The 72089-nt window shown below is 43.9% G+C and overlaps 1 pseudogene; it reads right to left on the bottom strand.

The window, feature by feature from the left end:
* Positions 1 to 52844: 52844 nt before the first annotated feature.
* Positions 52845 to 52949, bottom strand: LOC118084583 (U2 spliceosomal RNA; annotated as a pseudogene).
* Between the last annotated feature and the right edge of the window lie 19140 nt (positions 52950 to 72089).

Below are 72089 nucleotides of genomic sequence, written 5' to 3'. Positions count from 1 at the left end.
GTGCCACTACCGAGAAGGCCCTCTGCCTGGTTCCCTGTAGCTTTGCTTCTCGCAATGAGGGAACCGCCAGAAGGCCCTCGGCGCTGGACCTCAGTGTCCGGGCAGAATGATGGGGGTGGAGATGCTCCTTTAGGTATACTGGACGTTATATAACTTTTAGAAAAGATCCTTGCATATTGAAAACTAGCATGCCAAAGAGAGAAAGACTAAGTATGCCTAGTCTCTCCTCAGTATGTTCTGATTTTGCGTTTTACATTTTCCTATTCAGATCATACAAGCAAATGGAAAAAAGCAAAGCTAAATTGATTCAATATGGGTACTGCAACAACACCAACAGCTGTGAGAGGAACAGCAAAGCAAACAACACTCTCTAAAGCAACAGGAGCTCCAATTGTGCTCCCACTCTGCTCAGAATCTATACCAGCCTCCCAGGTTCCTGAAGTGAGATATGAACTGATATTACTTCTGCCTGCAGGTATGGAGGCAGGTGCTTTTTGTCGAGCCTCTATGTGTCTCAAAGCTTCTCCTCTAGGAATAGGTTTTTAGCACAAGTGTGGTGTGCGAGCATCATTTGATGCCTATTATGAAAGGGGATTAAGAAACAAGGCTAGAAAGGCTGCGCCAAGAGCAAAGTGGAGCTGAAACAAGAGCAAAGCACCTGCTGTACAAATGGAAAGATCTGTGAGATGAGATGACTCTTGGTAGCACAGCCCAAGTATATCAAGCTTCATAAATTGCTGAAGCTTGTTCATTATCAGCAACTTGCCTGCCTCTTGCCCAAATGGCTGTAAGGCTGGGTATGATTATGAATATACTGTTGCACTGGCAGCAGGGGGGGGGGGAGAAGAAATCCAAGATGCTAATCCATAAAAGAAAGGTCTGGACTACTGGAACATTAGGAATAAGGAATCCTAATGTCAGCTGTATGGCAGCTGTACAAGCAGCAGTAATGATTCATTAGAAACTGATAACCTGTGTCATTTCCTATCTTCTGTCCATTTAGCATGGCCTATAGTGCAATCAGCAGAATGTATTTTAAGGCAAAACACTGCCATCAAGAGGATATCCATATTCCCTGGAGGATCTACGCTAGCAGCTCCAAATTGCCACTGTAGCGACTGCTCTGTAAAAAGCTATTGTACTATCAACCTAACTGTATGCTTGTGAAACATGGACCACTTACAAACGCCATCTCCAACTCCTCAAAAGATTCCATCAACGGTGTTTCTGAAAATTTTTGCACATCACTTGGGAAGACAGGAGAACTCAGTTTATGAACACCTCGGTTTATGGATTTTCGGTTTACGAACGCCGCGGACCCATCTGGAATGGATTAATTCACTTTCCATTACTTTCAATGGGAAAGTTCGCTTCAGTTTATGAACGCTTCAGTTTATGAACAGTCTTCCGGAACCAATTGCACCCATGCCTCGGGTTAAGTACGCTTCAGGTTGAGTACTCCGGGGACCCATCTGGAACGGATTAATCCACTTTCCATTACTTTCAATGGGAAAGTTTGCTTCAGTTTATGAACACTTCAGGTTATGAACAGACTTCCAGAACCAATTGTGTTCATAAACCGAGGTACCACTGTACTGGAAAAAGCATAGATCACTAGTGTCGAAGCAATGATTCTTCAACATCAACTTTGTTGGACTGGTCATGTTGTTCGGATGCCTCATTATTGTCTTCCAAAGCAACTACTCTATTCCAAACTTAAAAATGGAATGTGTAATGCTGGTGGTCAACAAAAAAGGTTTAAAGACTCTCTCAAGGCATATATATCATATATATATATATATCATATATATATATATATATATAGAGAGAGAGAGAGAGAGAGAGAGAGAGAGAAGTATTATTATTATTATTATTATTATTATTATTATTATTATTATTAGTAGTAGTAGTATAAACACTGACAACTGGGAAACACTGGCTGGTGAGCACTCCAATTGGAGAACAGCCTTTACCAAAGGTGGCATGGGCTTTGAAGACACTCGAACTCAGAACCAAAGGGAGAAACATGCTAAGAGGAAGGCACACTTGACAAACCCTCACCGTGATCAACTCCTGCCCAGGAACCTATGTCTCCACTATGGAAAGACGTGTGGATCCAGAATTGGCCTCCACAGTCACTTACAGACTCACTGTTAAGAGCATTCGGCTAGGAGTGATCACCAAAGAAGAAGAAGATAAAAAGGGAAACAATGTGCCTATCTGTTGGCAAATAATATTCAAAAGAAGGAAATGGGTTTGGGACAACATTAATATGGCGAGCTCAGTTCGCAGACTGGATTGGGAAAGCACAAGGGGTTCTTTGTGGCAGCTGTTAGAAGAGGCCATGTGCCACCTTCTGCACATGTGTGCCACCTTCTGCTGGCATGACATGTGCCTTCTCCCCAGGCAATTACATGTGATAGCACATAGGTGTTGATCATGGTGCCTGTATGTGAATGTGCCTTTAACTGTGATTACAGTGTCCTTTCCCCAATCCCTTGAAATTCCCTTCCACACTTTGGCAGCAGTGGGAATAGCCTACCCACAACACTCCAACAATGTCCCATAGGGTGCAGGGATGTGTGTTTGCTGAGAACTGGGAGCCTATCAAGCCAAGGCACGTGGTGAAAAACTTCACAGGCACACTCTTTTGTTGGTGGTGTCAAACACATTGCAGTTGGGAAGAGGTGCTTGTCTACAAGATTGTCTGGCTCATGTGCTATTTCTTCTGTACGACTAGATCCATTGAGCCACAGCACATAGAGGATTCTAGAGTGCAGAAACTGGAACATACATTACAGTTGCCACAAATAATATTTCCAGAGGTTTTTATGCAGCGGCCGTAGTGTGAAACCTGTTTTCAACATGAGTCATTTTGAGGTATTTTCTACCCACTTTCTAAAGCTCATTTCTTTCAGTAATTTTTTCAGCTTTTTAGATCCCCCCACTCCCCCCCAAAATGGCACTTCTTTTTCATTTGAAACTTCAGTAATTTGTGCTTCAGTTTGCTTGCTTTCCTCATGTTTCCCGTGGTTTCCCCTCTTTTATGAAAGTGAAAGCGCTTGCATCCTGCTTTCAAGCTTCCCATGGGCCATTGGGGCATGGACCATTGGGAAAACAGAATGTTGGACCAGACGGACCATTGTTGGCATGATCCAGCAGACTCATCTTAGGTTCAGAGAACACCCTATTCTCCTCCTTGCTCTTCAGACAACTGTGTAAAGTGCACAGCTGGCCTTTAAGACTTGGTGGGCTATATATAGCCAGCCAGGAAGGAACCAATGACTGGCCATGCTAAAAGGAATTTTGCCTCCTGGGGATGGGAGGGTGGGGAGCCCATCATGGGCTGCAACTGCCACCCACCTCCAAGCAGGATAAGTGGCCATTAGGAGTCTCTGGACAGGGGTGGTAATCTTTAATAGAAAAACTTAATAGATTTATAAGTAAATAATGCAACTATATCTCACATTCAACTTTTGTGAAACACAGTATTAGCAATAGCTGTTACTTCTGTATGCCTACGCCACTACTTGCTTTTATAGATATTGTTCAAATATCTTTCTTCTTTTTATTAAGCCCATTTGATCTATATTGACATATTTTGCTATGCTAATTTCATTTCTCACATTTATCTCAAGGCATTCTGATCTATCAGTTTATTTTTTGCCTGATATCTCACTATAGTGTGATAACCTCTTTGTAACTTCCCTGTTAGATTTTTCAGAACAGTACATGGCCAGTACTATGCTGTCGGTATACAGCAATATTTCTTGTAACTGTACCACTTTCATATTTATATTCTCCTTCATAGCTATTGCCAATGGTTTGATAGCTAGAGCAAATAGTAGAGGAGTAAATTATATCCTTGCTTGGTAGACAAACAATATATTTCTGACTTTGATCAATTTGCTGTGCTGCCAGTTTTATCTGACTGCTAAATTCTATGCCCATATAGAAATATTTCAAGCATGTATTACAAACTCTACTCTATCAAATGCATTTTCTGTTTACTTTTTACTTTTAAATGTGTGCTAATTATTAATCTTCTAAGATTTGTTGCTAACTTTCTTCTTTTTATTAAGCCATTTGATCTATATTGACATATTTTGCTATGCTATTGTTTAATCTATTGGCCATTATTGAGGACTATATCTTAACATATATGTTGAAAGGAGATATTGGTCTATATGAGCTAGACAGTGATTAATATTTATTTGGCTTAGGAATCAATATGACCTTAACTTCATTCCATGATTTAGGCAATATTCTTATACAAATAGCTTCCTTTATAATTTAAAGCAAAGGGTTTTCTGTATCACTGAGGAACACTCTTTAAACTCATTTTTTGAATTTTCAACTCTACTAAACTGTCGTCGTATTATTAAATATCCTTCCAAAAAAGGTCTATTTTTTCTGCCAATACCTTATAATAGTTGTGGAATCATTGAACTGTACAGCTGGAAAGGACCTCTAGGGTTATCTAATACAACCTCCTGCAATGCATGAATCCTGCTCACAGTCATCCCTGGGTGGGTTCAAACCACCAACCTTCTGGTTAAAAGCCAAACACACTGACCCATTGCACCACTCCTTTCTGTGGACCATATATACAGACTAACAGTAGCTACAATGTAGTTGAATATTATTTGTAATGCCACCAAATTACCTCCTTCTATTTCTTTTGGTAATCTTCTTAAATTCATATTTTTCTTTCTTTCTTTTTTCATATTTTTTCTTTCTTAATCCACTGGTTGCTTCCTCAAACCTTTCTTTGTTCAGTTCCAGCTTGATTGATCATTCTGTCATTTTTGCATTTTACTCTGAGAATTTTTCTTATCCCATTTGATTTTTCCACCACATTTATTATTTAGCTTTCATGTGTTTCTACTCCTATTTCTATTCCTTTCTCCATTTCAATTATTTGTCACTGAATTTTGATATCTTGGTTTTCTTTTCGTCCAACTCCACCATGAATTCTTTCAGAAATTTATCTTTTCCTGTAATGCACAACTCTTTTAAAAAACTTCTTTTATATTTAGTCCTTATTGAAATATTTCCTTCATTGAATTTATCTCTCTGGTAAACATCTGTTTATTCCCCCCCCCATTGTAATCATATGAGTTTCCATTATCTTCTTTCTCTTGCCCTCTAGCTGTTCTAGAACCCATGTTTCCTAAGTGTCCCATTATCTTGATTTGGCTTCCACGACCCCCCATTCATGTTAATACTCACTATACAGTCATACCTCGACATCCAAACGCTTCGACTTCCGAAGGTTTCGACTTCCAAAGTCGACAACCGCCGGAAGTCTTTTCATCGTGCGTGCCCGGTGCGCGCGGTCAGCACCTGCGCCAACCACGCACTTCAACATCCGAAAACCTCGACTTACGAAGATGGCCGCGGAATGGATCGTCTTTGTAAGTCGAGGTACCACTGTATATAAGATTTTTCCTGTTTCCTCTAAACTGACAATGAAGGATTAATTTCAATTTGTTAATTTCTTGATTAGATTATAATTCACTGCATGTCTCATAGATAGTTAATTAGCTGAAGTATATCATGCACTTAAACTTCAGTGAGTCAATTCATATGTTTGATTGCTACAATTTCTCATTTTAGTTCATGTTCTGATTAATCAATTTGTATTCCAATTCATTATATTGTCAAATCACTTGAAAATTCATTAATTAGTCTTGATTGAATAGTTCACTTTGTTATTAGGTCTGTCACTTTTACTTAGGAGTACTTGTATATTCAACAACCATTTTGTATGTTTCCCAATAAGGTTGTAATTATTTGGATTTATATCCACCATATATAAAGACTCAATATGATTTCTTTCCTTGACTTGCCACATTCTCCTTGCTTTCACTACAAAGTCCCAGATAACTTTTCATCTTGCTTCTTTTTTTACTCAGGCAAATCAATGTTTACCCCCCCCCCCTTCTAACAGCTTCCAGAGACTTTATTCCCTGTGCAGCATCTTCCCTGTGCAGCATCCCACCCTGCTGCCTAATTTTTTTTGCCACAGTGGTTTGTAGCACTGCTTTGCAGTGTCTGTGCAGGCATTTGCAGCAGCCATCAAGGTCCTGCTGCACCCAGACTGCACATAGTCATTCCCCAACCTGCTGTGGTGGCTGAGAGGTGAGTTGTCAGCTCAGAATGGGTTGAAGATTAATGGAGTGCATCTGCATCATCTCCCCCCTGCTAGTGGATTGCTTCCTATCAAACAGAGAGTTTTGTCAATTGATGGCCATTCTTCAACATTTGCTCCCAGCATCTCATACGCAGAACTGTACTGCAAAAGAACATAGCCGTTTCAGGTCACCTAATGGATCTTCCAAGAATTTGTGTGTTCCTTTTGAATTCCATCTCCAAATAACTTTGTATTCCACAGCTGTATGCACTGTGTGAAAATGAATTCTTTCTCCTTGGGTCTCTTCACAGAACCTATTTGTAGCCAATTTCATTGGGCATACCTAAAACTTTTCTCTTTCCACTTTGTTCAACCAACTGATGATTTCTCACGTGCCCCCTCTGCCCCCAATTAATCATCTTGGCTTGGGCAGATCAGTTGTGTACAATAAACTAAGAAAGTTTGCATGGCCAGTTACTCATAGTGTTGCGTGTCTTTCAAAGGAGCACGACTCAACTTCATTAGACGGACAATTTAATATCTAATACTTTAATACTAATACTTTACAACTAGAGTAATTTAACTTACACAAGGAGTTTGGAGAACATTTCCAATGAGAAATGCACAAAGGGAAGCAAAGCAACAATTTAGAACAGTATGTTCAATAAATATATATTATTGGATGGATTGAATGGACACTTTATGGATGACGAATTGCAGAAATATCTGTAAAACATGAAAGGTTATAATTAATTTCATTTTAGTGTCTCCTCTTAAGGAAATTTGCCTTCACACAAAGGCAATCAGCAGTCAATTTTGTAGTTCAATTCCCTCAGAGCAATAGACAAACCAATTAAATAGAGCAGGTAAATGGGCACATGTAGACCAGCACCAGCAGAGTTTCTTAGAAAACATGTAATGGGAATATCTTGGTGAACCAATAAGGGATTAGGGTGTTGAGAGAATGCTTATTCAATTTCTCCTTGTTTTTTTCCTGACGTCCCTCATTCTTGTTATGTATACTAACATGGCTCAGTTGGTAAAGCATAATATTATTAATCTTCGGGTCATGAGTTTATAGGTTTGAGCCCACATTGGGGGGGGATCCTAAATTGCAGGGGGTTGCTTCCTTCCAATGCTACAATTCTATATGTGGTTGGGTGTTTTTTTTTGCTTGTTTGTCTCCTTTGATTAAAAGACAATAAATTTATAAAAATGAATAATAATAAGGCAGGGTGTGGTGGTTGCTGCCCATTGAGAATGGTGGGGCAGAAGGCAAGGATGTGAGCAGTAGATGAAGCCAATGATAGATGGAGAAAACTCACTGGCTTTGTTTCCATCCTCTTGCCTGCTGATTTCTGCAAAAGCAACATAGAGAATAAGAAGAAGGAAGCTGACAGTCAGGGCCACCCGCTGTACAACCTAAGAAGATAGGTAGATGGGGCTTCCTGAGGACAGACTGAGCTTGGTGTGGCTCTGCCCCACTTGCCCTAAGAGACTAGCAGACCCTCCAAGTGTCCCTATTTCCCAGGAACAGTCCAAGATTTACAAGTGCTGTTCTAGTTTCTGATTTGATCCTGGAATATCCCACTTTTCCTTAGGAGACCCCTACCCTGAGATATGTTGAAGGGTATGAAGTTATGCAACCCCTGAGCCAAGGAGATAAGTAACTATACAACCTTCAGAAGGCAGCCCTTTATAGGGAAGGCTGGGTTGTTTTTTATGTTTAATGTTTTGTTATGTTTTTAAATATGTTGGAAGCTTCCCAGAGTGGCTGGGCCAACCCAGTCAGATGGACAGGGTATAAATAAGGGTATAAATAACATCATCATTGTCGTCATTAACAGACATCCCTATTTTTATCAGATAAATGTTGCAGGGTATGGACTAGCCACCACCAAACAGTGTTTCCAGTCATGGGGAGACTTGTAAGTGACTTCAGTTGGTTGTGCTTAAAAGCCCCCTTCATACCTTCTCACAAAACATGGGAAGTTTTGAGGGGGCGGGGCAGGGCCATCTTAAGCACCTCTGGCCCCCTATCACCATGGTGCAACAGATCCCTCCGCCGCCCCCCGCCGCCACGTTTTCCAGTGCAACGGGTGGGCGGAGCACACAGCGCTGCTGCCGAGGGCGCTGCTGCGCGATGGGCAGGCGGGCTTAGTGCGTAGGGCAGGCCCTGGGGCAGGGGGAGAAGCAGGAGCACCCACTGTATGGGCACTTGGTTTCCCCTCCCCAGTTCAAGCTCTCATGCAACCCTTTGAATAGGGCTTAGACTGCTCATTGTTCCTTGTGAAATTTCACTTTCCACAGAAAAATTGCTCCTAACCACTACTCTTAGTGAAATGTCCCTTAGTCTGTGAACACAAGCAGAACGCTTTCTGGGGAAACAGACACGAGAGGCATTTCCATCATTTTCAAAGCACCTATTTGGCCTGGAAGAAAGATGCTATTTAAACTCAGGACCTTGGGATTTGTTATCTGATGTGATATACTATTCTCAAAAGCCTGGCAGAACGCTGTACTGCTTAGCAGCCTGTGAAGCCAAGCAGAAATTCTGTTTTGTTATCTGAAGTGTTGCCAGAGAAAAAAAGTGTCTACTAAAAAATTAACCAGACGATTGGTGACTTTGCTAGACTGCTGGAAACATTTAGATGTAGCTTTTTTTTGCCAGTTTTGTTTCCAGCATATATGCTTATACTGTACAAGCTATTTATGTGCTTCTCCCTCCCTAGCCTCCCATGTCCAACTCCCCTTTCCCTGTTTTCCCATTGACTCCTGCCTCTTTAGGTTCCCAGTTTTTGCTTTCTGGAATTTCTGTTTCTTCAATCTCCTCCTCCTTAAGGCTCTTCTACCTTTTTAGGAACTGTGCAGATCAACCAATAGCAGCCAGAGAACCTTGAGCCCTGCACTTCCTCTCTGTGACAACAGGGCATTTCATCCAATCACTGTTTGAGTCTTCACATCCACCACTTCACAAAACGGGCTGTGTGGTCCAATTTGTTGCTGCTGTTGTTGAACAAATTTAGAGACCTCTTCATAACTTAAAGCCATTGAAGTGGCATTTGCAGTAAAAGCAGAATAAAACACAGAGGCACAAGTTCTAAGAACAATAAAATCAATTCCTCCCCAGGCTGTTACAGTGCGTCTTATGTGGTTGAAATTGTGAGTCTGGGAGGGATTTAATTGAGAGGAGCCTGTAGCTGGGACTGCCAATGGGAGTTGGTGGCGCTGTGGTCTAAACCGCTGAGCCACTTGGGCTTGCCAGTCAGAAGGTTGGTGGTTTGAATCCCCGCAATGGGGTGAGCTCCCGTTGCTCTGTCCCAGCTTCTGCCAACCTAGCAGTTTGAAAGCATGCCAGTGCAAGTAGATAAATAGGTACCGCTGCAGCAGGAAGGTAAATGGCATTTCTGTGCACTCTGGTTTCTGTCATGGTGTTCCATCGCACCAGAAGCAGTTTAGTCATGCTAGACACATGACCCGGAAAGCTGTCTGTGGACAAACACTGGCTTCCTCTGCCTGAAAGCAAGATGAGTGCCACAACATCAGAGTCGCCTTTGACTGCACTTAACCATCCAGAGGTCCTTTACCTATACCTTTGCCTTCTCTAGCTGTTGGAATTATGTGTGGCCAACAGACTGTGCAACTCTCTCTTTCTCTCACACACTTTGCAGAAGTTGCCAGAGAACACAAATCTCAGTTTCCTCTTCTTGTTTGGAAGCTGAGGTGCCGGGATTTCCTCTGCTCGCTCCACCTTGCCCCCCATACACATACCTCTCCTTGCTTCAATCACAGGGGCCATAACCTTGGTCACATGGTTCCTACCAACGCTGACGCTGCGTTAAATGGGTGTGTGGTTGGTTGCTGTGGATTGGATACCACTGCGGCAATTGTGCTTGCTACTTCCTGCCGTTGTTTGCGATCAGGCAGACGCTTGTTGCAGACGCGAGCGGTGCGAGCGATTGTAACTGTCGGGTTAGTGATTTACTGCACCCCCCCAAAAAAAGCTAAAGAACTGTCCCCAAAAATAGAGGACGTGCACAGGGGCGCGTTATACACAGAACAGTACGGTAGTTCTCATAAACCTGTGATCCAGTCAGTAAAGACACACTGTTATCCTTAGGAACATTAGGCTTGCAAAATATCAAGGCAAAAATCTGGACACAAAAAGTTGTTGGGCTTTTTTAGGGCAAATATCCAACAGCTTGAACCACCCATGCCAGAGACAGAGACAGAGAATGAGCCTGAGCCACCTGCACACATTTTTATTTTAACCCAAAATCCAGGACATTTGCTTTAAAATGTAAATTTCTTGTAAATGGGCATGTAGGACCCTCAAAAGTAGACATGTCCGGAAATTCCCAGATGTATGGCAACCCTAAGCAGCATGTTTACTCATAGAACAATTCACATATGCATGCTATTGTATTACACAGAAAAAGTGAACTCATATGATAAATATTAAAGTCCGCTATTCACATTTGTTAAAGACAACTTTGTGAAAAATGAAGAAGTCATTCAAACTCCTGCAGATTGGTTGAAAGGATATTTAAGGTTCCCCCCTTAGTTAATCCATGAAAAAGCAATTATTTTCTCAGTTTTGCAAACATAAGATTGCTTGAAGCCTGTTATATCCCCTAATGTCTCTAATTAGACATCATAATTTGCTGGTTCATTTGATCATTACAGGGAGACTTCCTGTTTTTCCACATGTAAAATGTAGAGCTTAAGACTACAAGCTTTGATTCACTAATCAGTGTATGTAATTGATAGAGCTTTAATCTCATATTTAAAATTTGTTCCCTGATTAACCAGAAGGACAGACGGCAAGCAATGACTTCATCCATCAGTATCAAGGAAGTTCTGCCACCCTGCAATCCCAAAATGCACAGTCATTCCCTGTCCTCAGCCAAGTTTGATGAAAAGCAAACTTTCCACAAGATTCCACACAAGGGAAATAACAAAAATGACAATTGAATGAACTGTAAACGGAGGGTTGCTTCAGACCAGGCAAGTCCACACACAAGTCCAGCAGCTGAAGACCTGGTGGAATAGGAGGAGCTCACCTGACACCCCCCCCTCAAAACAGTGGTGGAGTAAGCCTCTTGGGCACCTGGGACGGTGCACTACCCATAGGGATGTGGCCCATCCCTATGGGTACCACATGCCCTGTCCTGTCTGCTGCCTCTCCCCCCCCCCCAGCTGTAGGGCGGCTGAGGCCCTGTGGCGCACCTGTCCCTATGGGTGCTGCACATCCCATTCCTGTAGGCGTCCCTATCGGTGTGGCGGCGATCCGCCCACAGGGACGATCGGTGTGGCGGCGATCCACCCAAGGGGGATTTTGTTGCCCCCTTCAAGGACGACACCTTTCTCCGCCACTGCCTTCCAATAACTGAATCTAAGTTGTTTAGCAGAAGAGGGCGAGGTGGGGAAGAGGCAAGGAGGTTCATGTGGTGAAAATGCCCTGGCAGGAGTGCCATATTGGCTTGGCCAGTGCATTTGGACCACATCAACTGCCCTGCCTGCCACCTTTCTCCTTCCCCTCTACCTCCCAGTAAGCAGCAGTGACTCAGCTCTTCGGAGGTCAGGTAAGCACCACAGCTCCATACCATCTGCCACTGAACATGCCTGTATATGTAAGAATGTCATCATGCTGAAGTTTGCTTGGCCAGGTGTCCCGCACCTTTGGCCCCTTCCAGCTCTAAGATTCTCTGATTCCATAACATCCCCTCCAGCACAGGGGCAAGATGATCTTATTTCTGTAGTGCATCCTCAGTTTAGATGCCACCTGTGAGTTTATTTCAGGTGATATTTTTAATCTTGTAACAAAACAAGTTCACAAATAGAATTTTTTAAAATAAATAAATGCATTGCATATCATACTAGGATATACCGTAATCTGCCTCCGTACAAAAAGCATTGTTGTTAAGGAAACATTTGTACTTTAATGATGTATTAACAAAATGAGATTAGAATACATTTCACTCTTTATCAGAAGAGTATTGTGCACTTAAGCTGCCAAAAGCATGTTTCGGCATCTTAAAATCACCTTCTAAATCCGGCCCACAGACGGTCTGGGAATCAGCGTGTTTTTACATGAGTAGAATGTGTCCTATTATTTAAAATGCATCTCTGGGTTATTTGTGGGGCATAGGAATTTGTTCATTCCCCCCCCCCCCAAAAAAAAATATTGGGGGCAGGGGTGTTTGGCGAGGGTTGGGAGGTAGGTGGATTTGGCAAGGAATGCAGGCAGGGGTGTGTGTGTGTGTGTGTGTGTGTGTGTGTGTGTGTACCAATCCAAAAAGTATATGGTATATTTGAATATTGAGTGAAACCACTGGAGTTCATCCTTCCCACTCCAAAGTGAAATTTATCAGAGGAAAATATGGTCATAAGCATTTGAGTATGAGTTACTCATCCGGTCATTCGGACAGAGGCTACCAAGATCTATAGAGATACGCAAAGTATATGCTGTGATAAAGCAATCCTAAAAAACAGAAGCTATTTTAGGAGGGGGGGGAATTGAAATATGCTTTTGACAGCTTAAGTGCATGATGCTCTTCTGATAAAGAGTGAAATGTATTCTAATCTCATTTTGTTAATACATCATTAAAGTACACATGTTTCCTTAACAAAAATGCTTTTTGTGTGGAGGCAGATTACAGTATATCCTAATATTATATGCAATGCATATTTTTTTTTAAAAAAATTCTCTTTGTGAACTTGTTTTGTTACAAGATTAAAAATATCACCTGAAATAAACTCACAGGTGGCATCTAAACTGAGGATGCACTACAGAAATAGGATCATCTTGCCCCTGTGCTGGAGGGGATGTTATAGAATCAGAGAATCTTAGAGCTGGAAGGGGCCAAAGGTGTCCTGCAACCCCCTGCAATGGGAATCTTTTGCCCAGCATGGGCATTAAACCTGAGATTAAGGGTCCCATACTTTACTGAATGAGCTATCCCAGTGATAGGGATTGATAGTTCATCTCTGGTGGGGCTGCCGTGCTTTCTGCTATATGGTATTTCTTACCATTGATGAGGTTGGCCACCTCATGAGAAGAGAATAATCCTTGGAAAAGACCCTGATCTTGGGAAAGATGGAGGGCACTAGGAGAAGGGGACGACAGAGGACGAGATGGTTGGACAGTGTTCTTGAAGCTACGAACATGAGTTTGACCAAACTGCGGGAGGCAGTGCAAGACAGGAGTGCCTGGCGTCCTATGGTCCATGGGGTCACGAAGAGTTGGACACGACTAAACGACTAAACAACAACAACCATTGATGATACCATTGATCACTGCACTCAGATCCAACCTTGCCTTGGCTCACTAGCTTTAGAGAGCAGAAGGGCAATCCACAAAGAAAGTGGTGGCAACAGAAAAAAATGGGGAGGGGCACAGAAGGGGCTACTGTAATTATATTCCTTCGTGGGAAAGTTTTTCTTTGAAAGAAAATTGACAGTATATGCTAATGACAGGAGTCCAGCAGTGGGTGAGGGGGGGAGCTCCTTGTTTTAGAGGGCCCCACTCTGGCAACACCCATGCACAAAGATTTGGTGGCCCAACAGTTGAGGAGATAGCACACTTTCGGAAAAGTAAAGAGGCTTTCTCATTTTGGTGATGGTATAACTAGCAGAATATGGCAGGCAGCCCTCACATAAAAATGAACTCAAAAATGTAGAATGTAGAAACATTCATCAAGATAAGTTTGTGGAAGTGTGGCTGCCCCCTTTTTAATGATTATGCTAACTGCTACAGAGGAGAGACACACCCTCCATTTCCCCAATGCTCATTTTGGAGTGATGGAATAATGTTGTCTAATAAGAACAGTCTTCACTCTGAAATGGGTTTATTCTAAAGTGTTAAATGTAATTAACTGCAGAAACTGCAGGCCAGAAGTTCATTGATGCTATTATTTGTTTTATTGTCTTGTAAACAATTTCTAATACAAATTAATTCTAATCCCCACATTTTCTCTCTGTGGTTTCACATTGTTTCATTAATTACCTATTTTTTGTAAAATATTTGCCACATACTTGCTTTAAAAAATCAACAACCCTACAGGTATAATTCTGACTTCTGGGCTTGTAATGTTCCATTAGAATGATTAAAAATGTAATTTTCTGTATAAATTATCATGAGGCCTACAATAATTGCTATGAATTAAATCAAATCAAATCTGATTCTAAACCTGAACCATGGCTATGATTAAGACATAACACAGGTTCAACTCATTCATTCCCTTTGGCACCTGATGATTGCAGCATCAGGCGATGACTTGCATTTATGAATGAAACCTATGTCTGACATGACGGGGGAAATCCTATCACACAATAGGACACCATACACAATACTCTTCAATGGAGGCTACTCACACATTCAGTTGCAAATTGTTCCAGGGATAGTATGGAAACTCTTTGACAGTGGGCAAGGTTAGTGATACCTGGGAAAAATGAATTTTCCCTTAAGAACTTTTGAAGCATATTTGATGCAACTTTCCTGAATAAGAGAAACATTTGAATGACCTTGAATAAAGCATATCTGTCTACTGAAGACTACAAAAAACTATGTTGTACCTGCATTTCCCCTGCACATCCCTGCATGTCAACAAAGCACAGTTTAGGGTGGCCATGTGTCCCATTTTTATGAGAACATTCCTATGTCTGAAGGGCAGGACTAAGTCAGGTTTAAAAATACAGAACTGTAAGAAGGGAGAGGAGATGGTGAACTTATCAGAGGTTAGCACCGGACAGTAGGCTAAACACACCCATAAGTCACCTAGTCACAGTCTTCCCTACTATGATGAGGTGTCTTGTAATTATATTTAAAGGTAAAGGTAAAGGGACCCCTGACTGTTAGGTCCAGTCATGGACGACTCTGGGGTTGCGGCGCTCATCTCACTCTATAGGCCGAGGGAGCTGGCGTTTGTCTACAAACAGCTTCTGGGTCATGTGTTCAGCATGACAAAGCTGCTTATGGCAAACCAGAGCAGCACACGGAAACGCCATTTACCTTCCCGCTGGAGCGGTACCTATTTATCTACTTGCACTTTGACGTGCTTTCAAACTACTAGGTGGGCAGGAGCTGGGACCGAACAACGGGAGCTCACCCCATTGCGGGGATTCGAACCGCCGACCTTCTGATCGGCAAGCCATAGGCTCTGTGGTTTAGACCACAGTGCTACCCGCTTTTATTTTTTTATACTTATTTATATTTATATTTATTTATTTATACTTAAATCACAGCAAATAATTATACAGTTGCACCTAAATATATATCCAAATTTTATGTGATATGTCCCTTCCTTTATCCTGGTTATTTAAATACCCTACCATGAATATGTAAGCTATCCCTGAATTCAAACTAGGAGCAGTTAAATGCCCGATCTGTTTGAGGTATTTCCCTTAGCTTTCTAAATTGTTTGGACAGTTAAGGTTATATATATATATATATATATATATATATATATATATATATATATATATAGTTGCTTCGCTTTCTCCATTACTGAGAATTGCCCAGTCATAGCTATAAAATGAAAATGTTAGAACAAGAAAGAGACAATTAGAAATTAAAAGGCTCTGCCTGCGGGGACATTGCTTCATTTGTATAACAATGAAAGTGGAGAACATGGTTTGGAGAAATGGGGGATACAAGACAAATTATGCTATATAGATCACATTTTTAATTGCAAAATCTGATTTACAGACTGGAAATGGCAAAAAATCTTCCACACTCTACTTACTGGGAAGCCATTTCATGAAGGCAGATGCTGCATTTTTTTATCCATTCAAAATCCTCCAGTTTATTGTTTCTCCTTATATTCTTCGTTCCTCTTTCAATTTAGCCATGCAAAACATCAAATTAACAATGAGCTCTGGTTTATGAACAGCATTGCCAACTTCTTTTGTTGGGAGGGCTCCTATGCCGATAATGTTTGTAAGAGGAAGAAATGTAGGAAGTGAAGCTTTTCCAGGTTCAGAGATTGGGTGCATTTCTGTAGAAGGAAATCAATACATATTCTCCATGTCAAGAAGTTGGGGGGAAAGTTTCAGATGTTACATTTATGTCAGTAATTACAGTCTTGGTAAAGACGTAGCCGGTCATGTTACCTTTGTTAACAAATTTTACCCATAATTGTTAGGCAAATAAAGGGATTATTGTTGTTGTTTAGTCATTTAGTTGTGCCCGACTCTTCGTGACCCCATGGACCAGAGCATGCCAGGCACTCCTGTATTCTACTGCCTCCCGCAGTTTGGTCAAACTCATGTTCGTAGCTTCGAGAACACTGTCCAACCACCCCATCCTCTGTTGTCCCCTTCTCCTTGTGCCCTCAATCTTTCCCAACATCAGGGTCTTTTCCAGGGAGTCTTCTCTGGAATGTCCTCCAAAAGTATAGGAGCCTCAGCTTCAGGATCTGTCCTTCCAGTGAGCACTCAGGGCTGATTTCCTTCAGAATGGATAGGTTTGATCTTTTTGCAGTCCATGGGACTCTCAGGAGTCTCCTCCAGCACCATAATTCAAAACCATCAATTCTTCGGCGATCAGCCTTCTTTATGGTCCAGCTCTCACTTCCATACATCACTACTGGGAAAACCATAGCTTTAACTATACTGACCTTTGTCGGCAAAGTTATGTCTCTGCCTTTTAAGATGCTGTCTAGGTTTGTCATTGCTTTTCTCCCAAGAAGCAGGCGTCTTAATTACGTGACTTCTGTCACCATCTGCAGTGATCATGGAACCTGAGAAAGTAAAACCTCTCACTGCCTCCATTTCTTCCCCTTCTATTTGCCAGGAGGTGATGGGACCAGTGGCCATGATCTTAGCTGAGCTTCAGACCATATTTTGTGCTCTCCTCTTTCACCCTCCTTAAAAGTTTCTTTAATTCCTCCTCACTTTCTGCCATCAAAGTTGTGTCATCTGCATATCTGAGGTTGTTGATATTTCTTCCTGCAATCTTAATTCCGTTTTGGGATTAATCCAGTCCAGCCTTTCGCATGATGAATTCTGCATATAAGTTAAATAATGTCAGGGTTGAGCTGGATGAGGAAGAGTGGTGGCAAGCCCCCTCCAGGGAGGACGCCCCCACTGGAGAATCTGGGGAAATGGAGGATTTCATACCTGGTAAAGACTGGTGGCGGCACTCCTCAGAAGAGGAAGAAGCAGATAGGGAAGAGGGAAGACCAGAGCAGGAGGAAGGAGTTGAGGCAGAATCAGGCCCTTGTGAGGAGAGGAGTCAGCAGGCCTCCCTCCCTTCATAGCTGTAGAGCGTAGAGCTGAGAAACGGAGGGAACAATTGGAGGCAGCTGCAGCTCGCAAGAGGCGTGGTGAGGAGCCGGCTACTTAAGGAAGACCAGCTTCTCCCTTTGCCAGCACATGCAACTGCTGTGCTGAAGCGCGTAGTTGTCCTGGCTCATCCTGTTCCTGATTCCAGTGTTCCTGACTTTGGCTTCTCCTGACCCCCGGTATTGATACCCGACTGCCGCCTTCAGCACACCAACCTGTTGGCGCCCTAACAAATAAGCAGGGAGACAATATACAGCCTTGTTGTGCTCCTTTCCTAATTTTGAACCAGTCAGTTGTTCCATATCCAGTTCGAACTGTACCTTCTTGTCCCACATAGAGATTTCTCAGGAGACAGATAGCTTAAATAAATATAAGTATCAGTGAATCCACTAATTCAGTTCTGGTATGTAGAATTTATTAGCGTCCCCCCTCCCCAGCCCCTCTATTTGGCCCAAGACCACCTGTCCCAGCTGAAATGTAAAATGATGTTGGCTGTGGGGCAGGTAAAGTTTGGGCTTGGAGGGAATGGGATTTGCATGTGCTGCAAATCAGCTGAGCAGTGATGTCTGCAGAATCCACAGGCCACCAATCAACTGATTGTAGGTCAGGCATCCCCAAATTTTGGCCCTCCAGATGTTTTGGACTACAATCCCCATCTTCCCTGACCACTGGTCCTGTTAGCTAGGGATCATGGGAGTTGTAGGCCAAAACATCTGGAGGGCCGCAGTTTGCGAATGCCTGTTGTAGGTGCTTGAGAAGTGCGACACACACCTTTTTTTGCCTGCAAAATTTGAATTCAAGCCATGCAGTGAAATATGGGTCTTGTGGCATTGCAATGCCAGGTGATTGCTAGTTGGACGGCTCTTGCTCATATGTCCAACTTTGCCCATGGATGTGTGTGTGTGTGTGTGTGTGTGTGTGTGTGTGTGTGTGTGTGTGTGTAAAGATCTGGCTGTCCAGCTCAATCCACACTATTGTTTCCAGAGAACAAATGTTGTTTCAAGTTGGAAGACTCATAGATAGATACTGTTGGCTATTCACTACCCTATCTTGTGCCTCCACCTGGGTTCGCAAAAGCAACTGTCGGTATTAAACAAAGACCTCTAGATCTTAACTTGCCAAATTCATCTGCTCTTGAAAATGGTTTTTGTTTTCCACTGTTAAATATCCCTAGATACGGGACAACATTTTCAGTGCCTAGGTTCAATGCTTTGCTATCAGTAGTTATGGAAGGTCAATTTACCAGGCTGCCTTGGCACTTAAGAGTTCCCGTTACGAAAGCAGCTCTTTTGAGACATTAGTCCATGTTCTCCCATACTATAATATTTGTAAGGATATGAGATCCCATTTTATCTCCCTAGTACTTTCTGTATGATTGAGGAACTCAGATTAATTCTGTCCAAATTTTAATGGTGGATTCCGATCCTTACATCAGATAAAACATAGCCAAATTCCTTGGCTGTAGTCAGCAAAACTAGGAGCACACCATTACTAAAAGGAAGATGAGTTCTGAGACAAAATTGTATGTATTTTTAAATATTATGTTTATTGGTGGGTTTTGTTATAATCTTATTTTAAAATACATAATTTGTGTGCATCACACAAATTTACTTTCTCAGGTCTCAAGGCCAATCTTAAAAAAAAAAAGTAGTATAAACACCAACAATTAGAAAACACTTGCTTGCGAGCGCTCCAATGGGAGAACAGCCTTTACCAAAGATGCCATGGGCTTTGAAGACACTCGAACTCAGAACGCAAGGGAGAAACATGCTAAGAGGGAGCAATGCTTGGCAAATCCACACCGTGATGAACTCCCGCCCGGAAACCAATTTCCCCACTGTGGAAGGACATGTGAATCCACAATTGGCCTCTACAGTCACTTACAGACTCATTGGTAAAACTGTGTTTATGGAAGACAATCTTACTCAGCTACAAGTGATCGCTGAAGAAGAATTTGTGTGCATGTATATTCTCTCCCCCCGCCCCAACTATGTTTGCCTTGATAACTTTGCATTTGATATTTATGGCCTGTAGACCCAAAAAACTGAAACCGAGTAGCGTAAAGCCATAGAGGCCTTGTCAGGAATGACGAAATTATATTGATTTTCCCCCTATACACTGGGATGAACCCAGATTCAATCATTGCTGGAGTAGATCCATTGATTTCAATGGATCAACTCTAAGCATGAAGAAATCTGGATCCAGCCAACTGCAGTTATGACTACAGTGGAACCTCGGTTTATGAATTTTCGGTTTACGAACGCCGTGGACCCGTCTGGAATGGATTAATTCACTTTCCATTACTTTCAATGGGAAAGTTCGCTTCAGTTTATGAACGCTTCAGTTTATGAACAGACTTCCGGAACCAATTACACCCATGCTTTGGGCTAAGTACGCTTCAGGTTGAGAACTCCGCGGACCCGCCTGGAACGGATTAATCCACTTTACATTACTTTCAATGGGCAAGTTTGCTTCAGTTTATGAACAGACTTCCGGAACCAATTGTGTTCATAAACCAAGGTACCACTGTATCTGGTAATGTTTTCAGCTTGTCGTCAGTCATAATAGATTAGTGCAGAATAAGTGGAATTTAACAGAGGCTGCCTGGATACTTCTCAGCAACATGCCATATTTTCCAATCTATTCTCTGTTATCTTCCCTGGGAAATGTTACTCTTGTTTGCTTCCATTTTGCTTCACTGAGAGATAGAGAAGACATCTGGAGACCCTTTTGCAGCATACTCCATTGGCCACTTTCCGCTGCAAAATGCTTTAAAAGGAAAAGAAAGAATGCCACGGTTAATGGTGTCAGCCCCAATGATTTTGGTGATGCCCATGTTGGGCTGGTTCTGGAAATCCTACCTGTTTGCTGGTGCCACCCATTAGCTGCTGCTGTCCCAAGGCATGGCCGTATCCATGCCATGGGGAGGAAGCCTTTTGAAACCATTGTGTGCAACACACACATGCCAAAGAGTTATACTGGTTCATGCTCCCTCTTCCAGTATCCAAAAGTAGGGGGATGGGTTTACTGGCAGCAAATAAATAGAATTGCTCAATGGAGAGGAAAGGATCCAGGTGTGAGAACAGATATGTTACAGATACGCAAATGTAACATTGTGAAATGCTGGGGGTGGCGACAATGTAGCAGGGACTCATATTGCAGTTTCTAATACCCAGGTTTAGTGCTCTGTATGTCCAACATATTGCATAGTACATTATCAGAGAGCAGCCCTGGAAGCCAGAAACCATTGATCTAAGTGTGGCTATGAACACACACTCACACAGTAAAAAAAACAACAACCTGAAATTCAGCAGAAATGTTAGCTAGATAATAAATATAAAATTTTACCAGAATTATGGAATTTGACCTTCGAGTCTTCAAGTACAACCATAATTTATTTTAAATGTGAAGAGTTGGGATATTGCTGATCAGAATCATAGATATTTTGAAGCGGGCTTCAGGAAAGCAAAGCTATGGCACTTGTGAAAGAGGAAGTTTGCATTATAGCAGGTGAACTGTTGAGCAACCTTTCTTGCAGTCAAATCAGTTACTTGAGAACACTTATTATGAAATCATGCCCTTTTCAAATTGCTTCTTTAGGGATCTCTACCTTTAACTCTTCCAGAAGAATAAGAATTGGTGCCTGTAATTTTATTGCCTTGACTGGATTCCAACACAGTTGCAAGCTGACCAAGCCAAGCCTACAAAAAGTGAACAGTTAATATTGCTTAAAGGTAAAGGTAAAGGGACCCCTGACCATTAGGTCCAGTTGCAGACGACTCTGGGGTTGTGGCGCTCATCTCGCTTTACTGGCCAAGGGAGCCGGCGTACAGCTTCTGGGTCATGTGGCCAGCATGACTAAGCCGCTTCTGGCGAACCAAAGCAGCGCACGGAAACACCGTTTACATTCCCACTGTATTTATCTACTTGTACTTTGACGTGCTTTCGAACTGCTAGGTTGGCAGGAGCAGGGACCGAGCAACGGGAGCTCACCCCGTTGCGGGGATTCGAACCGCTGACCTTCTGATCAGCAAGCCCAAGAGGCTCAGTGGTTTACACCACAGCACAACCCTTGTCCCACCACCTACAAAACATTGTTGACAGGTCAGTGATGGTAGTAGAGCACCGGGGATCTGCATCCTACAAGGTCTCAGTTTCTCTCCCACAGAGCATAGAACTGCTTCCCACACTTCCCTCCCTCCCTCCCTCCCTCCCTCCCTCCCTCCCTCCCTCCCTCACATTCTTCAGGGAATGAGTGGCAGTAAAAAACAATAAGAATGGCAAAAGAGCATTGTAATGCTGAAAGCTGGTTTCCACTCTTATCTATACTGTCCTTGATATCGTTTGTGGCTCTGGTGATGGGGTTTCCATTTCTGCCAAGGCCATGAGCTCATGGGTGCACCACAGGAGATGAGGATAACATACCTACATTGTTTTCAGTGATCAGTACATTAACAAATGCTCCCATACTTGACAAAATCATTTCAAAGGAGACCAGAGCTGAAGTACTTACAGGGCCATCTTAAGCACCTTTGGCGCCCTGGCGCTGTGGTGCAACGGATCCCCCCGCCGCCCCCCGCCGCCCCGTTTCCCAGTGTGACGGGCGGCCAGGTGGCCGGGCGCAGCGCGGTCGCCAATGGCACTGCTGCGTGACAGGCAGGCGCGACTGCGTTCCCCCCCCCCGACGGGCCGGCGCCATGGTGCACTGCGCCACCCAGCCTGGCCGTAGAGCCGGCCCTGAGTACTTAGGAATTATGCAGTTTAATACTGCATATGGCTAAAGAAGAAAAAGCAAAGGAAGAAGTGCAATATTTCACTGATTACATTCTGAGCACCATCAGTGTCCTTGAGAAAGCAGATGAAGTTCATGGGTTCAAGTCCTGCATTGGGCAAAGGATTCCTGAATTGCAGGGGGTTAGACTAGATGATGCTCGTGGTCCCTCCCAACTCTACAATTCTATTATTCTATACTGCCAGAGTGCAGCCTCTGAGTGAACAGGCACTAGGTAGAGCAGGCATCCCCAAACTTTGGCCCTCCAGATGTTTTGGACTACAATTCCCATCATGCCTGACCACTGGTCCTGTTAGCTAGGGATCATGGGAGTTGTAGGCCAAAACATCTGGAGGGCCAAAGTTTGGGGATGCCTGAGGTAGAGCAATAAGAAATCATCATTGCTTGTTTATTTAAGGCATTTATACAATCTGATCAATAAAGCACAGGTAAAATAGCCAAACTCTTTAAAAACTAATGTGCTTAACTAACTGATATGTCTGGGTAGGCTTCCTGAAAACTCAGCAGGCTTTTCTTCATGGAATGGGGTGACGGTGTGTGTGTGTGGGGGGGGCTTCTTGTCTTTCCCTTCTTAGGCAGAGATGTACCTAGGCTCCCTTGTGCCCTTAGCAAGGAGCAGTATCGACGGCCCTACCCATCCCTTGCACCCTTGGCAAGAAGATGCATTGTCACCCCCATTTCTAGTCACTTTAGTAAGGAGATGATGATGATGATGATGATGATGATGATGATGATGATATCGATGATGATGATGATGATATCATCACACACATCTGGCTGGGTTGCCCCAGCCACTCTGGGCAGTTCCCAACACATATAAAAACATAATAAAATGTCAAACATTAACAACTTCCCAACACAGGGCTGCCTTCAGAAAAGTTGTGTACCGTTGTACCTTCAAAGTCAAACGGAATCCATTCCAGAAGTTCATTTGACTTCCAAAACATTCAAAAACCAAATCGTGGCTTCTGATTGGCTGCAGGAAGCTCCTGCAGCCAATCAGAAGCTGCAGAAGCCTCATCCAAAAGAATGTTCGCAAACAGGAACAATCACTTCCCGGTTTGCGGCGTTCGGGAGCCAAAACGCCCGAGTTCCAGAGCGTTCGACAACCAAGGTATGACTGTAGTTCTTTATCTTCTTGACATCTGATGGATGTTCCACAGGAAGGGAGCCACTACCGAGAAGGTCCTCTGCCTGGTTCCTTGTAACTTCACTTCTCACAGCGAGGGAACTGCCAGAAGGCCCTCAGAGCTGGACCTCAGCACCTCCAAAGCCCAAAGAAAACATGGACCAGAAACTCAAAATGGTTGTTTTTTGCCTCCTTTCATGCTCTGCCAGTGACTACCTCCATGGCTTATCAGAGTTGGGCCTGCTCTGCCTCTTCTCCTCCTCCACTGTTGGTCCTTCTGTCTGCCTCCCTCCCTCCCTCTGCTCACTGCTTTCCCTCCTAATTACTCTGAGCCAAATTGGAGAAGCACAATTTCCATTTCTCCCTGGGCCTGCACCCTTGGTGGTTGCCAACCTAACCAACCCCTAGGTATGCCTCTGGTCTTGGGCTCCTGCTAAGGATAATTCAAAAGGTCCCCATAAGGACCTTCCCCAATCTCCCCCTATGTGGAATCATTCATAGTACAATATTAGAAAGGACTATTTTGCTTTTAGCCTGCATATAAAAGGAATATCAGTCCAAAGTGAGTACTTTGCCAAAAATGTGCTGGTTTCTAAACAGTATACTTTGGGAGGAATACTGACAAATTGGGAGTTGCTCAGAAGAGAGCTAAAAATGATTAAGTAGCTGGAAATTAACAATAAAAGGCAACATGTGTTAAATAAGCATAGCATGACTAAACAGCAGCTAAGGGGATATATAACATTCTGCAAATATTTGAAGGTGTAAACACCAAGGAAGAGGAGGAATTATATAGCGTAATAAAAGAAGATATAATTAAGAGTTATGGACTAGTGTTAAGAGAAGGACAACACTGACAGAGAGATGTAGTAGCCTGTGAAATGCGTAGCTCAGGCAGAATTAAGTGCTACAAAATTTACAAAGAGAAGAGAGCCAATATTTCAGAAAAATATGCCATTATGGCTCCTGGATCTTTTACCTTTTGAAAAAGCCAAAAGCAAAGGGACTATAATATGACTTGAACTCAACAGAGATAGGTGTTAACTCTACCACTCTTATTCAGGACTGGTACTGTGGCATTTCACCTCTAGAGTTAAGTTGCTAGGGAGGTAAACAGCCAATGGGAGCTCTCCAGGCAGAAGCTGGGGTATATAAGGAGAAGCAGGCAGACAGGAGGGGGAGATAAAGGAGTGGAGTTGAGGGGATTTGATGAGAGAGGTGGAGAGGATTTTGAAATAGAGGGTTAGGGAAGCTAGTGAGGTGAGCGGTGGTGCATGCACACGAAAGCTCATACCAAAATAAAAACTTAGTTGGTCTTTAAGGTGCTACTGAAGGAATTTTTTTATTTTACTTCGATCCAGACCAACACGGCTACCTACCTGTAACCAGGTGCAAAATCTGTAAGAGTTAAGAAGAGAACTTCAGTCAGGGAGGACAAGGGGGGGAACTAAGACAAAAGGTTAAGCTTAAAGTAAACATACTTGAGAAACCAATAAGAATTGATATGCTTGTAAGATCTTCACATTAAATAAACTTAATTGTTTTGTTCACTGTTCATCTGACTGAGTTCAAATCAATTGTGTACCAGTACACAGATTTACTGGTTGGTGGTAGCAAGGGGAAGAAATAGGCGAGGGAGGTATTGGGTCAATAGACCGTCAAACGTCCGGGGACCCTTTACCGGTGTATCTTGCCACAGGTACATATATAAATCACCTGATTTATCTATGCTTAATTACATTTCTACCCTATGCATATCTGATCCTCTATGCAGTGAACAATCAGGTCACCACAAGCCCACACCTTACGCACACGAAGGGAGGCTTACTGTGGCCTATGTCCCAGGCACCAGATGTTTCACTGGCCTCACACTGGAGATTTGGGGTGTAGGAGAGACTTCCCTCTTTTCCTCCATCTTTCCAGGAGCAGCTTGCCTGGTGGTGGTGGAGCTGCAGGAATAGCCTCCTGGCACCAGCATTGCTGCCACATCCTGGAAGGTGTAAGCAAATGGGTGAGGAAGTGGTGGATGCACTGTCAGCGTCAATCTGGCACTCCAATCTGGCACACAACCTCAACAGGGCCAATGCTGCTGCTGCTGCTGCGAGGCTCTGGCGCTGTGGTCTAAACCACTGAGCCTCTTGGGGTTGCCAGTCAGAAGGTTGGTGGTTCAAATCCACACAATGGGGTGAGCTCCCGTTGCTCTGTCCCAGCTCCTTCCAACCTAGCAGTTTGAATGCACACCACTGCAAGCAGATAAATAGGTACTGCTGTGGAGGGAAGGTAAACAGCATTTCCATGCACTGTGTTCTGTTGCGCCAGAAGTGGTTGTGTGGCGATACCCCGATCCCTCCCAGAGTAAATAAAGACACTGATTACGGATGTAGAGAGGTATTGGCTTAGGCATTGGATCTAAACATCTATATCCGACTTCAGCCCATTCTGCTGGCGGTCTGTGAAGGGTTAACCACCGTTGGGTGAGTCCTGCGATGCACATAACTAGGACTCACCCTGGGGCCACCGCTAGGGGGCGTGCCTTTTGGCCCTCACCTACCACGGCTTCGGACTTGGCCACACCCCGGACTCCTTAAGGGAATACCCTTCAGCATTTTGAGGGGGAGGTGATGGCAGCAACTCCCCCCCCACCTGTAACCTTTCAGAGATAATCCAATGCCTACCACCAAAAACCAAAGTTGTGATGAGTTGCTACGAGGTAGGCGAAAACCACCAGGCCAGAGCCAATTCGCCAAGGGGGAAAATTCCTACCAGGCCCCTCAATGGTGACCAACCGCGGTCCATAGCAATGTCAAAAAGAAGGGCCCTGCCTAAAGTGAGGGTGGGCGGGAAAAACGAAATGGCTGGGGGTCAGGAAAGAGAGACTGAATCCCAGCCGCGCGCTCACTTAAATTAGCGAGCCACACCCCCTTGGAGCGTCACGCCAAGGGAGCGCCGCGTCTGGGAGCCAGGCGCGTCTGGGAGCCAGCCAATGGGCTGGGAGAATGGCACCCATTCTCCCAGCACGTGCTCGGGCTCGTGGCCCGCCCGCAACCTCACCTCCTTCTACGTCAGAAGTGACTTTTAGTCATGGTGGCCACATGACCCGGAAAGCTGTCTGAGGGCAAACGCCAGCTCCCTTGACCTGAAAGCGACTTGAGTGCCACAACCCCATAGTCGCCTTTGACTGGACTTAACCGTCCAGGGGTCCTTTAACTTTTTACCTTTTTTTCTGCTACCGCTAAGTCCCTCCAGCTGAGTTTCTTCTGTGTTGGAAAAGGGAGTGATAAATTGGGGATTGGAACTAAGGGGTGTAAGGCATGTTTCTTTTCCTCTGGGTTGTATTTAAATCCAAGCTGGATAATAATTTCAGAGACTCCTAACGCTCTGTTCTTCTTTGAGGAGACCATTAAAACCAGTGTTTGGGCCTGGGAAAGGTGAACTCCGGCAGCATGATGTAATATTTTTTTAAAAAATAAAATAAATAGAGGGAACAATGAACATAAATATATAGATATTTTGCAATGCAACCCAGTTTGCTACAATTTGAGGAAGAGTAATTATCTTATTGTCATGTTTGGACTACTCTTGCGGGATAAGCAGAGCATTTACATTGTACAAAATTACATTAAAATGATATTTCCCCATCATCAGTTTTTCTTCTGAGAAGAAATAAACCTATTTCCACATCTCAAAGAAAACTCACTGCTTTAAACACTGACCGCCTCCCTCTCTCTCTCTAAAAAAAGGGCAGCAGCAATATCGCACAATCTCAATATTTTCATTCATTCTCTTGTGTGTGGAAGACAGCATCTGAATACTAATCACACACACAATCTAATTCAGGTGACTCTTGCTTCGCTTGCAACATAATTGACAGGCAGCTGTGAGGAGGAAAATTTCTGTATGAAGATTGTTATAACCTAATGAAGCTTGTGAGTTTGGTGTGGTGAAGCTGAAAAAAGGATGCTTTCAATACACAGAGATGGAAATAAAGTGTTCGGATGTGAAGTTTTCAAAGCTACCTCAGCAAAATACAAAGTTGTGTAATCAAATACGTGTTTCAACACACTACGGCAAGAAACCAAGGGTCATTTCTAAACCCATGTGGAAAAATAAATTGCAATGTGAATTTCCTGCATATTTCCCCCTTCAGTTGTACTCAAAATAGAGATTCAGTCACCCACATGAGAATGAGCTGAGAACCAGGGGGAAAACTTAAGAGCCCCGTGGGTTCAGATTAAGGATGCATTGATTCCATCCAACATCCTATAGTAATCCACAATCAATGGAGACCAGATTTCTTATAGCCAATGGTGACAGAAATCTGTCAGCAAACTGTTATTTGTAGTGTCTCAGTTTTACCTGACCAGAAGTATGCTTGCAAAACCACTGCTTTTCTTCAGTAAGTGACCTACAAGATGATCCAAAGCTGGCTTCAAATTCTCAGTCGTCACAGATAAATTACTCAAAATGCATGTGAATACATAAGTACAATTTTCAGCCTGGATATTTGGTCAGTCCTAGTTTGATCTGACTTCTCACAATATTGAGCTATGGGCAGAAAAGGCTAAATATCTGATTATCAGAACACACATTTATTTGCAAACCTGACTTGATGTAACGGCTTCCAGGGGGTGGAAGGTAAACAGTTGATTTGATGGGATTCATCAACTTCACTCACATGAGTTACGTTAATTGTATGCACAGATATGCAAATTCATTGCAGCCATCTGCCACATGCTGTGCATAGCTGCCAAGTTTTCCCTTTTCTCGCGAGGAAGCCTATTCAGCATAAAAGAAAATCCCTTAAAAAAAGGGATAACTTGGCAGCTATGATGCTGTGTTTCTGCTATGGCCATCAATCCTAAAAAAGCTGTCATCCTCCCCAACCCCAACCTCCATATATTAGTAGTGTACCGAATATTTAAAGATTTGACATGTTGATTCAAATCAGTATGTGATTCAATATGCTGCAGTTTCAAGTACCAGCCTATCTGTGAATTAAGTTCTGCAGTTGAGATGCCACCATTGGGTGAAGAGACACATTTGGAGCACTCAAGGGCAGTGCTGTGTGTGTGTGTGTGTGTGTGTGTGTGTGTGTGTGTGTGTGTGGGCCTTCTTTCTCTGTGGTTGTTCCCCACCTTCAAAACAGGCTCCCCTCTAAGCCGTGTCAAGAACTGACATTCTTGCAGCTGAAGATTTATCTCTTTCTGCAGGCTTTTGGAAGAAGTTGAGGTTTAGATCCACTCATATTTGTCTTCTTTAATCATCTGCTAAATGTGTTATTTATGCAGTGTTATTATAAATACTGTATTTTATAATATGGTGCTTGCTTGCCCTACTCCCCTTTTCCTCACACAGTCTAGACCAGGCATCCCCAAACTTCGGCCCTCCAGATGTTTTGGACTACAATTCCCATCATCCCTGACCACTGGTCCTCTTAGCTAGGGATAATGGGAGTTGTAGGCCAAAACATCTGGAGGGCTGCAGTTTGGGGATGCCTGCTCTAAAGTATTGTGCACACCAATGGCACTATATCTTAACACTCCTCCCAGACCAAGAAAGATTCCCCTTTCTTAGGTGTAGCTGGTCTGAGACTCCTAGAGTCAGAGCAGAGTAGTCCTAGAGCTGTCCTGATGACAGACACTCTGCCCACTTGGTTTTGGGACTTCCCTGCTCTGGACCTCTGAACTCAGAGATCTCATAACACTTACTAGCAATGATCCCAAGACCCCCGTCTTCCTGGCAAAATAGAAGGGGAAGAAATGGAGGCAGTGAGAGATTTTACTTTCTTGGGTTCCATGATCACTCCAGATGGTGACAGCAGTCATGAAATTAAAAGACTACACCTGATTCTTGGTAGAAAAGCAACAACAAACCTAGACAGCATCTTAAAAAGCAGAGACATCACCTTGCCTACAAAGGTCCGTATAGTTAAAGCTATGGTTTTCCCAGTAGTGATGTATGGAAGTGAGAGCTGGACCATAAAGAAGGCTGATCGCCGAAGAATTGATGCTTTTGAATTTTGGTGCTGGAGGAGACTCCTGAGAGTCCCATGGACTGCAAGAAGATCAAACCTATCCATTCTTAAGGAAATCAGCCCTGAGTGCTCCCTGGAAGGACAGATCGTGAAGCTGAGGCTCCAATACTTTGGCCACCTCATGAGAAGAGAAGAATCCTTGGAAAAGACCCTGATGTTGGGAAAGATTGAGGGCACTAGGAGAAGGGGACGTCAGAGGACAAGATGGTTGGACAGTGTTCTCGAAGCTACGAACATGAGTTTGACCAAACTGCGGGAGGCAGTGCAAGACAGGAGTGCCTGGCATGCTATGGTCCATGGGGTCACGAAGAGTCGGACACGACTAAACGACTAAACAACAACAACCACCTTACAAACAAATAATCTATCTACTTTCTTGCTGGAATTGTTCATGAGTGTGTCTTCAATGTTGCACACTTTAATAAATCCTATCCATTGTGGATTCTATTTTTGAATATTTCTGACCATGAACCCAGTAGTTCAAAGTTCAAGAGCACTTTCCATACAGGCAAAAACACATCCCCTGGGCCTAAGATTTCTCAACCCTGTCATAAGACTATCTAGTGGAGCAGCTCCTTTTTATATGGGGAAACTCAGGTCTCTTCATATTGTAGATGCCTCACTATGGAATCGCTAATGCCTCACCCACATCTGTATCTTATCAAATGAGGGTCTCATTAGCTGGGTTGCCCTATCACAGTACTTTTATGGTAAGTAGGACACAACAAATGATTTGCACCTTGCTCCTTGGTGCTATAAGCACACTGAGGTTGCCTTAATCTGAAATGACAAGAAAGGTTATAATTTTAATGCAGACTGCCAAGATTCAATCTTTATCTCAGCATTTATTAAAATATAAAAAACCTAAATCAGCTTTCTTATCCAGGATGAACTACAAATCTGTCTACTTTGCAGTTGATGGCTGCCATCTTAGTCATTTTTCAGTTTCAGTAGAGATATCTGTTTATTTTATACTCCTTGTATAACTGAATAATGGGTGAGCAAATCTTCTTAAAGGTGTCCCTTTGCTCATAAATCCCTTTGGAGTAAAAGTGGGTGTAAACGCGGAAGCTGAAAGAGGTTTCAAAAAGAGGAGGGAGAAATTAAATTGTTATTAGTGCTCTTCAGTACTATTCGTATCTGGCCGTGATGAAAATACCTTCTCCACTTTGTTGATATTTTGGATTGTACAAATAGGGATTGAAAGCATTTATCCCTTTAGAGTGATCAATGAACCATTGTATTTTGTTTGAATTAGCTTCATTTGCCTTTGAGGAACCTAGTTGTTAGATCTGTCTGGCCTGGTCTTTTGTGTGTGAATACAGGATTCTATCTTGTTTTTTTATGCATGAATAAACTATCTATTTAATACAGCACCAATGGATTCATCTTGAGTAAAACTTAGGTGAATACCACCCAAAAAGTAAACAGTTTCCTGCCCACCACAGTTTGAAGTAGAACAATTGGGGAGAGGGGGAGAGAGAAAAGAGAGAGGGAAGGGGAAGACAAGGGTAGCAAGGGGGGAAATGTGAACAAGTGCAGCTACATGTACTTAAGATTACCTACATCACTGAAAAATATTAATTTTGATGGGGATTTGAAGGAACAGAGAGACATGGACATCTATAGAGAGAAAACATTACAGACTTTGTGCAGCAAGAAACATTGGGTGGAATTTTGTTGGAGAGCTAAAGACGCTTTAAAACAAAGGCCACAAAGCGGGGATATAGTGTGTCCTCCCTCAAAGAGGGCACGTGTTGCGGTGAGACCTGGAGACCGACCCCTGGTTGTGGGTGGGTATATTGGTCAGCCACAACACCCGATTGGTAGGTCCCGCGTTGCTGGGTGCAATCTGGCCAATGGGGTGCAGTCTAAAATTGGCTGAGGGACCTCTATAGATGTATGCACGTGACCCAGAGCTTCCTCTTTTGGCTCGTGCATTGGAACACCCGCCCACCTCTCCCTATATTCAGGGCATTTTGCACTTGACCTTGTGTGACAAATTGAAGCACTTTTAGAATGTTTATTTCTGCCCGGCTGGCAAAGAGTTAACCCACCTCCAGCCTGACTGGCATAGAACTCTGATGGGGGCGGGACTGTGCCCGGTTTGAAAGGAGGGAGTGTCGGTTTGGTGAGTTAGGAGGGAGAGGGAGGAAGGTGTGGTGTGATGTTATGTGGTGGCTTGTATGAAGACAGTTAAGAGGCTAGGAAAACTTAAAGTTAAATGTTTGACTGAGTTTATTTTGTACAACTGGAACAAAGCTAATTAATAAATGACACGTTAAAGAATCACTTATGTTTTTAACACAATAAAACTTCATCTCTGTTTTTGCCAACAAGAGGTCCGTCTGTATTTTTCCAGCGAGGTACCAGGACTCACAGCCGTGGTGACTCAAGAGAGGGCAAAACTCACCTCAGGCAGGGAGGTGGTGGTTTGTGTTCTGAAGTTACACGGAGGAGGCTTAGAAGGGTAACCTGAGGTGCCAAGAAGTTGCCAGAGTGCATAGGGCAAACTTCTACAGTGGGGGAATCCAACTGAGGGAGACCCTTTACTGGAGGCAAGAGGTTATTCCTGGGGGACAGCCTAGAGTTTCAGGCCACGCAAGCTGGAAGGCTCTCCTTACTTAGAAACCCATTAGTAAAAGGGGTTTATTTTTGAGGCGTCAGGAGAAGAGGGTGGGTGTTTTCCCCTCTGGATTCCTGAGTCGCAGTGATAGTAAGGTAGAGTGGGACCGGGGTCGTCACATTTTTGGTGGCAGCGTCGTGATCGAAATTAAAAGCTCACGCGCCTAGTTTGGTTTGAGTCTGTCAGGATTTTCCTGTGAGGAAAATGACTCACGTAAGAAAACCCAGAGAGGCAAAAGGAGATGAAAGAACGGAAGGGGCTGAGGGAAGCCCAGGTTCTGAGGTGGAACTGATGAAACTACGAATTGAGATGGCCCGAATTGAAGCTGAGAGGGAAAAGTTAGCAGCTGAAAGTGAGAGAGAAAAAGCTAGGATTGAAGCTGAAAGTGAGAGGGAAAAAGCTAGAATTGAAAGTGAGAGAGAAAGAGCTAGGATTGAAGCTGAAAGTGAGAGGGAAAAAGCTAGGATTGAAGCTGAAAGTGAGAGGGAAAAAGCTAGAATTGAAAGTGAGAGAGAAAGAGCTAGGATTGAAGCTGAAAGTGAGAGGGAAAAAGCTAGAATGGAAGCTGAGGAGAGAATGCAGTCCGAGAGGTTAAGGGTTCAATTAGAACAGGACAGAATGAAGCTTGAAGAGATACGTTTGCGAACAGAATTAACTAGTAGCCCAGTTAACAATGATAGTACCGCAATTAATTTAAAAAGGTTCCCCAAATTTGGAAAAGACGATAATGTCGAATCGTTTCTATTTACCTTCGAACGCGTTTGTGTGGAATTTCAAATACCTGAGGAGAACTGGATGCTTTATTTAAGACCTCAAATTTGTGGGATACTTAGTGAAATTTATGCTGACCTGAGGGAAGAAGAGCTGTCAAGTTACCAAGTATTTAAGCAAAGGGTGAGGGTTCGATGTGGACTCACGGCTGAACAAAGCAGAAAGGCTTTTCGTGAGGCAAAAAAGGAACATAAAGAGACTTATGCCCAACTAGCTAGCCGCTTAGATAAATTACTTGACAGATGGATTCAAGGGAGTGGAGTGAAGGACTTTGAGGAGTTAAAACAATTAATTTGTTTAGAACAATTTTTTAAGCAAATCCCTAGCAATTTACGTTGGTTCTTGAGGGATAAAAAACTGAAAACTGTGGCACAGGTTGCCGAGGTCTTAGACGAACTACAAGGAGATTTCAATGAAATAGCATTCCCAAAACACTCACAGAAGGGTAATCCATGGAGAAACAGAGAAAATAAAGACAGGCAAGAAAATTTTCCTGTCAGGGAATCAGTTTCTGACAAGACAGGGTCTAAGAAAATCACTTGTTTTTTCTGTAATCGTGAGGGCCATGTACGTGCCAGGTGCCCCCTGCTGGTTAAGTCGCAAACTACACCTACTGCAGCTAAACAAGTAAAACTGGTAATGCAGTCACAGGAAAATAGCTCGCCTCAGACAGAAGGCTCAGAGAAATCAGACAGTCCAGCTGAGACTACTTCTAAGGTCTTACAGGTCTGGAGGGCTGAGCAGGAGTGCAACCAAGATTACATGGAGCCAATTGAATTAAATGGTCAGTCTTTTTTAGGTTTGAGGGACACAGGAGCAGAAGTCTCACTTGTTAAATCCCAATTTGTTCCAAAGGAGCAGTACCTCAAGGGTCAGTCCTATAGTTTAAAAGGCATATGGGGCCCACATTTTGAAGTACCATTAGCTGAAGTTGATATTACCTACAAAGGATTTTGTGGCAAATGGAGAGTAGGAATCCTAAATGAATTGGAGGTGCCCTTTTTAATAGGGAATGACCTAGCTAGTCAGAAGCACCGTATTCAAGTGATAACTAGGTCACAGTCTCAAGTCACTGAGAGTAATCCTCCTGCAGTTATAGAGTCACCCATAGAGCCTGGTGAGGATGAAGGGCTGATTAGCGTGCCAGTGGTCCAGGAGCACGGTGCCCAATTCTTGAGTGATCAAAAAGAGGATGAAACTATAAAAGAGCTGTGGGGTAAAGCACAAAGTCCTACTGCAGAAGTAACTGTGGAGAACCCCTGCTTATTTACCACCATTGAGGGAAGACTGTATAGAATTTCTAGGAGGAGGAAAACTGCTGCGGTTTGGGAAAGGAAGAAACAGTTAGTGTTGCCAAGAGCTTACCGGTTGCAAGTGCTACAAATGGCACACGACGCACCCTCAGCAGCGCATCTAGGCATTAGAAAGACTAGTGATAGAATCCAAGCAAGATTTTACTGGCCTGGGATGGGCAAAGACATCAAAGAGTATTGCAAGTCCTGTGTGATCTGCCAAAAAGCAGGCAAAAGAGCGGACAAAACGCGAGGCTTGTTACAGTCTATTCCCGTAATTACTGAGCCCTTTTCCAGAGTAGGAGTGGACATCCTCGGGCCTATCTCCAGAGTTACAAAAAGGGGGAATAAGTTTATTTTATGCCTCGTGGATTATGCTACGCGCTATCCAGAAGCAATACCTCTAAAGGACATTGACTCAAAGACTGTAGCAAAAGCCCTCATGTCGGTGTTCCTAAGGCTGGGATTCCCCAAAGAAATTATAACAGATTTAGGGACATCCTTCACGTCCAAGGCCATGGAAGAGCTTTTAACTCTTTATGGGATTAAGCATGTTAAAACTACGGCTTATCATCCACAGTCGAATGGCTTGACGGAGAAATTTAATTCGACCCTGAGCCGGATGCTAAAAACCTATTCCATCAATCATCCTAACGACTGGGATGAGAGGCTGCAACACTTCCTATTTGGTTATCGCGAAGTGCCGCAGGAGAGCACAGGGTTCAGTCCTTTTGAACTCCTATTTGGACGACAGCCACGAGGACCCCTAGACTTGATGAAAGCAGCGTGGTCGGGGGAGGAGCAGATCGACAGCCCTGATGTTGTGACGTATCTACAGGAGCTGCAGAGCGACCTTCAAGAGCTACGGGAGCAAGCTGCTCACAACTTGCAGCAGGCACAGCGTCGACAGAAGCAGTGGTATGATGCACACGCAAGAGACAGATCTTTCCAGCCCGGTGACAGTGTGCTCGTGTTAAGAACAAGACGTCGAAAGAAGTTGGAGATGTCGTGGGACGGTCCCTTCAAAGTGGTCGAGAGGATATCTGCGGTGAACTATTTGGTAGAGTTAGATGGGGAAGGGAACCGATGTAAGAATTTTCATGTAAATTTACTTAAGCCTTATTTTGACAGAAATAAGTTGGTGTTGCAAGTAAAGGGGAAGGTGACACAAGGAATTCATTTAACTGGGTGGGGAGAGCTGAGTAAAGGCACAACTCTAGCAGAGGTGTCATTTGATGAAAGTCTGACCCCAGAGCAAAAGGAGCAGTTAAAAAGAGTCCTTGCTCAGTTGGCTCAGATCTTCTCAAACATCCCAGGGAGGACCAGCCTAGCAACTCATAAAATAGACACAGGGTAAGCACATAAGTGGGAAGGAAAACATCATAGCGGACGCTTTATCCAGATATTTTTGAGAGGTATAGAATGGTGCAAACTGTTATATGAAATGGTGGGAACCCTAGCAGAACATTAGGCGTTATAATCTGACACATGCCAAACATGGTTTATCTGTGTACAAGTTTATGAGATGTTAATTTAGTTGACTTTGTAATATGAATGTTATAGAATGCATTGAAGTATTTTTAACCCCAAGCCCATTGCTTTGGCATTGCTCTAGTTAGTTAAGAGCAAGCCGACGCAATGTCTTTGTGGTGGGGGAGATATGTGACAAATTGAAGCACTTTTAGAATGTTTATTTCTGCCCGGCTGGCAAAGAGTTAACCCACCTCCAGCCTGACTGGCATAGAACTCTGATGGGGGCGGGACTGTGCTCGGTTTGAAAGGAGGGAGTGTCGGTTTGGTGAGTTAGGAGGGAGAGGGAGGAAGGTGTGGTGTGATGTTATGTGGTGGCTTGTATGAAGACAGTTAAGAGGCTAGGAAAACTTAAAGTTAAATGTTTGACTGAGTTTATTTTGTACAACTGGAACAAAGCTAATTAATAAATGACACGTTAAAGAATCACTTATGTTTTTAACACAATAAAACTTCATCTCTGTTTTTGCCAACAAGAGGTCCGTCTGTATTTTTCCAGCGAGGTACCAGGACTCACAGCCGTGGTGACTCAAGAGAGGGCAAAACTCACCTCAGGCAGGGAGGTGGTGGTTTGTGTTCTGAAGTTACACGGAGGAGGCTTAGAAGGGTAACCTGAGGTGCCAAGAAGTTGCCAGAGTGCCTAGGGCAAACTTCTACAGTGGGGGAATCCAACTGAGGGAGACCCTTTACTGGAGGCAAGAGGTTATTCCTGGGGGACAGCCTAGAGTTTCTTAAGGTACCAGGCCACGCAAGCTGGAAGGCTCTCCTTACTTAGAAACCCATTAGTAAAAGGGGTTTATTTTTGAGGCGTCAGGAGAAGAGGGTGGGTGTTTTCCCCTCTGGATTCCTGAGTCGCAGTGATAGTAAGGTAGAGTGGGACCGGGGTCGTCACATTTTGCTATGCCATTGTGTGTCATCTGGGGCATGGCAGGAATTTTCCCCACTTGGCAGATTAGCTGTTGCCATTTGGGTTTTGCCTGCCGTGTAGCAAATTGTCACAACTTGTAAGGTTGTGGACAGGCACTGGTTCAGGTGATAGGGATGGGAGAACGGTCTCGCCATCCTATGTGAAGGGTATTCCGTTAAAGGAATCCAGGGATTCAACTTGGTTTGGTCTACCCCTGAGAGGGGGTTGTGCCTGTGTCTGAGTCCAGGGGAGCATCTGGGGTGTGTGTGTGAACATAGTCTGTTCCCGGCTTTCCACGTACCTCAGGTGTTCACACAAGTTTGTCATGGCCTTTGGCTTGAACAATAAACTTATAAACTGAGCTGAACAAGCAGGGATATAATAGTGACCAATAAGATGGGATGCTGGAGAACTATGGAGAGCATTAAAAGAAAGGACAAGGAGTTTCTGCTGGATATGGAACTTCCTACATTTGGTTTTGTCAAACAGGTCAATTTGCTTGGTTCTACTGAACGTATTGCAACCGAGCTCCACAGACCTCCACCCCCCACGATGAATAATTCAGATACCGCATGAATGACGCTTAGAGGTTTATATGTGATGGTTACTGAACAGAAACCATCAAAGTAAATTGAATGAATTACTTCATTGCCTAAGTAAATAGAAACATAGGGGGCAATGTGATAGTCAAAGACAATGAACGAGAGCACAATCATTAATAATTGAAACTTTAACTGGATCCTTTTAAGTTAATGTGCCTGTAATTAATGTAAAACTATGCAGTCAAAGCATGACAAAAGAGTTCCCAGACCAATCATGTTAATAAGCTCTATTGTTACAGAAATGAATTTCTGACACCAAGACAGAAGTTTAAAGCCATCTAACTGATGAGTGGCATGACCTAATTTCCTTGTGATTAATTATTGTCCATGTTTTTCTGCTGTAAATACATATCTATTTTTTTGTCTAAATCTTTATCTGTATAAAGTGATCACTTTTTACTTGTTCATTTCAGCAGATTCTTTCATACTTTTAAGCAACACACAAAGCTTCACCCCCCCCACCAAGAAAACAACAAAAACAGAATCTCTCATCCTGTTCATGTAGAATTGGTGGGGCCAAGTGGTAAGGCTTTTCCTGGACTCTGCCACTTCTGGCTGCATAAAAGAGGTGATGGAACTACCTTTTTTGTGTGCAGTAGCGTCAGGGGGAGAAAAGCAGAATGTCAGGGAAAAGTGTCCAGCCTAAATTCCTCCCTGAGGTCTTAGTTTTCTTTGTGCATGAAGGCTGTGTGTGTGTGTGTGTGGTGCACAGAGGCATTCAAATATCCAGCCATCTCACTGCAACAAAGTGGGAAACAAATGAGTACAATTAAGTAAAAACTTGCAACTATCAATGTTTTTATTAAGATGCGGGAAAGATTTGATTCCTTAAAAAGAGAACTTCCAATACAGAATTATTGGGAGAAAATATCCAGCACAATAATCATCAGAGGGTCGTTGTGGCTACTCTAGAGTAACTCCGCCGGAGTCCAGTTTGTCTTCAAAGAAGTTTATTGTGCTATCTATTTACAGTGTAGAGACAGCTTAAAACAGGCACACCCAAACTTCGGCCCTCCAGATGTTTTGGACTACAATTCCCATCTTCCCCGACCACTGGTCCTGTTAGCTAGGGATCATGGGAGTTGTAGGCCAAAACATCCGGAGGGCCGCAGTTTGGGGATACCTGGCTTAAAACATGACCTCTCATCCTGAATCAGAATCCGGCAATGGTGTACGTCTGTTGCTACGCCAGCAAAGTAGTCTGGGCACCCCAATACGCCACCCCCTTGACCTGCGTTGTGGTGCTCTCCTCATTTCTAGCGCCGGAAGGAGCGATGCCCTTTCAGTTTCCTCCCTTAGCAGTCGGTTCCCTGGCTCTGCAGTATACCCAAGCGTCTGCCTGCATCCCTCCGCCTCCGAGCTTTCCCATTGTTCTGATTTCTCTCCCCCTCTGAGTCTCTTCCTCCCCCTCTGGCTGCTTCAGAACCACTGGTGCTCTCTGTACTTGATGAGGTGGACGTTAGGATGTTGGGGGCTGGCTCGCTGTAGGGAGTCCCCCTTACAATAATATTTCAAAGGTTAACCTCACCTTATTTTCTTCCCCTCACCTGACTTCCTGCTACTGGATTTCAACATCAGCATCAGTTCATGCCATCCATGGGCAGCTACTAGGGGCCCAGAGCTTCTGTAGGGACCACTAGTGATGCCTGCCCTGGGTCCACCTTCATTTTTTCTCCAGTCCAAGCACTTTTAGCCCTCTGGCACATTTCCCATAATGCCTGTAACCTAGAATCATTCTGGGGCATTATGGGAAATTAAGAAATCAGCTGACTACCAAAAATTGTTTGGTACACTGTCACTGCAAGCTAATTTATCCTGCCAGGGCCCACTTTGTGGGTGCTTCGTATCTGCCATTTCCTCCATTGCAACATTTTCGCAGAGGGCTTAATTGCGACAAACAATTGTCATTAACTTTGAAGAAAATATGCTGAGGTTTTCTTTGTCAAGAGAACTGTACCGTGTCCAGGAGGCAGAGCTTTCAGCTTTCAGAAAGTGTTTAAACATTTCCCCCTACAGGGCCTTTATGCCTCTGGGGTGAGATTATATCTGTCAACAAGAGGTACCTACGTTGCCCCTATAGGGGAGTGGGACTTGTTTAGTAGGGCAAATTGCCAGCTGAATGGATATAGTGGGAAACCCCTGCTGAGTGAGTTGAGTATATTACAATATCCGTCCAGCTGGCTGTGTGCCCAGGACAACGGTTTAGAGCATTTTTCCAAACACTTAAATAAATTTATTAAAGCTGCAGATGGCAACCATGGCAACTGGTAGGAGCTGTGATATTCCATGACTATCAAAATATGTTGGGCCAAAGTTGTGTAATGCACAGATGAGAGTTGTCACCAAATTTCACCAAAACTACAATTTCAAGGCAGATTTGCAGATTCTTGCATAGGTGGAAATATCTAGGGAACGTAGAGGATTTCAATCAGACGTTTGGAGCTTCTCAGGGATCGTCTAGTCTAGACATTTCTTTTGAAACCCACCTTTTATGTTCTGCTCCTTTCAGACTGAATAAGCTAAAGACAGACTTTATTTTACATTTTTTTCCAGTGCAAAACAAAACAGTTTGCTTTAACCAGCTTGGCCTTCTCTTGCCTGGAACCATTTCTATTAGGCAACAAATGGTCCTCCATAAATGTTCCTACTTTCCCAACAGCACAGTTACCTTCCATGCAGGTTGTTGGGCAAGGTCTGTTATATCCTTTGCATCTCACAAGTGCTGGATATCTTCCAGGGATAGGGAATCACAAGCGTTAGAGAGAAGAAAAATCACTTGGGTGTGTGATTTGGAGCTGGGAAAGGGTTGGTGTGGAAAGATTTAATGCACATCCCCATGACTTCTCCAAAGCTTCTTTTACAGATAAGAAGGGATTGTTGGGAAAGTGTTATATCTGTAACAAAACCCTTATACCTCATAATAACCACTAGTGCAGCAAGGTGATTTTAGACCTTGAATTTAATAGTTTTTAGAAGATGCTTTAGACAGACTCAAGCATTACTTAAGTTAAGCACACAACTGACACTTCTTTTCTCGCCTCTCCTCCACTCCACTGTTTCTGCATTCCAGATACATTAGAGCAACACCAAACAAAGAACAGTTGGCCAGCCCTGAAGGAAGTAAATAAATAAATAAATAAATAAATACTTTGAGCACATGTTGTTGAATCATAGCACCATCGTGACTAGAGGTATAAAAGGGGGGGAGTTGCTTCTGCTGTTCGGTGTTAAACACATTGACTTGGGAATGACTTCCATTTTGTTGTGGGAAAAGATAATATATATTGTAAATATAGTAAGCAAAATATAATGAAATGAGCATTCCTAGCCACACAGGCCCTGGCCATAATTTAAGAAGATGATGGATGGATGTTTGGGCAACCTCAGCTTGGATGGGCTCTGGCTTGGTCAAACTGGTTTAGATGCTGCCACCAGGCCTGTTTTCCATTGTCCTCCTCATCAGTTGCACTCTGAGTGATCATTGGAGAGCTGGATTAGATGTTGGTGCCAAGGTCAAACATAGCTGCAAAACTGGTAGAAACCAGAGATTTTTTGTTTCGTGAATAATGTGGGGTTTTTTTGTTGTTGTTCTTTGTATGAATCTTTTACATGACTCTACCAAGCAGTTCACATCTTCTTTCTCTTGAGGTTTAGGAGGGCACCAAAGACTAGAGTCTTAGACTAGGGCCTGGGAGACCAGGGTTCAAATCCCCACTCAGTGATGAAGCCCAGTGGGTGACCTTTGGCTGGTCATTGCCAGGGCAGTCTCGAGCAGGTCGGCCACCCTGGCGCTGAGGGGTGGACATCGCTCCAGTGCCCCCGCCCCCGCAGGGCGCAGCATGGTTTCTGCATGGCGCCCCGCCTACCGGCCTGGCGCCCTGGCACACCGCGCCACCGCGGGTCTACCTAGAGCCGGCCCTGGTCATTGCCTCTCAGCCAAACCCACCTCACAAAGTGGTTGTGGGAATTAGTTGAGGAGGGGTAGAATCATGCATGCCACCTTGAGGTTCTTGGAGAAAAAAGGTAGAACATGAGTACAGCAAAAAACAAAAACAAAAAAAACGAGGTTCCTTTCCAACTCTATAGTCAATGATTCTATTTAGTTGAGATTCCTGCATTCCTGGGGGTTAGACTAGCTGATCTTTGGAATTCTTTCCAACTATACAATCCTATGATTCTAGGAAATACAGTCTTGCGGCCAGCAACCATGGCCAACAGGAACTTTCTTGCTATTCGCTCTCTGAATGTGTGAAACGGTTAATTTTAACATCTTTAAAGAGTCATAGCTAAACTTCTTTACTTTTGAGTAAACATTCCAAAGTCTCCGGAAAAAGGCTGAGAATGAAAAAGGGTCTCCACTTATTCCTCTCCAAAGAACTTTTGTGTTAGCATTTCCATTCTTATTATAAATATATACCCTTTTATATCCAATTCATCCTTTTTTTAAAAAAAGAAAGACTGTGCAAAGGGGGCAGGGGAGATGGTAGAGGTCAGCCACCAGTTGATGATGAACATTCTGTAGGATTTTAAAGGTTTATTTTTGCTTTCTCTGAGACCTTGAACCTTTGAAGAAAGTTTTATGACACCTGCAACTTTCTCCTAAGTCACAGAGTGCTGGAGTGAGCAGTAAATGATGTTTGGCACTGACAATGTTGGATGTATTGGTGTGGTAAAACCAACAGCCAGGAAAGAATATGACTCTGTTTTTGCAGCCCAAGAACCAGATGTCTCATTTCTTTAGAGTCTCCTTAAAGGTTAAAAATTGACCTGGATCATTTGAAAATAAATGGTTACCAAGTGATTGCTAGTGTTAGAAGAACAGAAGATAATGGACAATGTTTATAAAGTTATGAATGGTGTGAAGAAAATGGAAAAAAAGATTTCCCCCCATCCCTTATAATAATAGATCTTGGGTTGCATAATGGGGTCAATTCACAACAGACAAAGAATAGAACTTCACACACTGCATGATTCAGTTATGGAGCTTTGGATTTCAAAGTACAATGATAGGCACAAGCTACACATTACCATTTACTCTAAATCTAGTGCGCTCTAACCACTGGTGTTTGACGACAAGTAGACAATGATGTTAGGCACAATCCATATGTATCCTGCATTTTCTTGAGAAATTTGATGTGTTTTCCCTCAAACCAGATTCAATCCAATTTGAAAATGTAAGCCACAGTTAAGCTGAGATTTGTGAATTACAGATGCACAGATGCAGGGGCAGAGGAAGGAGGTGCAGTGGCTGTGGTCCGCCCCGGGTGTAACCACTGAGGGGAGTGACAAAATGTTGGGCGGCACTCACCGCGAAGCCTGCAGCACACCTGAGCCACGCATGGGCACATACAGGCTCTGTGCCGCCCAAATGTTCTGCCTGCTGCCTCCCCCCAACTGTAGGGCAGCTGAGTGGGAGGAGGCAGGCAGACTCGGCACTGCCCCAGGCGCCCGAGCGGCTTCCTCCGCCGCTGCGCAGATGACAGGTTTGGGGTGTGTGAAAACAAATCAGGTGATGCACATCCAGTGAACTCATCCTCACCCCCTCTATGGTGCATACGCCAGTGTAAGGAATCTGCTGGAAACAAAGTGGGGAGAAATAACTTTACATTTTAAGATGTGTACATAACCTTAGACATTGGGGTCCTTGAGGAATTTGACCTTTGTAAATTCCCATACAAACTGACCTGATACATACCTCCTGGACTAGCCACCGACACAGTTATCATCTAAGAAGGAAACTGTTTCCAAAACATTTAAGATGCATATTTTAAGAGGAAAATATGTATCCAAATGCAAATTATTGCTATTTCTTTTAATGCCTATTAGTACAGAATGGGGATGGAATATGGGTGAGCATAAGCAAAAGTAACGTGCACCAGAAATAAGCCCATTTCTAATTTAGATGCCTTCAAAGTGCCATCAGACGACCCTTGGAGATGCTGTTAGGACTCCTAGGAGTAGTAGCTAAATCATGAATTTAGTTCAAATCTACACTAAGCAGCAAAACTCACTAGTTGACTGAGATTCCGTCTCTTCACAGAATTGTTGTGAAGGTAAAATGGCTGATTGACTATGTAGACATGAGAGGCACCACCTTCTCAAGATGATTGAGGAGGCACAACACAATGTCCTAATGTCACATGTATGACGTTGTGAGGAGCCAGGGAGCGGAGCCAAACACTCCTTGGGACAGCCCCCCTTTAAATAAAAAAACATGGTGTGTGTGTGTGTGTGTGAGAGAGAGAGAGAGAGAGAAAGTGCCTCGGCCCCTAGGGGCTGGAGCCAATGGTTCACATGATCCCAAATTTCTTAGATGAAGGATAAAAATGCAATGAAGAAAAGGAAGCTACATGTTCAGAGCCAGTGTACCCAGGCACGTACAAAGCCCCTCTGCTGCCCGGGGCAGCTACGTCATGACGCATGCACACGACGGAGTGGGTTCATCGTGCGTGCGCACTATGGAGCGTATTGCCGGGGGGGGGTTTGCTTCAGCGCTCGGATCCGAGGGTCCTGATGCTAGAACGGTGGCGCCGGCAACCCACTCTGTAGCACGCCTTGTGCTTCTTCCTACTCAGGCGGAGTGGCAAGGGGCATCAGCGGAGACGCCCCTTGCCGTTCTGCCTGAGCAGGAAGAAGCAGCAAAGCGAGTTACGGAGCGGGTTGCCGCTGCCGCCTCTCTAGCATCGGGATCCTTGGATCCGGACACTGGACCACCGCCGGCGGCAACCCGCTCTGTAGTGCGCTTTGTGCTTCTTCCTACTCAGGCAGAGCGGCGAGAGGCATCAGCGGCCACCGCTGATGCTGCTCTCTGGCCCGCCCCTTGCCTCTGCCCCACCAGCATAGCTGCCAAGTTATCCCTTTTTTCAGGGATTTTCCCTTATGCTGAATAGGCTTCCTCACGAGAAAAGGGAAAACTTGGCAGCTATGCCCACCAGGAAGAAGTGAGGGGCGAGGCCAGCAACACCGGGGCCTCCGTGATGGCGGTTGCGCCCTCAGTGGAGGTGGCAAGGGGGCGCCGTGTTGCCCCCTGCAGAGCGGAGCCCGGGGCGCCCTGCCCCCCACCCCTTTACGACGCCCCTGAGTGTACCCCTGATCCTCAAGTTCTAGCAACTGATAACAGTTTGTGAGGTTTCTTGAAGTGCCTGATGGATTGTTATATACAAACCAATGCCCTCCAGATGTTGTTGGAGAACAACTTCCATCAGCCTCAGCCACTATGATCAATGGTCAGAAACATTGGGAGTTGTAGTCTGAAACATTTGAAGGGCACCAGGTTGAGGAAGGCTGCTAAAATAGATTGTTCGTTGCTCTAGATTTCCCTTCTGAGCAAATACTAATTTTGGAGTGATATTCCTTTGCCTTGTAATTAAATGGAAAACAGTTTTATTGAGCAAACAGGCACAGGAGTGGTGATGTAAATGGGCAAAAGGACAAAAATGAAATTTCGTTTCCCAGCATTCTCTGTTGCCTTGAAGGCAATAAACATGGCTTACTAGACAGTTTGACATGAATGATCATTCTAAGTTTCTTACCTTTGGTAATTTTGTCACCAGGATATGATAAGTGCCAGAAATCTGATTCTTACAAAGAAGGCAATAGGATGTGCAATTATTTTTAAACCTGGGACAAACATTCATCTGTGAGCGTGGCTTGTGTTTGACGGTGCCAACCTCTACTACAGTCTGTAAAATATGCCACTGATTTTTAATTTGAAGTTATAAGATTTATTTTTTCCTGCTTCATGAATCATAGAGCAGGCATGGATCTCACAAACTACTCAGTATCTCTGTGTGACTTCTTATATATATCCAGTCATTAACCTACTATTTCAAGGTGAAACACTATTGCTTCCCAAAATTGTCCTCAAAATGACTGTTACAGGTTGTTCACAGTTGAGGCTTGTCAGAGCTGAACATTGTCTCCTGAAAGCCACACAGCTAGTCTAATCAAATGTAAACATGGGTGGGCCAGACATTATGTGAAGCAATGACAGCTGATTATGTGGGATGCTCTCGGCCTTGTTGGCATGCAGTGTGGGAGACACAGCAGGAATAAACAGCTAAGACTTTCTTGGTGATAATGCAGTGGAAAGCCAATACAGTGGTACCTCAGTTTAAGTACACAGTTGGTTCCGGAAGTCTGTACTTAACCTGAAGCGAACTTAATCTGAAGCGAACTTTCCCATTGAAAGTAATGGGAAGTGGATTAATCCATTCAAGATGGTCCGCAGAGTACTTAAACTGAAGCGTACTTAACCTGAAGCGAACTTTCCCATTGAAAGTAATGGAAAGTGGATTAATCTGTTTCAGACGGGTCCGCAGAGTACTCATCCTGAAGCGTACTTAACCCAAAGTATGAGTGTAATTGGTTCTGGAAGTCTGTACTTGACCTGAAGTGTCCTTAACCTGAAGCGAACTTTCTCATTGAAAGTAATGGAAAGTGGATTAATCCGTTCCAGATGGGTCCGTGGAGTACTTAAACTGAAAGTACTCAAACCGAAGCGTACTTAAACTGAGGTATGACTGTATAGTAAACTCCTTACAGAAACACCTATTGAGGGAGGAGGGAAGGAAGAAGGAAATAATTCAGGAAGAGGTCAACAATGAGATGAGTCCCAACCATGACTTTTTTCCCCAGCCAGAACTCACTGGAACTTAGTTCTGGCACTTCCCAGGTGGGTTCTATTGCCATTGTAAGATAAAAAGAGTGCCATTTATGATGAGTTTCAGCACCTCTTTTTCTAGAAAAATAGCACTGTTCCCAACCATCCTATAGTAGGAGCTAGGACTTCCCTGCAGGAAACATGAGATTTGGGGGTTCTGAGCGCGCTTATAAATTGGATACTAATGGGGGGGAGCATGAATCCAGAACAAGAAGAAAATTTTAATGGCTCTGAAAATTTAGTAGGAGAATGTTCTTCTGGTCGCCTTTTTCAGGAATTCCATGAAAAGGCTTCCATGTAACTGTAAAGGCCCGGCTTACTCTTACTTCCAGATAAGCGTGCATAAGTTTGCAACTGTGGAGTTCAATTCAACACACTCTTTTCTGGGAGCAAGTCCTATTGAAATTAGTGATATAGTCTTCTTCGTAGGCATGCATAGGATTATGCTCAGGGCCAGCCCACTCATCAGGCAAGGTAAGGAAACTGCCTCAAGTGGCAGGATTCACAGGGGCAGCAGATCCAACCTCCAATGAATGCATCAGCCACTGGTTCTGCTGGTGTTACAGTGGCAGCGGCAGCTGTGGCGCACTGCTTAGACTGCAGGTATGGCCAAACTTGGCCCTCCAGCTGTTTGGCGACTAGCTAACAATCCTCCCAACAATCCTAGCTAACAGGACTAGTGGTCAGAGATGATGGAAATTGTAGTCCCAGAACAGCTGGAGGGTCATTTGGCCATGCCTAGCTTAGAGGCTGGATCTGCCAGCTCCTCAGCAGCCCTCCACAACACTTCTTCTACAGCAGCATCTTGGCAGATAGGAGGCTCTGCTCGTCTCCCAACCTTGTTCCCAATGTAGATTTTTCTTCCCGCCTTGTTCCAGGTGTAGATCTTCACTCGCCCTTCTTCCCTGGCAAGAAGGGGCCACAGAATTTTGTGGTTTGCTTCAGGTGACAAAATCTCTTGGGTCAGCCCCAACTATGCTGTTAGTGTTCAACGAGTCAGTAAAGTCCTTGCATGTGCAAAAACATTGCGAATTTCTGTCTTATCATTTCAGCAAGTGAAAGGAAAATTCTGCAGCATTCTTCATGTTGTGCTTTGCCATTATTCTCAGAAGCATTTGATTCTCTGCATACTGCACTGCAAGTCTTAATCCCTTAATTTAGAGCATGATTATAGACAGTTACGCCCACCTCTGCAATTACAAAGGCAATTTCCTTGGACAACTGACCCTGGGATTACAAGTCCTCCATTTTATGTCCTTCTCAGATAAACCTCATGACCCTAGGAAGATGGAGACAATGCTTGCAAAGTGTGTTTGTAAGTAGTGCTCAAGCAAAAAACAAAACTAAACAAAAACAAAAAAACAAACCCATCCATTCAGAGGTGGCCATTTTGGCAAGAGGATTTGTTTTTAGAAGACATCTGAAGGCAGCCCTGTATCGGGAAGTTTTCAATTTTTCGTGTTTTAGTATGTTTTTATATGTGTTGGAAGCTGCCCAGAGTGGCTGGGGCTACCCAGTTAGATGAGCAGGGTATAAATAATAAAATTGCTGTTGCTGTTGCTCCTGTGTTCCTATTTTCCCTATAAATAACTTGCCGCCATCTGGTTGTATAGGTGGGATACATATGTAAATAAATAAATACCTTATAACACAGAAATTTACTCCCTGTGGTCGTTGCCAGTTCATGAAGTGGTTTAACTGACAGCCGACAGTCAGTGCATTTGTCAGAAGAATTATTTCTTGATTGTATTATGGAAACAGTTCACCATTCCCTCAGCAAACTATTCTTTGCAAGTCTCTCAGGAGCATATTTTCATGGTTAGATTGGCAATTTCTCCAGAAGATAAATGCAGTGCTCTCAGCAAGGCACCCAGTGCATCCAAAAACACATACTGAGGTCAATAAATCCATATGTAAAACTCATCGGAGGAAGGGTCATAGCCCAGTGGGATAGTACATGCTTTGCATTCAGAAGGTCCCAGGTTCTTTCCTCAGCCTCACCAAGTAGAACTGGGGAAAGATCCCTGTCCCAGCCTCACCCCTCCTGGTACACCACAGCGATGGCAGCGGAGAGCGGTCAGCTAAGCAGTGCTACCCTGCCGACTGCTACTGCTAGGCTAGTGGTCAGTGATGGTGGAAGTTTGTTGTCCAACCACAGATGGAGCTGCCACATGTTCTGCACCCAGGTGCAGTGTACTGGAACATCAACTTCGTTGGACTGGTCATATTGTTCAGATGCCTCATTATTGTCTTCCAAAGCAACTACTCTACTCCGAACTTAAAATTGGTAAGCGCAATGCTGGTGGTCAATAAAAGAGGTTTAAAGACTGTATCAAGGCAAATCTAAAAAAACAATGTAGTATAAACAGCGACAACTGGTGAGTACTCCAGTTGGAGAACAGCCTTTACTAAAGGTGTTATGAGCTTTGAAGATGCTCAAACTCAGGATGAAAGGTAGTAACGAGCTAAGAGGAAGGCAAGCTTGGCCAACCCTCACTGTGATCAACTCCCATCCGGAAACCTATGTCCCCACTGTGGAAGGACGTGTGGATCCAGAATTGGCCTCCACAGTCACTTACGGACTCACTTTTAAAACCGTGTTTATGGAAGACAATCTTACTCAGCTACGAGGGATCGCCAAAGAAGAAAGAAGACCCAAGTATATTGGGTGATAGTTTTGGGGTGATAATGGTGGTTGTCCTTTGTTTATGTAATCTGTACTAAAGACCAGCATTTGTAAGGAAAAGCCGACTAGTTCTAAGCACATAGGAAATGGTCAAAAAAGGCAAGCAGCACTGGGTGATTTGCTCTAAGTACGGAACAAAAATGTTATATAATTCTGCAAAAGGGTGATTAAGTTACCTGTGCATATAGCTAATATTATGACTCATGCTCTCTTATTATTCAGAACGTCCCGTTTACCTTTGTCATGGCTTAGATTGCAATTGTATACTGAAGACGCACTGGCAGGCCATAATGGATTTGGTGAAATAGCAGATATGCCATCACCATGGCAGAGGCCATAGGCATGATGGTGGGAAATTCCTCCAGCAGAGCCATGCTGGTGGAATAGCTGAAACAGGGTGGAGATGTGGGTAAGATGTGGGTTGTGCAGTGGAAGAGCAAACTTACACCCTATCCTTCCCTCCTTGGTCAGGGCCTTCTTGGTAGTGGCACCTAACCTGTGGAACGCCCTCCCATCAGATGTCAAGGAAATAAGTACAACCTTTAGAAGGCATCTGAAGGCAGCCCTGTATAGGGACGTTTTTAATGTTTGATGTTTTATTATGTTTCTGTATATGCTGGAAGCCACCCAGAGTGGCTGGGGCAACCCAGGGTACAAATAATAAAATTGTTCTTTTTGTTAAAGGTAAAGGTAAAGGGACCCCTGACCATTAGGTCCAGTCGCGGACGACTCTGGGGTTGCGGCACTCATCTCGCTTTACTGGCCGAGGGAGCTGACGTACAGCTTCTGGGTCATGTGGCCAGCATGACCAAGCCGCTTCTGGTGAACCAGAGCAGTGCATGGAAATGCCGTTTACCTTCCCGCCAGAGTGGTACCTGTTTATCTACTTGCATTTTGACGTGCTTTCGAACTGCTAGGTGGGCAGGAGCAGGGACCGAGCAACAACGGGGGCTCACCCAGTTGCGGGGATTTGAACTGCCGACCTTCTGATCAGCAAGCCCTAGGCTCAGTGGTTTAGACCACAGCACCACCCAATCCCTGTTGTTGTTGTTGTGCACCTATAAATGCTTCACTTTTACACCAACTCTGAATCTAATAACAGAAATTTCCCTTCAATGGACTCTGATGTGTACTGTTGAATCCAAGGTACTGGAGCCTTGCTGGGCTGACCAGTTGGAACCCTTCCCCAATCTCTCTCTCTCTCCTCTCTCCCCCTCTCTTCAAGATCCCCCCCTTCCCATATGCTGATATTAAAGGCTATGTCATGTGATTTTTCTTTGTTGATGAAAAGTGGTAGATTGGAATCCCCCCCCCAATATGATATGGCTTCATTATTGTCAGTTGGGGGGGGAGGGAGATGGAGGGAGGGAGAGATTGAATGGGGGATTGGTAAGAAGCTGCTATAGGAAACTACAAGGGTGTGAATATTCTTGCCTTGGAGGTGAGGAATGATGTTCCCACAGGATTAGTTCTCTCAAGCAGTGTAACTGTAAGTAAATGCCCATTACAAAAACAAGTCATTGATAGCTTCTCCACACAAGGAGACCCTGTCAATCTTCCCGGGGACTTATGACCCCTTAGAGAACTTGAAGACACTTGAAACATCAGTAATGCTTTGACAGAAGCTCTATTGACTACCCTGTTATAGCATAACTTTATTTTCTTTTATTTTCAAATTTCTAAACACACAAGAAAGAAAGAAAAAAACGAACACTTAGAAAAGAAGGCATAAACATCTCCCCATGACATTTCAGGAGAAACAATTCACCCTGGATGTTGGCTGTAGGCAAACTAGCACATTGGGTTTAAGCTTTAAAGAAATCCTTTAAGAGTCTCAAAAATAATCAGCACTACAGCTTTTCAGAGCCTTGCCTGTGTTTCCAAATTTAATTAAATATTTTTTTTTACCACCCTCTTAAACAATTTCACAAAAGAAAATTGAAATAAACATAAGCACCTACAGGCTCCTGCCTTTTTCGTTCTCAGGATGCATAATTAGGCTTGCAGCTACTTGGGGATATGTCCATTTTGCAGGAGTCCAGCCATTTAGCTAGGTGACCTTGCTCTGGCTTTGTCATGGGGTGGGGGGAAGCATTAGGGAAAAAAGGTTTAAACGTTTATCACTCACACTGTCGGGAAGAGATTTTGTTCCTTGTGGTACTTTTGAGATAAACAATGGAACTGCGCTTTGGTGGTGAAGAGAGAGAGAGAGAGAGAGAAAATCTCTCATAAACAAGACATACAATAGATTCTAGCAGACCAGACAAAATGGTCAGAGTTACTATTGTTTCTCCACCACAAGACCAATTTTACACAGCTTTACAACTCTGGCGTCTCGTTAGCTTGTACTTTATTCTACTTTGAATGTGATCAGAGTTTACTGATAGGCACCTGCAGGCACCCAGTGGAGATTGGCACAAGTGAATGAGCTATTGCAAATCTGAAATTTTATACCATCATACTTCAGCTGAAACACAATGCTTTCCCAGGGAGTCACTTTGGCTTCTCAGCTGTGATGGATGCAAAGTCAGCTGATTTATGTGCAGGTGTCTCTGCAGATATGACACAGTTTATGCATACCCTGTTTCTCATATTTTAAGGCATCCCCATAAAATAAGCCATAGCAGGATTTTTAAGCATTCAAGGAATATAAGCCATACCCCGAAAATAAGACATAGTGATAGGAGCAGCAGCAATGCCGGCCGCGGCAGGAGGAGGAGGAAAAAAATAAGACATCCCTTGAAAATAAGCCATAGTGTGTTTTTTTGAGGAAAAAATAAATATAAGACATGTCTTATAATATGAGAAACACGGTATTCTTGGATAAATCGGGTCCTCCCTGCAAAGGAGGGCACGTGTTGCGGTGGGTCCCAGCAGACCAGGTCTAGGTGTTGGGGCGGGACAATTGGAGCAGCCACAACACCCTATTGGTGGTCCATCTGACGGACCGTAGAGATCCTCCTTCTCCGGTTGAATTGCATCAGAACACCCACCCACCGCTCCCTAAGTTTAGGGCTTTCGCTTGACCTTGTTATGCCGTTGTGTGTCATCTGCCATTGTTGCAGGGGCATGGCAGGAATTTTCCCCACTTGGCTGATTGGCTGTTGCCATTTGGGTTTCGCCTGCTGCGTAGCAATTCATCACAACTTGTAAGGTTGGCAGTTGGCTCTGGTTCATGCTGATAGAGGGGTGTGATCCCTTACCACCCTATATATATATATACAGTGGTGCCTCGCAAGATGAATGCCTCGTGCAATGAAAAACTCACATGACGAAAGCGTTTTGCTATGTTTTTGGTGACTCGCAAGACAAAGTTTTCTATGGCCGCACTTCGCAAGACAAAGTTTTTCGGCAGTTTTTGGTTGTTGTTGTTTTTTGCCACGGCAAACCATGCTTCGCTAGACAAAAATATCGCAAGACAAAGCGACTCGCGGAACGAATTATGTAATACAGAGGTGCCACTGTATTCAGGTATTCCTCTTAAGGGAATTCAAGGACCGATGGTTGGTATTCCCCCAAGTGGGGTTGCCCTAATCCAGTGTTCTGGGCACATGGGGGGGGGAATCAGGGCCTGGCTGGCTCGTGCCAGTCGGGTAACCCCGTCCCAGGTGTGTACCTGGCTGCTGACTCAAAGTGTGCCCTGAGTCAGTGCTACCCTAGGTAGCTAGTCGAACCAGAGCCTATGCAACCACTCACTTGATTTGTAATCAATAAAGTTGTGGCCTAAATTCTGCCAAAAACCAAACCAAAAATATGAGCCATGTCTGAATTGATTTCTAGGCCTGCGATAGAGGGTCTCCACACGCAAAATGGGATCCAGGGAAGTGAAAGGGGTAAATTAACTGAGTTAATTTGGAACATGTCAACAAGGGGTAGGTTCTAAGTTGGTAAAACTCTGCCGTGGCTTCAATTCCATGTCAGCTGTCCCATGTATATCCACATCTTAGCATCTGGGTGCCTTTTTCCTTGGCTGGGCTAGATGCAATGCCTCTCCCCTCCAACACTCCCCCCTCTGGGGTTCAGGTATGAGGACCAAAAAAATCCTATCAACAAACTCATTGTGCAGCAAAATGAAGTGGTTTTTGTGGACTGTCACAAGAATGTACGAAGAGCTCTGCTGAATCAGGTCAATAGCCCATCTAGTATTTCATTTCCACTCCCAATGGAAAACCAGATGGCAGGGTGAAGCCTGTGAGCAGGATGGACATTTCTTGAATGAAAATAGGGGTGTCCTGATGCTGAAATCCCAAGGGAGCAGAAAAGACTATTTATGTATACGACCACAGCTGCACGGATATTATTGGCCCAGAGATGGAAGGAAGATAAAGTCTTGACCAGAGAAGAATGGCAGACTAAGTTGATGGATTATGCTGAAATGGCCAAAATGACCGGAAGAATCAGAAATCAGGAAGACCAAAATTTTAAATTGTAAATTTTCCCCATTCCTTATTATCTACACACTACACTTGATCTTAGCCAAAAGGCCGAGAAGCGATTATTATCTTAAAAACCATTGTAAACAGTTAAAATTGTTGGTAGGATCGGAATAACACTTGTAGTTTAATGGTGAATTTTGGATATAATGGACATGTAAAAGATTTGGCTTATTGCAACAATAAGATCCACAAAGGGGAGGAGGAGGAAAGTCCAGGAGACTCTTTGGAATTTTGTTTCTATGTCATATGTTGGATATGTGGTTGTAAAACTGTAATTTGAAAAACCAAATAAATAAATAAATTTATAAAACTAAAATAAAATAGGGATGTCCTGTTCTCATATTGGGCTTGTGGGGCAAAAATGGGATTTAGCTTGCAAGGTTTTCTGACGCCAGGACAATCTCCAAAAGTTAATTATCTCACAGAAGGATATATGTATATATCTAGACAACTTTTGGTATGTATAATTCTAATGCATTTAGAAAATTAAATTCCTTGGGGTATTTCATGGTGCTAGTGCCTAATCAATTAATCTCTCAAGGATCTCAATCTGTGTTCAGAAACTTTTTTTCCATCCCCAGTGCCATGATGACCTTTACCTCAACTAAAAATGTATTGCTTCATTATGTGTAATTAAGCACTCTGCCGGATCAGGTGATCCAATAGTTTGGCACATTAGAATCTGAGGTCCTTCAGAGTTACTTGAGGCTAATAACCAGGTGCCCTTTTATAATTTTTCAGGTGAGAAAGTTAGCAAGCACTCTGTAGAAAGCATGCAGTTTCGTTAGGAAAAGCAAGTTCTATGGGGAATGATCAAGAGTATGGTGGGGGGAAAGCTTTAACTATCTCCACACTGCTTCTGAAGGGGGATGGGCTGTAGCATGTTTTAAAACTCAGTTTTATTGTTCTGAATTGCTCTGTAAGGATTATCGCTACAGTTCTGACATTATGAAGGAAGGAATGTCTCTTATGTGTGTGGAGTCTTGGCCTGATAATTGACAAAGCACTAGTAATCTGCTCCAAAGGTGGGAAGAGGCTGAATCCAGACTCCCTTTTCTCTCAAATCACAGATATGGGAAAAAACAGCTCAGCCAGCAGTTTGCTGCTGTACATACATATAGTTGTCATAAAGTGTAAGGGAACGAACGATGCAACTTTCCAAACACTTATTAGACAGATGCCAGAGAACCACAAGCCAATTCCATGATTTTGAGTTTTACGCAATTTCAACACATAACAGGTATGTTGTTGTCATCATTGTTTTAATCCTGACCATTAGGTCCAGTCGTGACCGACTCTGGGGTTGTGGCGCTCATCTCGCTCTATTGGCCAAGGGAGCCGGCGTACAGCTTCCAGGTCATGCGGCCAGCATGACTAAGCCGATTCTGGTGAACAAGAGCAGCACACGGAAACCCCGTTTACCTTCCCGCTGTAGCAGTACCTATTTATCTACTTGCACTTTGACATGCTTTCGAACTGCTAAGTTGGCAGGAGCTGGGACCGAGCAACGGGAGCTCACCCCGTCACAGGGATTCGAACTGCCGACCTTCTGATCGGCAAGCCCTAGGCTCTGTGGTTTAACCCACATGTTATCTAAGCAAAAAGGTGTTTAACAGAAATGCCAGGGTGGAAGATGTAGGGAAGAAGAATTAGTGGGCAGGTAGGTGTGGTGCTTCATGCTCCAATCACAGATTTTCTCCTGGATGTTTCCCTGAATCTGTCTCCTCGAGCCTTCCTGCCAGGCTTATAGCTCATATGAAAGCATTTGAAAGAGATGATTGGTATGGAAACAATTAAGTATCCTCTCCTGCCTGCTCTAAGTGGTCCTCTGCCCAACATTTTCCCTCGTAAGGAAAACACAGACTGAGAACTTGGTCCTTTCCTCTTAACACATAATTTCTCCCTTAGACGTCTTCTTGAGAGTTCTGAAAGTCCCACTTTTAATTTTTAGAGCACTTTTTGAATAACATTAGCAAAGACAGAGCTTTGTGCAGCAGGAGAGTAATCTTATATTGGAGTTTTAATTTAATTTCTTGTTTTCGTACCTTCATTTTGTTGCTTCTTAAATACACTATTGACACTGACAGCCACCCACAGCTAAATATTTACTCTTTATTCTGATTTATTGCGTGCATGCATGTGTTGTGAGAGAAGGAACACTTTTTACAGAATGTTAGAATGCCATTATGTTCAGTGAAAGGAGATGGATTCCATTAATGCATTATGATAAAACACCATTTACACCTAAAGGTACATGTAGATCTCTAATCTATTAGGTGTTTCCCCTTGTTAGAATTGCTTGCAGAAGGCACTTAGAAAATAATGACTGATTAAACTGTCACAGTTGTTAAATGTTTGACAATGGGATGTAAACAGGTAAAATTTTAATTAACTGCACATGTTCTAAAAGAAGACCCACATTACATTTTTGTTCAAGCCCTATCCTTTTGCAGTGGCAATGAAGGTTGTCACATCTAATTTGATGAATACTGTAATCAAGCTGGTTATAGGTGATGCATAAATTCCTCACCCCTGCTGACAGCCACGTTAGCTTCTGTGTAATCCTTCAAATTGATTTTATCAAATGCATGCTGTTTGTGTTTCAGTTGATCAAATTAAAAACAGCCTTCAAAATGCTTAATCAACCCAGCACAAGTTTCCCAACGATTAGGCTGGGGCTAGCTGAAAACAATATGTTGGTCGGCCATACACCTGATAAAAAAATAATAATTCTGTTAAATCTTTTTTTCCCTTCTCTCTCCCCCCCCCCACATGTTATTCACTGCCAGGTCAGCAACAAAGTCTCTTATGAGGAAATCCCAAGGATGAGCAGAATCTTTATTTATTTCATGTCCCTCAAAATCCCTAGGATTTTAGCATGAGGAGCAACCTGCCAAGTTAGCCTCAAGTTGGCACCCTAGGCAAATCTTGGTAGCAATTTCTGGATATCCAGATTCTGTCCCCCACACTCTGTCACACACACTGAGCCATTTTGCAAGTCTTGTGTCAAAACAGTACCCCATGACATTTCATCATATATATTTTTTTCAAATTGCCAAGCTTATATCAAAATTTAATTTGAGGCAAAATGTTGGCAGGAACTCAAAAGGACTCAAAAGCAGTGTGGTGGATTCTTTTGGCGAACGGAACTGCTCTTATATTCTTAACTCAGTGTTCTTCATTTCAGGGGAGACCCTGCTGGTATTGTCTCACAATTCTCTCTCTTTCTTTGTCCTGCAGATCCTGGCTCAATGTCCCCAATGGTCACAATCTTCTGGATTTCTGCCCATTCAATTAGAGTGACCTGGTGGGCAATTATTCTGTCAGCTTCAGGGAATCCTGGCTTTGGTGCTGACCACCCTGATCCTGCCAGGCCATGTTTAACACTGGGTTTTAATGCTGGGTTGGAAATGCTGCTCTCACCAGCATTTGGATTTAGCTTGTGGCTACAAACCCTCCTCCTCCTCCTTTTGATGGGGTTCCGATTAGTGCTGTGCTAAAGCTGTCTTCTGCATTTTATTCCACTGTCCTAGGCCAATTAAAGAAAAGAAAAACAAATCCAGCAATCTGAAAGACTGTATTCCTTCATGCTAACCTGCCTGGGTTCTGAGATCTTCAGGAGAAGGCCTTCTTTGTCCCGTTGCCCTCACAGACATACTTGGTGGGTACGTGGGAACAGGATCTTCTCAGTGGTTACTCTAAGACTCCCCAGCTCCCTCTCTAGGGAAGCTAGACTGGCTCCCTCCTTGTCGTCTTTCTGCGAAGAGGTGAAGACTTTCTGAAGAAAAAGAATTTTTGAACAATACAAATTCCCAATAACATAACCAATTACAGTGGTACCTCGGTTTAAGTACACAATTGGTTCCGGAAGTCTGTACTTAACCTGGAGCGTACTTAACCTGAAGCGAACTTTCCCACTGAAAGTAATGGAAAGTGGATTAATGCGTTCCAGACGGGTCCGTGGAGTACTCAACCTGAAGCGTACTTAACCCGAAGTATGAGTGTAATTGGTTCTGGAAGTCCGAACTTAACCTGAAGCATACTTAACCTGAAACGAACTTTCCCATTGAAAGTAATGGAAAGTGGATCGATCCATTCCAGACGTTCCACGGAGTACTCAACCTGAAGCGTACTTAACCCGAAGTATGAGTGTAATTGGTTCTGGAAGTCCGTACTTAACCTGAAGCATACTTAACCTGAAACTAACTTTCCCATTGAAAGTAATGGAAAGTGGATTAATCCATTCCAGACGGGTATGCAGAGTACTTAAACTGAAAGTACTCAAACCAAAGCATACTTATACTGAGGTATGACTGTATAATTTCCGCCCCTTTCCCCCTCCCATCCCTCCCTCTCCCACCCTCTAAGGACTTCCCTCAGCTCCCCTCTCTGATTTGTTGGTACATATTGTTTTCTGCATATTATACAATTGTACATATCATTGCCTCGTCTAACATATGTTCTACTAATAAATTGTGGATGTTTATTCAAAACCTGCCAAGGAGTCCAAATCCTTTTGTTGTCTTTTTAAAAAGGTTGTAAAAAAGTTCCCATTCTCCTTCTCACATAGTTTGTCATCTTTGCCAACTCCGCATAGCTCATCAGTTTTTCTTGCCCTTGTTCTTTCGTTGGGATTTCCTCATTCTTCCATCTTTGTGCTATCGAGACTCTTGCCGCACACAAATACACCATATAAAAATATACTTCTCTTCAGCAGTTCCTTTCTTTTCTCAGACCGTGGCGGCAAATGAGAGATAGTCAAAAGTTTTAGTTACAGGTAGGTATTCAAAAGTTTCTAATTGTAATCCAATTGTAATCCAAGATGTCAATTATCCAATATGTTATAATATGTTATAATCCAAGTTCCAAATTCAAGAGATATGCTTCCAAAGTTATCAGAGAATGTTGGGGAGTTACTGGAGGTTCCAACAAGCTCTTGGGAACTGACTGCTTTCAATGAAAGGGCTGGAGCTGTGCTGTTTTTCTGGAAACACTGGTATGGCTTTAATAGTTTTTATACATGTGTATAATTTTAAATTCCATTGTTTAATTGTTTTGTAATGATTGTTTTTTGCGGGATTTTAGCTGTTCTTTTCTTTTTTATATATAATTTTTATTAAATTTTACGTTTTACAACTTAGAATATTCATTTAAACAACCTTAAAATATCAATGACTTCCCTTCTTCTCTTTCCATTCTGCATAACATAAATCCCTGCATATTTTATATCAACTAAACCATTCAGCATTCCCTTATTACTTCCATCAAAACTTATCTACGCTGTTGAATTTATCTTAATGCTGCCAACGTTTTCAAGTATACACAATTCCCCCCCCCCATATATTCAATAAACATTTTCCAATCTTCTTTAAACGGGTGTTCTTCTTGTTCTTATTTTCACCTGGAAGTTGCCTTGAGTCCCATCAGAGGGGAAAGGCAGTGTAGAAATAAACATATGAAAATAAGAATATTAAATTGCATTCAAAGTGAGGAGAAAATTTCAGTGAGATTCCCATGGATTGGGTGCAGGATTTTGGTTGAGATTTAAAAAATATGGCGGGGTGTTGTTTGTGAGCGTCCTTCCTTTCATTCTACAAATCACCCCACTTGTGGCCTTCTCTCTGTAGCCTCCTGGGGGCCCAGGCGTTCTGAAAACCCCATAACTTTCTCCTCTGGACTTTCCTGTAAGGGCATGAAATTCGGAAGGTTGCTTAGAAGAAGAGTTTAGATTTGATATCCCGCTTTATCACTACCCGAAGGAGTCTCAAAGCGGCTAACAATCTCCTTTCCCTTCCTCCCCCACAACAAACACTCTGTGAGGTGAGTGGGGCTGAGAGACTTCAAAGAAGTATGACTAGCCCAAGGTCACCCAGCAGCTGCATGTGGAGGAGCGGGGAAGCGAACCCGGTTCCCCAGATTAGGAGTCTACCGCTCTTAACCACTACACCACACTGGTGCTCTCTCTCTCTCTCTCTCTCTCTCTCTCGCTCTCTCGCTCTCTCGCTCTCTCGCTCTCTCTCTCTCTCCCCCTATCCCCCTATTTGAACAATTTATTAGTTTGCCTGTTTTTACAGGTTTACCATATGCCTGGCAGCTATTTATTGTTGTTGTTTTTTAACTGAACTAAATATTTCCCTTTTTTAAGGTAAAAAGGAAGGGCTTTCCTTTAAAACAAAATCAGCAGCTGCCCTGATATTAGGTGCTTGGGAGCCAGCCTATTTGGCTCCCCATGCTTCATTTAAAGTTCTGGGGAAGATCTCATAAGGTAACTTGGTGCTTTTAAAAAACCCAGAAAATACAGGTTGCTTGAAAGGCTGCGGAGTGCTGAAGAAATGTTTAGTGGAAAGGAAAAGCCCCCACACCACCCACCGTCACCTTGCAGTGATAAGGTAAGCTCTGGCCCCCACATGCTGACATTCTAAAGAATTTCTGAAGTGCCTTTCACAGGGAGAAAATTGGAGGACAGGTTTTGGCACAGCATTGCTTCTGACATGCTGTGAAAGAATGACAGGTATAATATATATTCCCTTTCTTTCTTTATCCCTTCATTTCTCTGTCTCTTCAAGGGATGGGGGAAAATTTGATTCAGTTTACATCTTAATATAACCCGACCTAATTTGCATTTCCCCAAATCAAAACGCATCTATCTATCCTTTGAAATTTTCACTCTCCTGAATTTTCTGTTTTGACTTCTGCAGCCAAGTAATGGGTGCAAAAAGATGTTTCTATTGAGGGGAAGTGTCCATAAAGGTGCATGTATTGGTGAAAACAGGGACGATAAGTTGAAAAATTGCATCTGGAAATGTGTGTACGAAGAGAAAGGCACATTCAAATGCCAACAAATGTTCAAGAGGACTTTAAAAATGCAAAACCTGTCTATGTTTGGAGAAAATCATACTAAAATACTGGTGAATTTTCATGAGGATTTTAAAAAAAGAAATACCTGATGTAGAAAGTTGGAGATCCAAATTTTAAAGATTCTGAAAAGGAGATACTGAAAGAAAGAAATATAGATTCACCCCTCACCCTCTTTACTCTCTTCCTCCATCCAGCTTGCCAGCTTCCACAAGTTCCCTCTCCTTTCTACCCTTCTGACACTGTTTTTGTTACCCAGAACCTTGAAGAGACAGAGAAAGAAGGGGAAAGCTGGACCTTGAGAGGATAGATTCCCATGTTCTTGGGCATGACAACCGAGAAGGCCTTGTGCCCCTGGAGGTGGTGGAGGAACATTGAGCTAGGCCTCCTCATGTGGTCTATAGTCATTCTCTGGAGCTCTGTCTGACATGACTTTTAAAAACACTGGCGCCATTGGAATGTTTTAATAATGGCTGGAGTCATGCAAGAGGAATCTGTGCTACAGCGGCATAGCTGGCCGTGTGGCTGCCCAGGGTGGCAAATCCGAAGGCACCCGGCCAGGGAGTGGGTTTTCCGCCGTGCGTATGCATCGCATGTCATGACGTGCAGCGCATGCAAGCACAGGAGGCATGCACCGCAGCGCCACGGCAAACCCCGCGAGCAAGCCACGGAGTGAGGCAGTCTTGGTTGCATCGGAGCTTCTCCTCCATGGTGGTGGCTGCGTCATGTGGTGGTGGCGGCAGCCGTCGGAGGTGGTCAGCCCTGTCCAGCCTGCAGCCCCCTGCCCAGCCTGCTGCCCGGGTCGGCGTGCCCCCCGCCCCCTATTACTACACCACTGCTGTGCTATGACTCCTTCCAACAATGGCAATGCTTTCTGAGAGAGGCATCTGCTTTGATGATGTGGACACCGAGAAGAGGGCCTTCTCAGTAGTGGCACCCATCCTGTGGAACGCCCTCCCATGAGATGTCAAAGAAATAAACAACTATCTGACTTTTAGAAGACATCTGAAGGCAACCCTGTTTAGGGTAGTTGTTAAAGTTTGATGTTTTATCATGTTTTTGATATTCTGTTGGGAAACCCAGCCAGATGGGTGGGGTATGTAAGTACGTATAAATAAATAATAAATAAATAAATATTATTATTATTCTTTGGCGATCACTCGTAGCCGAGTAAGATTGTCTTCCATAAACACGATTTTAACAATGGGTCCGTAAGTGACTATGGAGGCAATTCTGGATCCGAATGTACATTTTGCTTCACACAGTAGGTTGTCTTCTTCTCACAACCATTCACCCCTCTCTGTTTCCCCCCCCCCCCATCTAAGCCATGAATTGGAATTCAAGAACACATTCCAGCAAGGTAGAAACAGTTAACTGGGGTGCAAAGAAGGACTGGGACGGGGTGTGGCTGGAGAGGGCAGGTAGCCAGGGGCAGCCCGTTCTGTTTGGGCACACCTGAGAAATGTGCCACCCCCCTGTCATGCCCCACCACTTCTGCCACCACCGGAATGTACCCCCCCTCAGCGAAATTCAGTGAGAGGGGGGTATTCTTGTGGCAACAGAAGCTGTGGGGCAGGCAGTGCACCGCCTCTTCTGCTACTGCTGCCAGAGGCAGCTTCCTTACCCCGCCTAATGGAAAGGCTGGCTCAGTATGTGGCTGAAGAAAAGCTGTAGTATAAATCCAGTGGACCTGAGATGTCCCGAGGGCCATATTTGTCCTCCAGGCCTGAAATTCCTGGCCCTGTTCTATGTAGTACATCTTCATCATCTTCAGCCCTGAAGTATGAACCTCTAAGTAAAACACAATAGGTGAGGAAAAGGCAGCATTTCATTAAAGCCTCTCTCAAGACTCCAGAAATGTTATGGCCTAAGCTTGAGAAGCGAAGCGGTGCGCATTGAAATGCAGGGGAGAGGGGGGAAATACAAAGGTTTCCCTCCGTATGCCCAAAGGTTGCTCCTGATTCCTTCTGATAAAAACCACGGAAATGGTAAAGGCCACTGCCAGGGAGCAAGCTGCCAGACGCAAGTAGGGGGCAAAGAATATTGTACAAACATGATACTGAACAAAGCCAAAAGGGATAACAGAAGTTACAACAGTGCAAAGCAACGATAAGAAAAGTCACAGCAGAAAATAAAAGGAAGCCCCCCCAAGAGGTTTTCATAGATAATAGGGCTTTTTGGAAGCACATCCTCTCAGGGCACAGAGGTAGGCAGGAAGACCTTAAGGAGAATAAAGGATCATTTATTACAAACAAAAAGTAGGCAGTGCTGAAGGATTTCATAGGCTTGTTGTCAAGCGAGAACAGGGCAAAACCATTAGATGAACATCAATGATGTTGAAGTGAGGTCAGCAGCCTTCCCCGTTCACCTCACTCTTAATTGATGAGGTCCCATCAAACCACAAAGTGGGATTTGTTTACAGATGGATTAGAGGCTTACTAAACTGGCTCATACAATAGATGAAGCCTGGTGAAATATTAATATGAAGCTGAATTGTCATGATCTTCCATTTTTGTGCCAAACTTTACTTGTTTGTTGAAGGGTAAGCTTTTGGCAAACAGTTAAATTATACATAAGCCCAGTGAGTTGTTTTGGGTTCCCCCCCGCTTTCTCCTGTTTTTCATCCAAGTCCTGGACAATAATCACAGCTCAGTGGAGAGTTTTGCTCAAAGCCCCCAAGGTTTGAATGTCAAATCTGGGCTTTGGAAAGATGAGTATTCTAAATACAATCCTATTGGCTATTATTGTGCTAGCCTTTATTTGTCATCCAAAGATAGCTCCTTATCTATGAAATGAGAATAATATTGACTTGCCACATGTGCTGGTTGAGAAGATATTATTATTATCAGAAAGCACCAGCTCACTTAGATTTTGACCCTCAACTTTGTCTCTCAAGTTTTCATTTTGTCTAGGAATACTAGTCTGCAAGGGATAACAATAAGACCATGGAGTGCATTTTCAGGTCTTGTTCAACATACTCTCTATACTCTGGCTTGGGAGCTATTGGGTACTCAAGACAGCATTCCAGCACTTACCAATTGACTAGAGGTTTGACCTTCCAATGAGCAGCAAAACAGAGCCAAACATTCCTCCATTCGGACATTCACCCTCCTTTTTTACCCCTCTATAAATCTTCCTTACAGTTTACGCTCTAGCTTTTCTTAGTTTCCATTTTTCTAAGACCAGTGCTTTTTTTTCTTCTTTAAAAAAATGTTTAGGGGGCCTCTCAATGAGGCCAAACTTAGATTCACAGAGTGTTTAGGGGTATCTAAGACCACAGTATAACTGGTTTTGGAGCTATGGACAAACTGTGATTTCAGAAGAGCTGGCTTGCTGGCATGCACTCAACCTTCCTTAATTTTGGAGTTCTTGGCTTTACATGCCTGCCTTTGCATGTCTTATGGTCCGTGCTCAGTAAAGCCTTGCAGCAGCTAGTAAATACCTACTTTCTCTGCTTTCTGCCTTCCTGGTACTAAGGGCTCTCACATCCCCTTCTGTGTTCATTGTTTTCCAATAGACGATAAGGCAGTGGGTAAGGGGATGTTGCCAACCTGTCTTCAATATGCAGAGGCCATTGCCAGTGACCAAGGAGAGATCATGTGGTGGTGGTGGTGGGGAGGTAGACGTGGTATGGATGCAGTTGAGGAGCCAGTCCAGCCACCATGTTTCCTTGCCTCTCAGTCTCATCAGTGAGACCCTGGTTGAGAAGCCTGGTAAACAATGATGCCCCATGCCACTGGCTGCTACTACCATAACAAAATGTAATAATAATAATAATAAATTAATAAATATCCCGCCCATCTGGCTGGGTTTCCTGCAACTCCCAGTAGAATATTGAAAACACGATAATGTAGGGATATGACTGCAGTACTTCACTTACTGAGAGACGCGAGTAGCAATGTGGTCTAAACCACACAGAGCCTATGGCTTGCCAATCAGAAGGTCGGTGGTTTGAATCCCCATGACGGGGTGAGCTCCTGTTGCTCGGTCCCAGCTCCTGCCCACCTAGCAGTTCGAAAGCACGTCAAAGTGCAAGTAGATAAATAGATACCGCTCTGGCGGGAAGGTAAATGGTGTTTCTGTGCGCTGCTCTGGTTTGCCAGAAGCGGCTTTGTCATGCTGGCCACATGACCCAGAAGCTGTCTGTGGACAAACACTGGCTCCCTCGGCCTATAGAGCGAGATGAGCGCCGCAACCCCAGAGTCATCCGCAACTGGACCTAATGTTCAGAGGTACCTTTACCTTTTTACTTCACTTATTTTTCATTCCTCCACATTCTTCTTGCTTTCTCTAGCTTTTCTAGTTTCCATTGCTTCAACCCCCATTTTGGGTCAATGCCATCTCATATTTTTCCTCTCATCTCTTTTACTTACCATCCTTTCTGGGACAAGCTTCAGTAATTTCCCTTTTACTTTTATTTTACTTTCACTCTCTCATTAGCATCTTCTCTCTTTTTTTTGGTTCTGGAAAAGTGCTATTGTTAGAATCATAGAATTGTTGAGTTGGGAGGGACCATAGGGGTTATCTGACCCACAATGCAGGAATCTTTTGTCTAACATGGGACTCAAACCCAAGACCCTCAGATTAAGAGTATCATACTCTACTAGCTAAGCTCTCACAGTGCTCTTATCTCCTTTACTTTCTGCTTTGCATGGGTGCTCCATTACCGACAGGAGCATTCTTAACGCTGTACTCCTATGTATTTCATAAACATGCTACCGTAGTTTCTTGGCCAGCTCTGCTGGACTAATAGCAGCCTGCCTTCTGAGCCAGGCCACAGAGGGTAGGGAGGATATGTTAGGTCTGCTCACTTTTTCTGGTGGGCAGCATTGTGGCTGGGCAGCTTGGACTCGACAGTGATCTAGCCAGGGGGGCGGAGAGTGCTGCCCCCTTCTGCACTGTCCCAGCTGTGTCACTGGCGCTGGAAGGGGCCTGCGCTGCATGGCACCACTAACCAATCAGTGCCGGGAGGGGCATGGCCACGGGAAATTTAATCGTGGCATGGCTGGGAGGGACCTCTTCTCTTGTCTCCTTCCCCGGATTTCCCAACCCACCCATCCTCTTTGCATGCTTTGCTCTGAAATGACCTTGCTATGGACAATTGTCAGCTGCCATATTGTTGGGGCCAGGTAGGAATTTCTCCACTTGGCAAATTGGCACCAGCCATTTGTTTTCTGCCTACCTGGGAGCAATCGTCACAACTTTGTGAGGTTAGGCACTGGGTAAGCCTTTGTTTGCACGGAGGGGAGGTTGTAGCCCCCACCTGCCCCTCCTCACTAAGGGTATCCTGTTAAAGGGATCCAGGGTGTGTGGATTCTGTCTGATGCCCGGACATGGGCTAGGGCCATGTCACAACCCCTTTGAGGGCTCCCCCTATTGGTGGTTTACCCTTAGTTGGATTTCTAGCAGATGGGCTGGAGTTGTGATATAGCCTGGCTTTACCCAAAGCCTAAGCCAAACCGCTCACATCTGTAACCAATAAAGTTGTGGCCTATTGAACTCATAAACCAAAATATCTGTGTGTCCGTGTGTTTATTGTCCAACTGCGGGTCATGGAGCCTTGGCCACGCAACAAGCAATGCCCTATCTGGCAGCACACAGAGGTAAGTGTGAGGTGACATATACTGAGTTGCCCAGCCAGTCTGGTGAATACTGCTGGTGAACACCAGGACGTTTCATACTAAGCATGGTGACCAACCAACATTTATTCAATGCAAACTCATTTTGAGGTCCAGCTCCGAGGGCCTTCTAGCAGTTCCTTCACTGAGCAAAGTAAGGTTACAGGGAACCAGGCAGAGGGCCTTCTTGGTAGTGGCACCCACCCTGTGCAACATCCTCCAATCAGATGTCAAGGAAATAAACAACTACCTGACTTTTAGAATACATCTGAAGACAGCCCTGTTTAGGAAAGTTTTTAATGTTTGATGTTTTATTGTGTTTTTAATATTCTGTTGGGAACCGCTCAGAGTGACTGTGGATACCCAGCCAGATGGGCAGGGTATCATCTTCATCATCATCATCATCATCCTCATCATTAGTCTGTGATGGTCACTCCAAAAGTAAAAGTGGTTCTCTAGTCAAACTAGTTGCTGGTTTGGGATATCAGAAAACATTATGCATGTAATCTTTTTTTCTATCCTGAAACCCAGGCATTAAAACCCATTATTCACTAAAGTTAATCTAATATATAGAACGAAACTGGAATACATCCTCTCAAGCTGCCAGAGGGCAAAAGAGCGTACACCATTCTAGAGAAAGCACTGGAAAGCTGAACAAAAGTTCTCATTTTTACATAGACAAAGCAACATGGGTGTCAGTCTGTTTCCGAGACACCAGATTTGCAAGAGTTAATACCTTTCTCTACCCCTCCTTTCACTTATCTCAGACCTTGTTGTTGTTTAGTCGTTTAGTCGTGTCCGACTCTTCGTGACCCCATGGACCATAGCACGCCAGGCACTCCTGTCTCGCACTGCCTCCCGCAGTTTGGTCAAACTCATGTTCGTAGCTTCGAGAACACTGTCCAACCATCTTGTCCTCTGTCGTCCCCTTCTCCTAGTGCCCTCAATCTTTCCCAACATCAGGGTCTTTTCCAAGGATTCTTCTCTTCTCATGAGGTGGCCAAAGTATTGGAGCCTCAGCTTCACGATCTGTCCTTCCAGGGAGCACTCAGGGCTGATTTCCTTAAGAATGGATAGGTTTGATCTTCTTGCAGTCCATGGGACTCTCAAGAGTCTCCTCCAGCACCATAATTCAAAAGCATCAATTCTTCGGCGATCAGCCTTCTTTATGGTCCAACTCTCACTTCCATACATCACTACTGGGAAAACCATAGCTTTAACTATACGGACCTTTGTCGGCAAGGTGATGTCTCTGCTTTTTAAGATGCTGTCTAGGTTTGTCATTGCTTTTCTCCCAAGAAGCAGGCGTCTTTTAATTTCGTGACTGCTGTCACCATCTGCAGTGATCAAGGAGCCCAAGAAAGTAAAATCTCTCACTGCCTCCATTTCTTCCCCTTCTATTTGCCAGGAGGTGATGGGACCAGTGGCCATGATCTTGGTTTTTTTGATGTTGAGCTTCAGACCATATTTTGCGCTCTCCTCTTTCACCCTCATTAAAAGGTTCTTTAATTCCTCCTCGCTTTCTGCCATTAAGGTTGTGTCATCTGCATATCTGAGGTTGTTGATATTTCTTCCAGCAATCTTAATTCCGGCTTGGGATTCATCTAGTCCAGCCTTTCGCATGATGAATTCTGCATATAAGTTAAATAAGCAGGGAGACAATATACAACCTTGTTGTACTCCTTTCCCAATTTTGAACCAATCAGTTGTTCCATATCCAGTTCTAACTGTAGCTTCTTGTCCCACATAGAGATTTCTCAGGAGACAGATGAGGTGATCAGGCACTCCCATTTCTTTAAGAACTTGCCATAGTTTGCTGTGGTCGACACAGTCAAAGGCTTTTGCATAGTCAATGAAGCAGAAGTAGACGTTTTTCTGGAACTCTCTAGCTTTCTCCATAATCCAGCGCATGTTTGCTATTTGGTCTCTGGTTCCTCTGCCCCTTCGAAATCCAGCTTGCACTTCTGGGAGTTCTCGGTCCACATACTGCCTAAGCCTGCCTTGTAGAATTTCAAGCATAACCTTGCTAGCGTGTGAAATGAGCGCAATTGTGCGGTAGTTGGAGCATTCTTTGGCACTGCCCTTCTTTGGAATCGGGATGTAGACTGATCTTCTCCAATCCTCTGGCCATTGCTGAGTTTTCCAAACTTGCTGGCATATTGGGTGTAGCACCTTAACAGCATCATCTTTTAAAATTTTAAACAGTTCAGCTGGAATATCATCACTTCCACTGGCCTTGTTATTAGCAATGCTTTCTAAGGCCCATTTGACTTCACTCTCCAGGATGTCTGGCTCAAGGCCAGCAACCACACTACCTGAGGTGTACGAGACCTCCATATCTTTCTGGTATAATTCCTCTGTGTATTCTTGCCACCTCTTCTTGATGTCTTCTGCTTCTGTTAGGTCCTTACCACTTTTGTCCTTGATTATGGTAATCTTTGTACGAAATGTTCCTTTCATATCTCCAATTTTCTTGAACAGATCTCTGGTTTTCCCCATTCTATTGTTTTCCTCTATTTCTTTGCATTGCTCATTTAAGAAGACCCTCTTGTCTCTCCTTGCTGTTTTTTGGAAATCTGCATTCAGTTTCCTGTATCTTTCCCTATCTCCCTTGCATTTTGCTTGCCTCCTCTCCTCCGCTATTTGTAAGGCCTCGTTGGACAGCCATTTTGCTTTCTTGCATTTCCTTTTCCTTGGGATGGTTTTCATTGCTGCCTCCTGTATAATGTTACGAGCCTCCATCCATAGTTCTTCAGGCACTCTGTCCACCAAATCTAAATCCTTAAACCTGTTCCTCACTTCCACTGTGTATTCATAAGGGATTTGATTCAGATTGTATCTTACTGGCCCAGTGGTTTTTCCTACTTTCTTCAGTTTAAGCTGGAATTTTGCTATAAGAAGCTGATGATCTGAGTTACAGTCAGCTCCAGGTCTTGTTTTTGCTGACTGTATAGAGCTTCTCCATCTTTGGCTGCAGAGAATATAATCAATCTGATTTCGATGCTGTCCATTTGGTGATATCCATGTGTAGAGTCGTCTCTTGTGTTGTTGGAACAGAGTGTTTGTGATGACCAGCTTGTTCTCTTGACAGAACTCTATTAGCCTTTGCCCTGCTTCATTTTGAACTCCAAGGCCAAACTTGCCAGTTGTTCCTTTTATCTCTTGATTCCCTACTTTAGCATTACAGTCCCCTGTAATGAGAAGAACATCCTTCTTTGGTGTCATTTCTAGAAGGTGTTGTAGGTCTTCATAGAATTGGTCAATTTCATTTTCTTCAGCACTGGTAGTTGGTGCATAAACTTGGATTACTGTGATGTTAAAAGGTCTGCCTTGGATTCGTATCGAGATCATTCTGTCATTTTTGAGATTGCATCCCATTACAGCTTTTGCCACTCTTTTGTTGACTATGAGGGCCACTCCATTTCTGCTACAGGATTCTTGCCCACAGTAGTAGATATGATAGTCATCCGAACTGAATTCGCCCATTCCCTTCCATTTTAGTTCACTGATGCCCAGGATGTCGATATTTATTCTTGTCATCTCATTTTTGACCACATCCAGCTTACCTCCACTCATGGTTCTTACATTCCAGGTTCCTATGCAATATTTTTCTTTACAGCATCGGACTTTCCTTTCGCTTCCAGGCATATCCGCAACTGAGCGTCCTTTCGGCTTTGGCCCAGCCGCTTCATCAGCTCTGAATCTACTTGTACTTGTCCTCCGCTCTTCCTCAGTAGCATGTTGGACGCCTTCCGACCTGAGGGGCTCATCTTCCAGCGTCATAACTTTTATATGCCTGTTGTCTTTGTACATGGAGTTTTCTTGGCAGGGATACTGGAGTGGCTTGCCAGTTCCTTCTCCAGGTGGATCACGTTTAGTCAAAACTCTCCACTATGACCTGTCCATCTTGGGTGGCCCTGCATGTCATAGCTCATAGCTTCTCTGAGTTATTCAAGCCCCTTCGCCACGACAAGGCATTGATCCATGAAGGGGAATCTCAGCTGACTGTAAAACATATTGAACAAACAAGGTGTCACCATCACCAAACGAAATGCATTTCTGATGCTCACAGATGGCAGGTTCTAGTTACTGCTTCTTAATTCTCACCTTTTAATTGCCCCAAATGTCTGCCAGTACTGTAGCAGCATGCTACAGTTTTAGGAGCATCTGGGCTCCAATAGCCTCTAGGGATTTGTATAGAAATACACTGTTGGTGAGAGATTACATACCTTTGTGTGCATCCAAAGTAACATACACATACATGATGGCAACTTACCCATATACCACTGATTACAGCACAACCCTCTGCATAACTTCTCAGAAAGAAGCCACATTGTGTTCAACTGAGTCACCTTCCATGCAGGCATTATGTTTGCATCCAGATATAGCTGTATACCATAGAAGGGGCCACCCCCCCCCAATCCATAATAACTTTCATTTATTTATTTATACTTTTCAAGCTCATACATTTCACTAATTTTATACATTTCACTCTTTTTACAATCATTTTGACATTTCAGAACTTGATTTCCTTCCCTGTTTTGGTGGTTCCTTAAATTTAGTTTTAATATCTTCTGCATATCCAAATTAACTTAATTTGCCCCTTTATTCATCTACCTTAAATATATATTCTTATAAAACTACAATAATCCTGCCAATGTTTTTACCTCTTTATAAGTTATCTGTAAATATTCAGTAAACCATTCTTTTATTTAAAAAATATTCTTCTGGTATGTTTCCCCATTTCTGCATATTCCATAGGTTTTTGTATCCATTCTTCCTTTGCTGGTACTCCTGCTTCTTTTCATTTTGGGGTGAGTAACATTCTTACCGCTTCTATACGTTTCTATACAATTTAGGTCAGTGTTTCTCAACCTTTTTTGGGCCAAGGCACACTTGTTCCATGAAAAAAATCACGAGGCACACCACCATTAAAAAAGTTAAAACATTTAACTCTGTGCCGCCCTATATTGACTATATAATTATGACTGTAAGAAACACTTGCCAATTGCTGTGTTGGTTGCAATCTCCTGTAATAAGGCTTCACAAGCCGCTGATTTCTCTGCCAGCACAATCCTTTGCTCAGCAAGTTTCAGGTTGAGCTCATCCAGCCAGCTTCTTTAAGTTTGTCTAAAACCAACCCCCCAACCCCCGTGGTGGTGGCTGTTGAGAGCTGTGCTCGCCCCGCGTCGTGACCCGGCCGGCTTCCTTTCCGGCGGGTCAGTGTTAAGTATTGGCGGCCGCCAGGCACGTGACAATGCAAATCGCCCTTCTCGTCGCCACACGTCGTGGCACACCAGCCAGCGTGCCGCGGAACAGCGGTTGAGAAACGCTGATTTAGGTAGCTCTGTCCCTATAATTCCCAAAAGGAAAGCTTCTGTTTTTTTTCCTGTTTACAAAAACATCGTTTTCATTTCATTATATATCATTTCCCAGTACATCATGTGACGGGTTGCAACTCGATCGCAGGCACAAGGTGGCGTGCTTGCTGTGCGCTAGTAGAAAGCACTTACATTTGCAGAAAGCAGGGAATCTTCACTAATCCCTCCACCTACTGCCCATAGGAAGAGCCTTTTGGGACAGACCACTATCCCTTCTGGTCCACCATCCTGTTCTCACAATGGCCAACCAGATGCCTATGGGAAACCCCCCAAAACAGACCAGAGGCAATTATATTTCATCCAGCAGAGCTTTACTGCTACTGAAGGCAAATGAGCATCATGGTCACAAATCCAATACATTCAGGATTGGCACTGTCCATAAAAAATCCAGTTGCAGCAGACTTAACTTAGACTTGCAATAACTTATCATTAGTCTAAACCGTAACACTAAACATGCTATGTACAGAACAGCACACCAGAAGGAAGAGAGATAGAAAGAGAAAGTGAAACCCAGGCTCCTTCTGTCCTCTTTTTATAGTCAACATGGCCTTGACAGAAGAGATAACAGAACTAGATTAAGCCAGCTGTACTCAGCTTCGCTGAAGGAATAACCCAAACATCAGGAATCTTCTGCTCATTTCTTTCACAGAGCAAAGCTTCCAGGACCCTCTTGAATTAATTAGAATAGGAAAGATCTCTACACATCAGATCAATACTTTCTGCACTAAGAAATGCAAACTAACAACAAATTCTTTGAGTGCCAAACAGGCCCGTCTTAACCACATCGAGTGCCGTGGCGCAAAGGTCCCTCCACCGCCCCTCCCAGACTCACTGCAGACGCAGAGAAGGGACATGGCATGGGCGGGGCGGGCGCTGAGGCTGGGCCGGGCTCAGGGGCATCACAGCGGGCGGGGCGGGTTGCCTGGTCGTCCTCCGGGCTGCTGCCGCCTGCTCCTCTGCCATGGGTGCCTCTGCTGAGGGGGGGCGGTGCCACGCAGCGCCTGGCCTCTCGTCCTCCTCATGCCCCCGACCCGACCTGACCCGCCAGGCTGAGGCCAGGACTCGAACCCACGGCAGGCGGGTGGGCTGGAGGCAAGGAGCAGGGCGAGCGGGAAGGCGGCCGGCCAGGCGGCACTGGCGCCTGAGGGGCAGCCCACCGAGAGGTGCGCCAGAGACCCCGTTGCGAAGGGCGACACCGCCATGCAGCCAATCGCTGCACCCAGCCGGCACGGGAGGGGCGGGGTCAGACCGGGAGAGAGAAAGGGCACTCTGTGCAAGCTCAAGGGCCCCCTCGCCCACCCCGTTGCATGCCCGGACCACTTCCCTGGTGCCCTCCAGAGCCCTCC

Source organism: Zootoca vivipara, chromosome Z1 (assembly GCF_965207765.1).
Source record: "Zootoca vivipara chromosome Z1, rZooViv2.hap1.1, whole genome shotgun sequence".
Lineage (NCBI taxonomy): Eukaryota > Metazoa > Chordata > Lepidosauria > Squamata > Lacertidae > Zootoca > Zootoca vivipara.
The sequence above is the reverse complement of the archived record's forward strand: the minus strand, read 5'-3'. Positions and strand labels throughout refer to the sequence as shown.